Source organism: Adiantum capillus-veneris, chromosome 27 (genome assembly GCF_014529385.1).
Source record: "Adiantum capillus-veneris isolate H3 chromosome 27, ASM1452938v2, whole genome shotgun sequence".
NCBI lineage: Eukaryota > Viridiplantae > Streptophyta > Polypodiopsida > Polypodiales > Pteridaceae > Adiantum > Adiantum capillus-veneris.
The window spans coordinates 94686394-94758482 of NC_140957.1; positions in this window are offsets into that span (position 1 = coordinate 94686394).

A 72089-nucleotide genomic window follows, 5' to 3' on the forward strand; every position below is an offset into this window, starting at 1 on the left:
TCTGGTGATAACTAGAGACTGACAAAATTCATGCATGAATTTGTTGTTTAGAGGTTCCAACTTAAGCTTTTCAAGTGTCTGTGCGTCATTGTGCGTATTTAGAACTTGTAGTGCATTTATAGGTGTTTCTAGCAGTAATGCAAGATCATTTGAATGTATAAAAAATGGCGAGCTAGATGCAATTACATCACAATTTCCTTTTCTAGTTTGCTTTGTGTTTTGCTATGCCCCTATTGATCACGTTTGTTGGACAATCCTCTGGAAATTGTCCACATTTTCTTCCACAATCTGAGTAGTACACCATTATGGGTGGTACTTCAATCAATTTTTCCATTTCAATCTCTTGTCGAGAAGTTTTTACGTTTGTGTTGGCAAAGTTGTCAAAATTCTCTTTCAAAGAAATTATCATTAGGATGTAGATTGCTTCATCTTGAACTTATAATGTCTTTGGCTTGGTTCTTCGAGAAGACTTGCTTCTATCGACTAATCTATTGGATTTTCCATTTTTGTCTCTCAACCATTGTAGTCCATGTAAAAAAATTTTGATTGCATATGCACCAATTGTATGGTTTGATGGCTTGTGCAGATATCTGGATAACCACTTGGGTCTATTTTCTAGATTTCTATCTACAACTCATCTTTGAGCTTGTAATACCTAGCTCCATTGAAATCTATGAACATATGGGATTTTTCTAGGTATAATTTCACTCTGATCAGTAGGATCTTGGCTCTTGTGCTCCTTTTAATGCTTGAAAGATACCTATGACTTTCTAAATCAGCATACAAAACTTTGTCTTCAATGTAGCCATATAGCTGTAAGATCTTCTTTACTGAACTTGTGCTTGTGATGTTGCTATTAATTGGCTTTAGTGTACTTGAATTCTCAAATCGACTCGAGTCCACCGAAATCGCTCTTTGAAATTATTTTCTAGCAGATTCTAATGTTGCACATTTGAATTCCTACTGCTTGGTTGACAAAACTGCTTGTGCCAGGCCAATTTAGGCAATTAATTGCTCTTCAGACTTACAAGAGTTGGGAAACTCTAGCTTGAATGCGTCAAATTTGAGTGCAATCCTTTGAAACAATGATATTAAGAGATCTAAATAGCTTAATCTACAATCAAATGTAAATTGCTCCCCTCGTCATTCAATCCTAGGCCCAATTTTCAATGTACTGGCTTGCACTTGCTGATTTGTGGTCGACACGATCACTTCTAGCTATTCTGTATGCTTCGACTAAACTACGGGATCACTGTTCAAAAATGGCTAGAACAATGATGTTCTCAACCAAAAAGTTCAGACTCAGTTGGAAGATTCTCCCAATTTTTTGATCAAAATCTAGGCTTTAGCGAGTTTTATGATTTAGATTTTGCGAGTTTGCTCTAAGGCAAGGTCAAACTCTCGACCCCGACTAGCAATTTTGACTCCTGAACACTACTAATGGCTGTATTTACTAAAGTTCAATGATCAATTAGGTTGTCAAGGTTTATTTCCAGCTTGCAGGGTTTCGATAACCGTGGATTTTTTTGCACCTCCTTTTTTATTTTTTATTTTTTTCAATAAATTTTTTATTTTTTGGTGAATTTTATACTTAAGACTTTTTTACTTTTTATAAAAATTTTATTTTTTGAGGTTTTGTGATTTTTTTTGACATTTTTTATTTTTTATGACTTTTTAGGGTCTTTAATAATTTTGTGTTTCAGCCTTAGATCTAGATTTAGAATCCCCTATCCACACCTAGTAGTCGCCCTTGGCTTGGGTTTGTGACCCCCTGGGTTTGCCCTTGGCATTACAAAGAGATGACGAGAAGGTGAAACACGCTTCTTTGTGTTTCATCCAATATCTTGAGAGATGTCCATCGAGGAAGGTCCCATGGAAAGATATAATGGTAATGTTGTTCATTGAAGGTCTTAGAAACAAAACACCTAAAAAGAATTTTCATTTGAAGGGATTTGTGGAGGACTTGTATCTTGTGGAAAACTGCAGATCCTATGGTGAAGTTACAAAGTAAACTTACCATCTTGTCATAGCTCCATCCTGTTGATTTTTATCCCTATGCTCATCAATTACATCTTGTAAATCTGCATCCAAAAATGGCTAATCTAGCACTAGTTTGGTAACCCAATAGGACATAAAAGTCTCCTTTCAAGGTCTTGAGGAACTGATACATGTATAATATGGATATTAGTTAGTATTTTTCTAATGGAATGTAAAGGGCAGAGTGTGAAAGCTTGTTTGCTCATGCACGCATTTTACTACTTTATAAGTGCTTATAAAAGTGTCCTAGTTTGGCATCTTTCAATGCTTTTGAGAGTTTTTATGGCAACATATGCAAGTCAAATAAACTTTTTTATCATGAAAGCATCTTATTAGTGGTAATTATGAGCCTGGGTGTTAGTTTTTTTTAAATGTACTAGAGTAGATCCACTTGGAGGCTTCCCATGGCCAGATGCTAAGGAAATTTACCCATTTTTTATTTTTCTCATGTAGATTTCTCTTTCAGATTCAAGCTCAATTGAACATGAGAATAAATGATATTCCAAGTTCAAGGGTTAGGGAGTCTTTATATAAGCTACGAAATTACTATAGTTTCCCTATCAAATCACTTAAATCTAGGAGAAAACATCCTCCTTTCAAAATGAAAATAATTTTGGTGCAAGCCCAAAAAAAGTGACTTATAGTTTCCCTACAAAATCATTATAGTTTCCCTATCCAATCACTTTTGTCTAGGAGAAAACACCCTTGTTTTAAAATGAATATAATTTTGGTGCAAGCCCAAAAGAAATCCCATTGTTGCATCTTTAGTTGGATGGAGTATTAAGTGCCATAAAACTTAAGGAGAATGGCCATGTGAGATGGAATCCTTGTGAATGATCAAATTTGGAACCAAATCAAATCCAACTTGCCTTAAAAATCCCAAATGTTCAAATTTTGTCAATAAATCAACCCGGTCAAATTCTCGTATATATCACATAACTTGAAATGGGGCTTCTACTATTCCTTTTCAACATTCATGCATGTTGAAAATGACATTAGCTAACTACTCAACACTTCAAACCTCACTAAGATGAATTTAAAGGTACTCATATTGGAAAATTATTAGAAAGAAATCCAAAAACAACACACATATTTTTTTCGCATAGTCTAGGCTCAAAGATCGTTTTCAAGTACAGGGTTGATGGCAAACTCCATATGCCCAAAAAATGCCAATTTTTTTAAGATTATACCACAAATTTGAGGATATACAACACTTCAAAAATAAATCTAGAAATTTGCTTGGTCAACAGGACAGAACAGTGCCTTAGGACATAAAAGTGTCTTGTTACCAATCTAGTAGTAGAACGTCATCTGAAACCTATGTAGGTTGTGTGAGTGCCTCGTTAGGATTTACATGTGTACTCCCATCATTGAATAGAGACAATAACATCTCATATACATTTTGTGAGCTCGTACCTACCCCTTGACCTGCATCTTCCACAAATAATAGTATATTGACCTATCAAGATATTCTCTATTTGCCATTTGATACAATTTGAAACCTTTCTTTTCTAGATTATAATCGGTAAAAATACATTTTGTAGCCTCATAATCCTATTTATTTTATTGTTTCTCAAGAATTCAATAAACTATGTGACCAAACACATGCGACCAATGGATGGATGCTTGCCATGCCAAGCCTTAAAAGGAGTGATAGACACCAATGATTTAGTGGGACACATGTTTAATATATATGAAGCACCACATGACAACCTCAAGCCAAAACACGTGTGGAAAAGATTGGATTTTGACCATACCTCGTGCCATCTCCATACTAACCTATTTTTCCTCTCTACAACACCTATTTTTCCTCTCTACAACACCATTTTTTCAAAGAATAACGAAATTATGTAGTGTTGTTCTATCCCATGACTAGCCAAAAATGCACTAAACTCATTAGACATATACTAGTAGCTTAGCCAACCTAGTAATTCAAAAGCTTGGAGATGCACAATGGACAACTATGCATGTCAGATTGTCTATTCAAAGCTTTGAAATCCATTTTTCTCTTCATTTGTTTAAACATCAATAGACTAGTAGGATTTAAGAAAGATGGACAAGCAAAATTCATACAAGTTATAAGATAGGGGGATCCATGAGACAAAAGGTCCCTGCGACTATTTCCCTCAATTTTGAGTTTGTGTTTTCTAATAAAAGAAGCATGAGTTGTGGTAATAGTCAACTTGTAAATTGGCTAATATTGGGAATCCAAATAAATGTGCAAATGATATTTGAAATTTTTGGTGGTGTTTTCTTGCACTATGGAAGTAGGAGTCATGTGCAAAGAGTGTGGAAAGGAGAACAAGGTGAGTGAAACACCCCTAGTATATTAGGGAAAGTAGCCAAAAGATAGGACTCTCTTTCCAAATTTGAGATTTATTCTCCAATGATCAAGATTCATAATGAGTCCATGGAAGGAATCTACCTCATGTTTGAATTTTTTCACTAATAAACTTTGGAGGCTCCATATTTTGTGAATATTATTTAGAGAGAGAAAGGAAAAAAAAAGGAATTTTCTTAGAAGACCCTCTAAAATGTCCCCAAAACTTACAAACTGCACTTGGTTTAGACACCTTTTGCATCACTTTTATATTGGACAATAGTCCACTACCATGATCTTCACTGATAGCTAGAATGTTTTGATAGTTGCAAGGAACCTAATGCTCCACGCTTGCACAAAGCATGTGGACGTGCAGTATCATTATGTCAAAGAAGGATTATTTTACAACAAGAGAGGCTAGCTTGGCTTATATGCATCTATACACGAGAACCCTACTGATCTTTTCCTAAAGGCTCTATCTCGTGAGAAGTTTGAAGATTTTTACAAAGCTTTACGCTTGCTCCTCTTTGTGGATAGGTCTAGTGATGCATATTTTTCACTCAAATTATATGCACTTCCATCAATCTAGAAAAATCATAATCGTTGTATTGATACTAGGAATTTTTGTTACGTGATGACAAGAATTGTGAACTCTAAACATGTCATGTTTTCTTGGGCATGTTGTTAACAAGATTATTAACAAGACCAACGGAAACTTTCTCTTCAAGTCAAAGCAACAAGCCAAGGGTATACCTTGGTGGGAATTTAAAAATCTTGACAGGCCAAGGGCTTAGCTTGATGGGCTAGAACAAGGTACCAAAAACTCCCCCATTGTGGAGGGGGTATGTAAGAAGTCGCCTCCCACTTTCGTAGGCTTTCATGTTCAAGGCAGCCAAGCCTCCCTCCACACCTATCTTTAGTTTGTGACATACTAGATCCTCCTACTAAAATATATGATTTAAAATATCAATTTTATTTAAGAATCTAATTTAGGTGTTTCTTGTGAACAATAGTTCCCTACTTCTTGGGTGGTCTATCCTAGTGCTATTTGTTATGGGTACTCTTGATTTAGATTCAAAATATAATATATTAAAGTACACACCATAGCATATACTATGTACATGGAGGGCTTTATTTATAACCCTTGGATAGATATCCGACCGGCACTCCTCCTCTACTTGGCTTACACATAGCCATACTAGAATTGGTACAACACATAGGTCAGATACAAACACTTAGCTATACAATTGTAGAGGTGTTTCCCATAGCTATAGAAGGACATGCCTATCCCAACAATCCTCCCCTGAGGCATGGACTATAATTTATCAAGCTAGATCAAGACCTAAGCCCCCATAGGCTAGTAGTCACACAAACTGATTGTAGTCACACATACTAAATGGTCTCAACCAATATGGTGTCACATAGACTAAAGAATCCTCCCAGCCTTAAACAAAGAATGTGGAAGACCATCAATATCTACATTACATCAGCATACTCGTAAGAGTAGTTGGGGGTAGTACACACATGGAGACAATTCTCTTTCTCTTGACTTGTATCTCCGTCTTCTTCCTCTGTAAGATTGAATCTACCTTTGTCTTTCTTTTTGTTGCTTCCTTGGAATTTTGATGGTGGACGACCTTTGATGCTGCAATTGCTATAATACTTGTTCTTGTAGTAGTCCTTGGAAAAGTGTCCAGGCTTGCCACACTCATAACACTTCTTGTTATTTAATCTAGGTGATGATGATGCCCTAGAAGATGATGATGCAAGATATGCTCCTCCATTTGATGCAGTCTTTTTAGTTTGCTTCTTTTCTTCTTCATGAATTGCATTTACAACTTATTGGAGTGTAGGTGAGGGGTCCTTTTGCTCTAAAATAGTGACTATGTTGTCAATGTTGTCGGATAGAGCACTCAAACGCACAACTACTTTTGTTCATTTGGGATTTGGCACTCAATGTAAGTGAGTTGCGTGATGATACTCATGACCTATTTACTAGGCTAGAGATGTCCGCCCCTTGAAGCATAGACAGTTTGTACAAATGTTTCTTTACGCTTATTTTTCTTTGCTTTTGTTTAGCACCAAAATTTTCTTCTAGTATTTCCCATGCTTGAATGGCAGTGGTGCAATTATCTGTGAAGTGCACATAATTATCATGTATAGACATGATAATTATCCCTAGAGCTTGTTGGGGATTTTATATATGCGAACTTCTGTTTTCAAGATTTTGCATTTGAAACATTATTTTTTAGCCATTTAACACTCATATTAGACCAACGGTATCGTAAAATATTAGTGTGGCACGAGAAAAGTTTACATTGGATTGTACATTCCTTCAATCACCAAACAATCAAATGTAACATGCATGCAGGTCTTTGCTTGTGGGAATGTATGCTCATGCACATCTCTTATTAGCTTGAAATGGAACTTCAAAAAAAAGCACCATTTTTTATTAATTTTGATTGAATATTATAATGTAAAGAATACCAAACAACACACATAGTCTCAAATTAGTAACCTATCAAATCAACTCAAGAAACCTCAAAACCAAACTAGATTCCAAGTAGCAATATGACATGCATATCATACCACATAGCAAACCTCCATTCACATAATCAAGTCACACGACGACCAAAATGCCATGTCCACCAAAATGTCATGCTACCACCATGTACATAAAACACACAAATCAAAACATCAAATTGAATTCTCTCAAGAGAGTTTGCTAAAGCAAGTAGGCTTCCCTACATCAACATGTCACTAGTCCACACGCCCTGGTGAATAGACATCCTTTGTGCATAACAACATCATACCACATAAAAAACCTCCAATCACATGATCAAGTTACACGACCACGAAAATTCCATGTCCAAGTCATGTGGCCACCATGTCCATAAAACATGCAATTAAAAAATAAAAGAGAAATCACTAGGGAGAGTTTCTTAAAGCAAGTATGTAACATTTAATGGTTTAAAAAACTTATGTGTAGCGGATATTAGCATGAACATAGTGGGAATTTCATTAGAATAGATTCCTAATGAGAATTACAAGAGTGCTTGGGTGGAGAGAGCAACAAAAAGCATAACACCTAGTTAGAGAGCATCATCAATACTTTCAAAAGAGAGAGAAATTAAGCTATTGACAACAGTTGAGGACCGGATTTTCATGGAGCCGGTCCCCCCCTCCAAAAGGCTTTGTATTATGGTTTCTCCCATCAAGAGAGACATTGTACAATACAATTCTTTGTGTTCCTTCAAGACTAGCTAGTGCAATGAAGATGAAAGCTTCATGTACGAAGCAAAACACTTAGTAAACACAACTTTAATTATCCCCGTTCTCAGACCCAAGACCTCACACACCTTCGAAGATGGTGAGAGCTAGCAGGGTATGAGAGTAGATTGAGAGGAAGAAGGAGTATCTCACGAGAAAGATGTACATCTCCTCACATAATCACTCATATTATCATAGCTTTAGCTTAGTAATTAGCTTGGTAGAGGAGATGAGCATGCATTGAATCTTGGCTCTTGTGTGGATTTGCATCCACAAGCCAAGAGTGTGTCGATGTAGGCTTCTATCTCACAAGCTTGGAGTAGGTGATGAGCTCTCCATTAAAGCTTGGGAAGATATAGTCTTCTCTTTCTTCACACATGAGATTGTGTGAGTGTGTGTGTGATAATGCCTTGCAAAAATCAGCCCCCTCTCTCTCTTGGGCGAGCCCTCTTGCTATTTGCTCTTGCTCCAGCCTTATTGGCCCTCCCCAAGTCAAGCCAATGACCATTAAGCAGCATAAGTGATAGCCTTCTGACATGTGTCCCCCTTTCCCCTTTTGTCAGAGCTTTAGGTAATTTAATAATTAAACTAAACTCTCATTGGACCCCTTTGCCTCCTGGCCAATAGGAATCAGGCAAGCCATTGGGCTCCTGAATGCTCATTGGACCCCTTGGGAGACTATCCAATAGTCTTCTAGGAGACTTATTTCTCATTGGTTCTTTTATTAAGTGTTTTTAAATTAATTAAACTAGATTTACTCTAGCCTAATTCTCATTGGTCCACCTCCAAGGCCATCCAATAGGAATTGGGCACACCTTGTGGGCATCTAGGCTAGGGAGCTAACATGTGTCCCTAATTCCCTTTGTGTAAAGGGAGCCTGTGTGTGTGTGTGTGTGACTTTCTCTCTCATCCCCTAGAAGAAGGGCTCTCCCCCTCCCATGTAGGGATATGCAAAGACTTTTTAGTCACACACAAAGCATCCAATTTCCCCTAGGGTTGACCTTTGGACACAACCTTTGAATTTTGGAACCTTGGATTTTGGAAGTCTTAATGGGCTGAACTCTTAGGGTCTTTTTAGCACATTTTTGCACATGGCTCTTTTGCAGATGGCCCCCCCTTTGGATCCCTATTTTCCCTCCTTTGGATCCCTACTGTGGCCGGTCTGCTAGCTTAACCAATATTCTAGCTTTTTCTCCCCTGGCACTTTCCCACATTAAATGATCAGTTTAATATGAGAAAATCATTTAGGAGAATTAGATATTGATTATTATGACAAGTAAGCTCCCGTGCATCAACATGTTAGTTGGTCCACATGCCATTCTGGATATACATTTTTCATAGAGCATGTCATCTAGTTCTAGACACATGCAATGCCTCATATTCTCTATATCAGCTCATCCTAGATCACGACACCGTCAGAACACATCCAAAACATTATCGTAACGGTAACATCGAGTAAATGTAGCTAGAAGCCACCTAATCATGTTAAAGGTCAATTAAGAATGTAATGAAAACACACATTTACTCAAACATTGATGATAGACATTCATCTAATTAGTCTTGCAAATAAAACAAATAAGACCTCTCTTCCTTTTCTCTAACAATAAAACTATCAATCTCTATGGGGGAGACAAAATCATATCATGTACCTACAATCCTACTCAGCTCCAATAAGAGCGTATACCAAAAGCACTTTCTTCCCACAGGGTTTTTTTCCTTTGGTCATCCAGGTTTTAAGACCCTAATATAGAAACCCTCATCATCAACTTCTTCTATATATTCATTCTACATCAACAATAAGGAAATGGCTACCCAAATCAATCGACAACGACCTAGAGAAAACACTACAGGTATCCATCTGCTTATCAAGAGAATATTTTATCTCCAAGGTCGACAATAAAGCTCCATCAAACAATGGCAAGTCAAAGAATAGACAACAATGACAAGCAATGACAAATTCCACAAGAGATTCATCAACAACAATCAAAAGTAGCTTACATGGTGCTTCAACATTGGTGACCTATTGCAGACAACTCAACTTGCAGTGGACATGAAAAGAAAACCCAACATAAAGTCCATGCCACAAAGAGGATCGGTTCTACAAACTCAAAAACATGAAAATCCCTCTTCACGGCAGCCAAGACTGGCAACAAAGAGGAGAATGCGCAACAAGAAGAAAAGTTGCCTCAACAATCAAGCTCAAATCACGTATCAACAACACGAAATCTATGAATCACTCTAGGAAGGGGGAGCGTCATCAATGACAAAGCACTTCCCAAGGTGAAGACCAACCTTGAAGACAAAGCTGAAGACAACTCTATGACAAGACTGCACAAGATCGTGTCAAGGGACGACATGATTTAGGAAGGGGGCAATGTTTGAGGACAGATCAAACGGCACCCAACTGGTCAGACATGTAGCCGGACACCACATTTGTAGTCTATTATTTTGCCAAGCTAGTGTATTAATACTCGGTGTAAATCCTGATTCCATAGTAGTGAATGAATTCCCTGAGTTGTAATGATATTTGTAAAGATCTATGTGAGTGGCTTGGCCACTGGCCATTTAGAATACCTTAGGTATAAAGTCAATAACCTTAATGTGAAAGGAGGCTTGTCTTTAAAAGAAGAAGGGAGCTCTAAAAACGTACGCTCAAGCTACGAGCCGCTCCAACTTGTAATCATCGAAGTTAATGAATGGGTAATCAGTTTTCAATTCCAAAACTTGCATTGTGTTCCTCTTTCTTTTCTCTTTCATTCTAGTGTAAGCATTGTTAGGTTTTTTGTGGCTTGCAACTACGTGTTAGTGAGCCTTAATTGCAGATTTGAGTGCTTAAATCACTATTTTTAATCGTTTTGACCATAGGAGAGTGTTCTTAGACCATAGAACGACATTTATGGCTTGTTCTCCTACAATTTTCAGACTTTTTTCATGATGGATTGTGATTTTGATACCTTGTCAGATTGTGACTAGACATGGTAGGATAGTGCCCCTAGGTGTCCTAGACCTAAAGTTTCGTTGCATTTCGAGTCCGTTCGAGTTTCGAAATGGCGTGATGACCTAGAGCTGTGAGAAAGGACATAGGCAGATTTCCCTGATCATTGAGTGTTGGTTTTCTTGTTGATCTAGTGTGTTTGCTTGTTAAGGTTCACTTCGTGAGATTGACGATCTCATAGAGTCTCCGTGCCCCATCCGAGTCACTTTCCCTGAGTATTGACATTATGTTAGTGCCAGATCGCTATGCTACAGATGTCCATCACGGCAACCCGCTAACATTAAGTCCTTGACTTTTTATCTTCTCGTATCAATAAACAACCCCACCATAACTAGTGTTCAAGGTTGAGAACCTGAATTATACATGAAGCTCCAACTAGATCAATAATGCTTACTAATTGGATTGCTTGGTGCCAACGTACATACTTCGCATATCCTTTAGCACAAGATGCACTTTACAATTTATCTAATCTGCCTATCCCCTTGGATACTGAAATTATTGAGGTGTGCTTCCCCACGGTTTACAAACAGTCTTCCAAAATGTATGGTAAATAGGGACCACCGTTCCTTACCACATTGCTGAGAAATCAACAATGTTACGAATAATTATCTTGGTTAACTTGAAAGATCCACAAGCATATAAACTGAGCCATGACCTCTATTGGTGATTGGTAGATCCAAAAGTAATAGAGTTACTGCACATAAACTGAAAAATGCTTCATAAGAAATTATGTGATGAATATGCATGCCAGTCCAAATCATCCTTTGCTAAACACTAGTGCCCATAACACCTAGTGTACATGCATTTAGCAAAACCAAATCCAAACCTGCATATCGATGATCATACTTGCCAATACTTATGGCGAATGTGATGCTCCTAAAACACATTAAAGAGGAGTGTAAATAGTTCTAAAAAGAAACTAAATAATTTCTAATAAATTCTTTCCAAGCCTTGCTGCTATAACATTGGAACCATAATAGAAGGTGAAACATTAATCACTTCTAGGTATAAACAATGAAACTTTCTCATTAACAACACATAACCTTTCTATAAGCATAAACAACCATCCGTTAGAGTTGTCTAACAACACTTGTAACTTAACAAGTGCTTCTAAGTATCCGACAATTTTTTGCCACTGAAATTGTTCCATATACGTTGTGCTAAAAATGTTCTAGATAATGAATTTGACCAGCACCTAGGGACTTTGTCGCGACACATAATTGAAATAATGGGCACCAATATCAGTCCCAGATACTCATACTCTCCACATGTGGAATATGTCTCATGTAAGGATATCTGAAAAACGAACGTCCTTCAAGTACAAGACATACTTGTGTGTGTAGGTAATTGCAAACACTTCGCGGCATGAGTGACAGGGACCCTCATTATCCTTACTCCACACTGGCTAAACTGGACTCCTTCAGTTCCTAGACCATGTTGTATCCCATGTGACAACATGTGCCAAATAAAACCCTACAAGCGGGTTCATCACTGCGTAATGCAAAAAATTATTTTGGACACTACAACCCAGATTTATTGGCTCTTACATGACCTTGCCATCTCTCTTAAGAGAAAAACTGGATGAAAACATAAAATTTGATACATCTTACTTGGAATATTAAAAACATATTAAAAAAAGAAACAAAACCAAATCAGATGTGTATCTGGAGGTTGAACATAATGTTCACTTACCTAAAGGCAAATACACCTGCCCAAATTTCCCGCCTGCAAAGGCCTAGGAACACTAATTGAAAATCAGTGAAAGTTACGGAGTATGGCATACGTAACCCTGGGTGTTGCCTTTGCAATCCAAACCCCTTGGTTAAAATGGACATTGTCAAACCCCTTGTTAAACTTTGTCGATAAAACTGCTCAACTAACGGCCCTTAGCTTGTGTCCGTGACCCCCTTTGAGTTTTCCATTGTTACTTCCGAAGCTTGAAATTGTCCACTATCCCTTGGAAGTTTGTGGAATTCTTTCCTTGAAAGTGCAAGTGTGAAGGCTCCAAGAATTGACCATCAAAACTTAATAAGTGATTTAGTAGTCACGAGTTGGGTCTTTCCCTAAAATTGTACTCATATAGACACTCTTAGTGCTCTAGATGAAATAGGATATCCACTAAAGTCCAAAATGTATTCACAACTAGATCTTTTTTAGACGCAAAAATCCATAATCTTGGGTTTTTGTGAGCAGTCGTGCTGTCTGAAATGATGGCTTCATCTATACACCTTGGTAAAGATAAGCCCTTACGAGTTTAAGAAGTTCAAAAACTTGACTTGATCTTCACACTTAAAGTGTGTAGTGCTAAAATAATGCCCAAAAAATCGCTAATGGCAAGACTCTTTCTTGTCCATTATAATCGATGTGTACTTAACTGAATAGGATTGGTCACTCTTGAAAGAAATCACTAATGAATTACAAACAGATGGCTCTTAGCCGTTCCAAAATAGGTGGCAATAGATGGCTGTTAGCCCTTCCTATTGTCTCTTAGCCCTTCCTGTTAGCGTATTGACATAGAAAGATTTCAATAATCGTGCTTAGTTTCACCTTTCCCGCATAGAAATTGGAAAGAGAGAAAGAGAGAGAGAATATTGGGCTGAGGAAAATCCCTTATTCTTATGTGTTGTATGCCCCTTGCATATGCTTTAGTGCAGACCATGTCTGCACCATATCTTATCCTATAAGAGTACAACAGTGTGCTTGTACAACTCTCTTGTAGAGAGAGGTAACATAAGTCCTTTCTTGACCCACCTACCTTGGATGTGGTCATGATTGTAGTACCAGGGTGACTTAAGTATGGCACTTTTCCTAGTGAATTATGTATGGCACTTTGCCTGTAAATAAACATAAATAAAAAAATATTTTAAGACATCAGTCACTTACCTTGTCCTTGACAGAGTGGTTATTATTATAGTGGAAGCGTAAATAGTGAGATGGAATTATGTCAATCTTATTGGCATACCATGCACGTAGAGGTGTAATCCCTTGGCGACATTGACGACCCTACAGATTGAGACGATACTTGAAGTGTCATGCACAATCGGGCATGGATACATCACAATTTGCTGTTGTCATACTTAAATTGTGAGCTTATATCCTCACATTGCCAAATTCCCAGAACTGTGTGCCAATGTCGTTGATTTGAAGTTAATGATAGGATCTTGGCACGGGTTAGAAGCCTTGCTTCTCATAAATGCTGTCAAAGCACTTTGCTTTGTACAATAGACAATCTTTGCCAACTTAAAAGTTAAAATGTAGAAAAACAAGAAAACTTGAAATTTTCTAACTTGGTTGCCCTACTGTGGCTAGTTGCCTTGAGTTTTTGAAATAAAAACTCGCTTAAATCTGGCTCATAGACATATTTGCTGCTTGAGTGAGTTAGAGTATGTATCACATACGCCCTTGTGTGATTTAAAAAAAGACAGACATCTTGGTAAGTTTCCCCAAGTTCGTATGCTAATAGCATATTTCAAACTTTGGAAACTGCTATGCAGTATGTCTTAAAGTGAAGCCTTACTTCCTAGAAGTCCATCAAAAATATAAGACATAACTGATCTTCAGTGCTCATAGCAAACAGATAAAGTGAAGCCTTGCTTCCTAGAAGTCCATCAAAAATATAAGACATAACTGTTCTAGAGTGTTCATAGCAGACAGATAATTTGGTTGACATATAAATGTCAAACAAAAGAGAGTCTCCCTTGTCGCGCTGACATAGAAAAACGGCCTTGCTAAAATACATCATATCGAGGATCCTTAGATTCCCCAATATTGCAAGAGACAGCATCTACACTTAGCTAACAATTGTCATCTATTACCCAACGTGAGTTCTGTAACCACTGCCTTTGGCATTAGAAGTCATAACATCCTGTAGAAATACAACATTTGTCTACACAAGCCTTGCTCATGGGGTAGCCTCATAGGGAGTCGTACTCCATAGGCAAAACATGATCCATGTATCTTGGTCGTACGGAGCCATGCTCCCAACTTATGACCTATCATTGTTGATACACCCATATGGTACCTTTCGTTCAAACTCAAAGTCGAGACAAAGTTTAAACAAAAATTGTGCTTGCCACTCCCCGACCATGTCGAGTAGAATGCCACAATGGAAGCATAGAATTGCTACAAGCAGCAACTAGCTTAAGAACAATCATACATGTAATCATTGTCAAATACTCTTGGAAACGCAGTGTGTTGATATTGGTTTGAACGAAAACAACTAGCCGGCCATGCCGAGCATCTTGAATGTACATGCCGCAGGCCTTCCCTATACCTGCATGCCATAATGCTAAACAATTTAGCCTATCTTGGTGACGGGCCGGATGTACCAATACCTTGTATGGAGAGGAAACTAACTTCCAAAAAACAATAAAAAAGAATAAATGTAAGGATCATCACCCTTTTGAGAGTCGCACCCATGGAATTTGAGTTCAAGGGATCTCAGTCACAACCCTTGCTGGTAGAATGAAAGGCCTATCCTTTTCAATTTCAGCCTTGTCTTTGCTGACGTCAACTTTGAGTCCCTGCTGCCTACAAATTTGAAGGTGCTACCCTACTACCCACATGCCTTGCATGGGAGTGCATGGGGTTGTGCTTGAATCGTTACATGTTTAAAGTTTTCCTGGCTACTGTGCACCGTGGGCCAAAGCCCTTAGTTGGGTAGGGGAATTTAAAAATATACATATATATATATATAAACAAATTTTTTGTTACAGTCGCCATGGCCGGGTGCACCGGTGACAAAGGAGAGCAACCGACTGTTGTGATGGCCCTCTGTAGGCGGCGGTCAAGTGACGGAAAAAGACCCTCTCTACAACGCGAACCTCCAAGACCGAGCTTGTTTGTTTTGATGCAGGTCCGCCATGAGGCATCTTTGATGCAAGGGGCTACTCCCGCAGCCTCCCCCATCCTATGCCCACTATCGGTCCTGCGAGGGAAGTTGCACATGACCTTCGTCTTCAACCAGAGAGAGAGAGAGAGAGAGAGAGAGAGAGAGAGAGAGAGAGAGAGAGAGAGAGAGAGAGAGAGAGAGAGAGAGAGAGAGAGAGAGAGAGAGAGAGAGAGAGAGAGAGAGAGAGAGAGAGAGAGAGAGAGAGACAGAGAGAGAGAGAGAGAGAGAGGCCATGCAAGTCATGCCATGCATCCTTTTTCATTCCCCTCTCCTCCATGGTTTCCCCTTTGCCGGTCTCCTATGTGCTCTGATACCAATATAAGACCTAGGAGACTGAGATGTCGGATCCACCACCCTATATATAGGTTGGCTCCTGTCCCTAGCCATAATTCGGATCCCTAGTTCACACTGGTCCAGTCCAAGCCCCCGGCTTAGGTCTCTGACCCCCTTGGGGGGTTCACCATTTAGTATCCCCCTATATAATGTGCGTTCGCACGGTATTAAAAAAATCCCTCTTTTAACATGTTTAAATGAATAAAACGACCCCTAATTTTTGGTTTTTTTTTCCAAAATTGAATATACAAACCCCTTATTCTAATGTATCGTCGTTAAATTGCCTAAAATGTTGCATTTCAAAAACCCCGCCTATCGAACTCACGTTATACATTAACATGATTACATAGTGCACCCCCCAAGGTGATCCCCTGGGTCAAGCCTTGCTCCTTAGGATCCTTGTTCTGACATCCACAGACATAGAACTTTGAATTTCTGTGGGAATCCTCTAAACATAGAGTGAGTTAACAACTGAAAAAGTCTAAGACTCTGCTTGAGGAGGAACATGGATCATGACTCATATACCTTGGCAAACTAAACTAACTGAATTACATATAATTCCATTAGTGTCTATGCACAGACTCGTGCACAGAGGGCAGGTACCTGGCAAAAAAATTAACCCAAAAGCTTGCAAAAAATGGATCACAATCCAATAATTGTTTCAAACAAACATAGGGTTGATACCACAAGTAGGCCTATTCTTAATAGGGTTTTGTAGCTTAGAAGTGACAAATTGCGAATGTGAGAAAAAAAATTATGAGATACTTAAGAAGACTTGAGTGTTGGTTACAAGGATTTGGAAAGAATTATATTCTCAAGAAGGAGGCAATCAGATTCTCAATATCCACGTAACAAGTTGGGATTTTGCTTTGAATTTTTGCTACAAAATTTTCATTATTCTAAGGTTAGGAAGGTTTTATCAGTTTAGAAGGCCGATTCCAGTAGATAGGGTTAGCAAAACAATGTTGCAATTGCATGAGTTTTATCTTTGATTTTGCACTAGAGGCTCCAATGACCTTGTCTACACTCTTAAAGCTCACATTGGATGATCTCTTTGACATGAGATCTACAAGGATCCGATGGAGCATGTGAGTTCAGGGACTTAGCCCATGTGGACTAAAAAAAAGATAAATATTTTGATGATAATGGAATGGAATGGAAGGTTTTCTTTGATCCCTACATTTTTTATAAGTGGGACATGAAAGAAACCAAGGCAAATATAGACAACCAACCAAAGAAAAAACCTCCTCCAATCCACAAGCTGAATTCCAAATTTATAAAGACTAAGAAGGTAGTGAGAGTTCAGATCGACTATTTTTATATGGGCCTTTATAGATTCATAAATGGGGATCAAAATAATTTCTACAAGTGTTTAGAGCCAATCCTTGGAAATTGTCAGCCCATAAGAACCTATACGCATTTACATATTCAGACATCCAAGGAATACATATCCTATTAGCAATCAATCATGGGAGGGCATACAAAATGGTAAACCAAAGAGAGCTAGAAAAATACATAGATATGAATGCTCCAGTCTCTTCCTATTACATTCCTTCAACCATGAACCCATTCACTGTGGATAGATTCGATCTTAATCCACAAGGTCTAGAGGGCCAACTATGAGGAGAACTGAGTTCAATGATCCAAGGGAGCATACACATGTTTCCGAGGCTCAACCCACAGGATCAATGGGATCAAATATTATAGACCATTTTCAGCACATCGTATCAAGAACAATTTCAGTGGGTTGGCTTAAATTTTTTGGATACTCAGAACGACTTGTTAAGGTTACAAGTGCTCTTAAACAACATTAACAGATGGTTGTTTATGCATATAGCAAGGCTATGTGTTGTTAACGAAAAAGTTTCATTTTTTGTACCTAGAAGAAACTTATGTTTCACATTCTATTATGGTTCAAACGTTTCAACAAGGCTTGCAGATTTCTCTCATACATTCTTCGAGAGAAATTTGTACTATTGAAAGTCTTCTAGGACATTTTGTAAGGAACCTAGGAATATTGAGCTCACACAAAAAGCAAACTACAACTGACACTTGATCCATAAACAATTAGTGCTAGTTTCACTCAAGGATTGCATGGATACAAGATTAGACTATGACATTCAAAAAATTGGGCAATGCCAATCACCGCTCTCCTACCTTCTTTGCTTCATTTGTTGCCTTTGAAATGAAATCAGAAGGCAACAAATTAAGGTAATGTTTGTGGAGAGAACAAGTAGAGAATAATGTATTTTAAGGAGGTAATGTTTGTGGTCTTCATGATCCCATCTTGGCAACAAATTGACCTTGGACATAGAGTCTTCTATCTGTATGATGTTTGAAACCTTTGAAATTTGACAGAAGGAGGTAGCAGGCTCTGTAGAAAATATTCACTAGGAAGGAGCTCTCCATTTCTTAATGAAACACTATGCTACATGGGAGCACCATTAATCATCCACAAAAGCATGGCACAACTTGTCGAGAACTTGTCAAGTTTGTAGCAGAGATGGAGAAGAGAAGGAGGAAAGGAGTTTAGATCAGAGACTGAAGCAATGAGAGGAAGGTGTAAGGGTAGCAGGGAGTACAGTTAAGACACATACACACCCACACACACACACACACACACACACACACACACACACACACACACACACACACACACACACATACACACCCACACACACACACATGAAGAGAATATAGCTAAGTTGGAGAGAGTATAGAATTGAGTGTGTAGTTGAGAGTTAGTGTTCTCACAAAAAGCCATACTAAATGGATATTGAATAGCCATCCCTCAATATAAGTGCAATCTCAATCAAATAAAATCCACCCAAATATTCTTATTACAACTTGTCTCCCTCACAATACTCAAAGTACATGAATTTGAACAAAAAAAATTTAAAATTGAAATTATTATTATTCCATAAATATCAAAAAATAAAACATGAATATAATTTTATTTAAATTAAAAAGATGGTATATTATATTGTCCTATATAGTAAGTCACATACGAGATATCGTGCTCCCGTTATTTATAGTTCATATATATATATATATTATAGTCACAACAAAAGACTTTGTAATTAGATCACACATTCTTTGTATTCTTCTAAATGATTGCACATGTACATCATCTTACCATGTGTCTTTGGTATCATGTTGGGCATCCCATGCCACGCTATGGTAGAGAGAATTGTTGAGAGATTGTTTTGTTTTAATCCTAGCTTCAAAGAGGATCTCATCCATTTCTTTGTACTGTGGCCCCAGACCTAGTTTAGCCGTAATATCCTTTTTAGGGATCTTGGAGGACTTGACAGTAAGTTGAAGTAGCTGATTTGTGATCTTAGTGAGACCTCTGAGCTAGATCTTCCATTGTCCCATAAGTAGCTTGACCCTCTACATTTCTCCTTGAAGTTCCAAAACATCATTTAGTTGGAGAGCATCATTGATTAGTGTTTGCCAAGTTTTCCATTCTACAGTGGCTCGCTCATACCAATCCTGAAGATCATCAGTGATGTTAAAGTATGTGAGCCTATCCACTGGTTCTGGATGCTAAGGATACATAGTTGGGAAAAATCTAGGCAGTTCAATTTCCTTAGCAAGAAATGCATACAGGAGAACTGGTGAATCAGACACAAATTCCAAGAAATTAAATACAGCCTAATTCTCCTGCTGCATCATCGTCCGAGTTACACGGACTAACTAAAAAAGTTTCTAGAGAGTAGGTGCTAGTTTCACTACTGACATTAGAGTCCGCGGTCCTTTACTGCTGGAAGTTGTAGGAGTTGAGTGGCTTTTGGTGGCAATTTGTATCAAACATCTCTTTAGAGCAGAGAGATGTCCCTTTGAAGAAGTGTATGGCCAAGTTAAAGTTTCGTGTGAGGAGATGAAGGGAGTGATCTTTATGTGCTCTTGGAGAGGATGCCCATAATCAAGGAGGAGCTTTTTAAGGATAGAGGGGGGGCCATCCAAAACTCCAAAATAGTCATCTATGAACCTTTTAAAGTAAAGGAGAGAAGGGGAACAGACAAGGTTCCCTCCTTCCTCCAAGAAAGACAGAAAAAGACAGGCATACACCACCGCAAAATTCGACCCATAGCAGTGCCTTTCACCTGATGCCAAAACATACCTTGGAAAGAGATGTAGTGGTGGTTGAGAATGAGAGAGTCAAGGGAGAGGATGAACTTGACTTTAGGGAAGGGAAAGAGATCTTGGATAGAGTTTTTAAGAGTGCAGAGTCCTTCACGGATAGAAATGCTAGGGTAGAGTGACTCAACGTCAAAGGTAAAGAGAGTAACATGGGAGGAGAAGGTGATGGAGGCTGAGTCCAAGATAAGAAAATGTGCGTCTTTGAGGTGTTTTTTTTTGGTTAGGAGTATTTGGAAGAGTTGAACATGCAGCCATTTCGAGGCATTCTCCAAGATATACCCCTTGTACGAACAAATGGGGCGGCCTACAAGGGTAGGTTTGTGGATTTTAAGGTAAAAGGAAGAAGGGACAAGGTTTGGGAAAAGATTGAGAGGAGGAGAGGATGAAAGATCTTTCTTTGGAAGGGAGGAGATGAAAGTGCGTAACAATAGAAAGTAGAGTGGATTGGACAAACGGCAAAGGTGGTGATGAGATAGGAGAGTAGGTGAGAGGGTCCAAGAGGTGGCGTAGAGCTTCCTTATTGTACCATGATTGGGAGGGGATGACGGGGACAAGATTTTTGTTGGCCAGTTTGTTTATAATCTTATGATCATTTTTGAGAGAGGAAATGGCATATAACAAGAAAGGTTTAGCTAAAAACAGTGGAGAAGAATTAAGGAGGGGTTTTAGGCGCACGGGAGAAAGTGTCATCAAAGGTAAGCCTAATCGTGGTGGAGTGAGAAGGAGGGTTCCAAGAGGGATTAGGGATAGAAAAGGAACTAGGGATAGAAAAGGAAGGAGAGAGAGGGGGTGAGTTTTTATTAAAAAATATTTTGAGTTGTAGGCTCCTCTCCAGATTGGAATATGCATCGAGGATAGAAGAGGAGGGTGGAGGAGAGGAGGGGGGAATGTAGTTGAGTCCAAGGCCTAAAATTTTATGCTCCGCGGAGGAGAGAGAGTGCTTAGCAAAGTTGTGAAAGGAGAGGTTGGTTATTTTATGCTCAAGAGTGAAAATTGTTTGCATACCCAAGGCTAAGATTTTGTAGAGATGTGGGTTGGTGAGGGGACGCCAATATTTAGACCTTTTTCTATAGTTGTGGTAAGAGAGAGGAAGAAAAGAGGAGTTACATGGAGGAGGGGTCCAAAGGTTAGGAAAGAGAGGGGTATGGGAGAACAACAAGTGGACCCAAGAGGAAGGGTGCTCAAAACCTATTTCCTCCTCCATTGCAAGTTTTTTTATGCTCTATGATTTTTGGGGAGGCTATGCTTAGGATGGGGATGTTGAGGGTGAGGGAAAGGGGTGGAAGAAGTACAAGGGCTTAAAGTGTAGTTAGGTGTCTTTTAAAGTGGAGGAACGAAGGTGAGGTTGGGAGAGGGAAGAAGAAGGAGGGGGTTCTTATGGGAGGAAGTATGGGGAGGTTTACAAGGGGTGGAGGAGGAAGATAGGAACCCTGGGGGAGAGGATTTGGGCTTCTTGAAGGGTTGATGCAAGACCTCCTCATGTGAGGTTTTTGCCAAAGGGAGGGGTTTTTTATTGTGGATCACCCGATGGGATGCTTTTTGGTATGGCAGCCTCTTTGGGGGAGGTTAGAGAAGGTTCTTCATTTGAGCTGTGACCTCATGATGAACCAATTCACCCACCATCTCATCTTTGGGTAGAGACTCCGCTTCTTCGAAAATGGTAGCTTGTGCTCTCTTTCTAGCATTATGTGCTGCCGAGTTCAAGGATGAGGCCAAATGGGTTTAGAGGATAGCATTTTGAAGTAGAGCATCAAATTCATGAACCTAGGAAAGCTTCCAAGAGAGGAGTTGATTGGCCCAAGTTGAAGGTTGGACTCTTGGAAATGAGACGGTAGCAAGCTTCTTAGTGAGTTCTAAGAGCCTTTCTTCTACAAGGTCGCGGTACAAATCAAAGCTTTTTTGAAGGTTGTGGATAAGAACACTTTTGGGCATGGATGTAGGCTTTAGTGCAATCCAATTGAAATTGGATATTAAGGGATTATAAATTGGCACTCAAGAGGCCTTGTGCTTCAGAGTCCTCTAAGCAGAGGCGGGGAGGCTTCATGCAAAGACTAAGTGGAGCCTTTTGATTGGCGCGAAGGTTTTGCAAATGAGTGAGAAGGTTTTGCAAATGAGTGAGATGTGAAGTAGCTTTGTGTAGCTTATGGTTGAGGGTTTTAAACTCTACTAATGAGAGTGATACAATTTTGTCAAATTCCAAAGGTTTGTTTATGGCGGGAAGAATGAGTATAGTTTTCAAAAGTGGATTAGTGGCAAGAGGTGGGGTAAAGGCCAAGGAAGAGGGGCTAGCGGAGAAAAAGCCAAAATTGGTCGACAAAGTGAGGGGGGGGCTCGAGAGGATGCCGCCTTGGTTTGACTTGGGAAAATCACCCTTACGCAATACAAATGCCGCACTTGCGGTGCCAAAGGATTGGAAAGAGGGGAGGGAGAGTTGCTCAAGATCTTCAACGGGTAAGTTGGCCGTGAGACCCCGTATTTTTTTCGGGCCAAAAAGAGTCTTCTTCGAAGAGGTTAGGAAGGCGGAGGTGGGTAGTCCCGGGGTGTGTAGCATCCCCGAGGGCGGGTGGAGGAGGGCCGCCGCCGAGGTGAAATGGGGGAGAGAGAGAGGGTAGGGTTGAGAGGGAAAATGGAAGTCCTGGAGCTTGCAGATGTAAGGGATGCCGAAGGGGTAGTTGCATTTGTTGCTAGAAGGAAGAGGGGGTTACAAAGGCTGCCGGTGGAGGAAGGGCCCATGGAGGGGGTTATTGAAGCGGAGATGCTCATGGTCATCGGCTCGGATGGGCTATCATGGGAGCCCGCGGTTCCCTCCACTTCCATGGCGGTTCCGGTAAAGTGGCTGGTCCCTGGCGAGGATGGGAGAAGGGTAGCCATGCAGCAGCAGCGTCACACGGCAGCGAAAGGCAAAAATAAATCAAGGTACAGTCACTCATAGAGAATACCTTGAGATAAAGCAGGGTCGAGGAGCTTGATGCCTCCTGTTAGGAGGTCAGTTGCTACAGTGCCATCGCCACCACCGTTGGAGAGGAACGTAGTTGCCAAAGCCGTGTCGTCGATGTCTCTAATGCAACCGCACTGCTGCTGGAAGCGGGATGTCGTTGTACTGTTGTGTCTTGCTGACCTTTACTTGGAGGGGGACGACTTCTCGGCCTTCATAGAATAGCAGCCTATTGCAGCCACCATAGAATACCAGCCCCGTGCAGCCACCTATGCGTTGCTGCCTCGTTGTCGGGCGTCGAGGACTCGGGTGAGGAGGTTCCACTTGCTAATGACTCGCTGTCGCGCACTGAGGATTCAGGCAAGGAGGTTCCGACTGGCAACTGTCTCCCTGTCGCGCACTGAGGCCCTCAGCAAGGAAGCTTTCAAGAGAGTGGTGGGTAGCAGAGTTACGAGCATCCACCCGGATGAACTGCAGGGAGTAGAGGGCTAGGGGGTGATTGGTGCCGCAGACTCTCATGTTGTAACTGAAATCACAAGTAGCAGAAGCGTGCTAGCTGGGCACCAGGAGTACGTTAAACCGCCCAATCTCAGAGGAGTATTAGGTTAGGCGGTTGTGTTTTTGAGATGAAGCATTAAAAGAGCGGAAACTCCAGCAGAGTAGGCGGAAGTGTGCAGAGGAGCAGGTGCTAGTGGGCATAGAATGTAACGAGTTGCAACTCGCGTGTAATGGCAGGTGGCGGGAGGGAAAGGAAAGAGAGGAAGGTTGTCTGCAAAATAACAACCGAAGGCCTGCATCCGCTTGAGGTAGTAGCGTACACAGAGTGCATGAAGGTGATAATTGCGAGGCTTGGAGATGAAAGTTGCGAGGCAGAGTGCAAGGAAAAATGATTCAAAAGTGCCACGAGGTGAGAGTGAGGTGGGGATTGCAGGTACAGGGAAGTCAATACCCTGCCACCTTATAAGCTGGACAAAGCAATAGTAATGTTCAAAAATTGAAGGTACACAAGGTTCACACACAAGAGCGGCTTAGTGAGGCGGGCCGAGCAAAAGGATGAGCATCGAAAGGAAGTTAGGGACAAAAGAAAAAAGCTACGCTGTAAATCATAGAGTGTGAGATACTCATGAATAAATTTTAAATAAGAAAGCCTAAGTGGCTATCCACAAACTTAGCCAACGAAAAAAAGAGGGGGGAGGGGGTAACTTTTTGCCAAAAAGGAAGAGGTAAGAGGTGAGATAGAGGGGGAGCGCCAAAAACTGGAAGGAGGGAAGGGGGGGGGGGGGGGGGAGAAAAACTTTGCACATTTAACACCAAACGCGTTTTGCAATTAGCTCTTCAGTGGTGAAACCCATACAAGTGGTGTAGGAGGGTTTAAATAGGTATCCAACAAAGGGTGGAGGGGTTTCCAAGGAGGAAAGTATAAAGTTTAAAGAGGAGGAGGCCTCTTCAATAGGGAATAATTATCCCTTTAATGGGGTAGGAAAAGGAGGAAAAAGGAGAGGTTTAAAGAGGAAAAAAGAGGGAGGTTTAAAGGATGCAGTTTACAAGGGTGTACCAAGAGGTGGAGACTTTGACCAAAAATAAATGGAGGAAAGGGAGAGGGGGGGTGGGAAAGAGGAAGAGGGAATTTATATGGTTGTACCCCTAGATTAGGGGTAACGGACCAAAGCTAAGATAGGGGAGAAGAAGGAAGGGGAAAGGGAGAAGGGGGAGAAGGGCTTTTACTTGAGAGAAGCTTGCCAAGGTTGGGTGCATTAAGCCAACAAATGATAGGTTTGGCAAAAGAGGGGAGCTCAGAGTTACTTTCTAAAAGCTTAGAGACAGGTTTGTTGATGGAACTGGTTAGATTGAGTTGGCGGGTCAAGGGTGAAAAGGGGATCTTGACAATGGAGGCCGGGGCACTCTTGTGGCTACCCTTTACAAGGAGAGAGGGCTTGGAAGCATAGGTTAGATAGAGAAAACATGCACTATAGAATGGTGAAGGGTAGCCTTTAGCCCTAAGCCTGGAGAAGAAGAGGTTGCGAATGGAGATAAAACCCTCAAGCGAGTTTTCCCTGATGATATACCTCTTGAGTTCTGATAAGATAAAGGAGATTTTCTTGTGGGTAGGGTGCTAGGATTTCCACGGGATGTAGTTGTAGGAGTTGAGTGGCTTTTGGTGGCAATGTGTGTCAAAAATCCCTTTAGAGCGGAAAGACGGCCCTTTGAAGAAGTGTATGTCCAAGATAAAAGCTTTGTGTGAGGAGATGAAGGGAGTGATCTTTATGTGCTCTTGGAGAGGATGCCCATAATCAAGGAGGAGCTTTTTAAGGCTAGAGGGGGGGCCATCCCAAACTCCAAAAGCGTCATCTATGAACCTTTCAAAGTAAAGGAGAGAAGGGGAAGAGACAAGGTTCCCTCCTTCCTCCAAGGAACACAGAAAAAGACAAGCATACACCACTGCAAAATTCGATCCCATAGTGGTGCCTTTCACCTGATGCCAAAACTTACCTTGGAAAGAGATGTAGTGGTGGTTGAGAATGAGAGAGGCAAGGGAGAGAATGAACGAGGGATGAACTTGACTTTAGGGAAGGGAAAGAGATCTTGGATAGAGTTTTTAAGAGCGCACAGTCCTTCACGGATAGGAATGCTAGGGTAGAGTGACTCAATGTCAAAGGTAAAGAGAGTAACATGGGGGGAGAAGGTGATGGAGGCTAAGCCCAAGATAAGAGAATGAGAGTCTTTGAGGTGTTTTTTTTTGGCTAGGAGTATGGGGAAGAGCTGAACATCCAGCCATTTTGAGGCATTCTCCAAGATATACCCCTTGTACGAACAAATGGGGCAGCCTACAAGGGTAGGCTTGTGAATTTTAGGTAAAAGGAAGAAGGGACAAGGTTTGGGAAAAGATTGAGAGGGGAAAGAGGATGAAAGATCTTTCTTTGGAAGGGAGGAGATGAAAGTGCATAACCATGGAAAGCAGACTGGATTGGACAAACGGCAAAGGTGGTGAAGAGATAGGAGAATAGGTGAGAGGGTTCAAGAGGTGGCGTAGAGCTTCCTTATTGTACCATGATTGGGAGAGGATGACGGGGCCAAGATTTTTGTTGGCCAGTTTGATTATAATCTTATGATCATTTTTGAGAGAGGAAATAGCATCTAACAAGAAAGGTTTAGCTAAAAACAGTGGAGAAGGATTAAGGAGGGGTTTTAGGCGGGGCAAAGTGTCATGAAAGGTAAGCCTAAGGGTGGTAAAGTTAGAAGGAGGGTTCCAAGAGGGATTAGGGATAGAAAATAAACTAGCGATAGAAAAGGAAGGAGAGAGAGGGGGTGAGTTTTTATTAAAAAAGATTTTGAGTTGTAGGCTCCTCTCGAGATTGGAATATGCCTGGAGGATAGAAGAGGAAGGTGGAGGAGGGGAGGGGGGAATGTAGTTGAGTCCAAGGCCTAAAATTTTACACTCTGCGGAGGAGAGAGAGCACTAAGCAAAGTTGTGAAATGAGAGGTTGGTTATTTTATGCTTAAGAGTGAAAATTGTTTACTTACTCAAGGCTAAGATTTTGTAGAGATGTGAATTGGTGAGGGGAAGCCAATATTTAGACCTTTTTCTATAGTTGTGGTAAGAGAGAGGAAGAAAAGAGGAGTTACATGGAGGAGACGTCTAAAGGTTAGGAAAGATAGGGGTATGGGAGAAGAGCAAGTGGACGCAAGAGGAAGGGTGCTCAAAACCTATTTCTTCCTTCTCCATTGCAAGTTTTTTGATACTCTATGATTTTTGGGGAGGCTATGCTTGGGATGGCAAGGGGTGGAAGAAGTACAAGGGCTTAAAGGGTAGCTAGGTGTTTTTAAAAGGGGAAGAACAAAGGTGAGGTTGGGAGAGGGAAGAAGAAGGAGGGGGTTCTTGGGGGAGGAAGTATGGGGAGGTTTACAAGGGGTGGAGGAGGAAAATAGGAACCCCGGGGGAGAGGATTTTGGCTTCTTGAAGGGTTGATGCAAGACCTCCTCATGTGAGGTTTTTGCCAAAGGGAGGGTTTTCTTATTGTGGATCACATGATGGAGTGCTTTTTGGTACGACGGCCTCTTTGGGGGAGGTGAGAGAAGGTTCTTTATTTGAGCCATGACCTCATGATGTACCAATTCACCCACCGTCTCCTCTTTGGGTAGAGACTCTGCTTCTTCCAAAATGGTATCTTGTGCTCTCTTTCTAGCATTATGTGCCGCCGAGTTCAAGGATGAAGCCAAATGGGTTGGGAGGATAGCATTTTGAAGTAGAGCATCAAATTCATGAGCCGAGGAAAGCTTCCAAGAGAGGAGTTGATTGGCCCAAGTTGAAGGTTGGACTCTTGGAAATGAGACGGTAGCAAGCTTCTTAGTGAGTTCTAAGAGCCTTTCTTCTACAAGGTCGCGGTACAAATCAAAGCTTTTTTGAAGGTTGTGGATAAGAACACTTTTGGGCATGGATGTAGGCTTTAGTGCAATCCAATTGAAATTGGATATTAAGGGATTATAAATTGGCACTCAAGAGGCCTTGTGCTTCAGAGTCCTCTAAGCAGAGGCGGGGAGGCTTCATGCAAAGACTAAGTGGAGCCTTTTGATTGGCGCGAAGGTTTTGCAAATGAGTGAGATGAGAAGTAGCTTTGTGTAGCTTATGGTTGAGGGTTTTAAACTCTACTAACGAGAGTGATACAATTTTGTCAAATTCCAAAGGTTTGTTAATGGCGGGAAGAATAGGTATAGTTTCCAAAAGTGGATTAGTGGCAAGAGGTGGGGTAAAGGCCAAGAAAGATGAGCTAGCAAAGAGAGAGCCAAAATTGGTCGAGAAAGTGAGGGGGGGCTCGAGAGGATGCCGCCTTGGTTTGACTTGGGAAAAGCTTATGCGATACAAATGCCGCACTTGCGGTGCCAAAGGCTTGGAAAGAGGGAAGGGAGAGTTGCTCAAGATCTTCAAGGGGTAAGTTGGCCGTGAGACCCCATATTTTTTTCAGGCCCAAAAGAGTCTTCTTTGAAGAGGTTAGGAAGGCGGAGGTGGGTAGTCCGGGGGTGTGTAGCATCCCCGAGGGCTGGTTGAGGAGGGCCGCTACCGAGGTGAAACCGGGGAGAGAGAGGGTAGGGTTGGGAGGGCAAATGGAAGTGCAGGAGCTTGCGAATGTAAGGGTTTTCGAAGGGGTAGTTGCGTTTGTTGCTACAAGGTAGAGGGGGTTACAAAGGCTACCAGTGGATGAAGGGCCCATGAAGGGGGTAATCCAAGCGGAGATGCTCATGGGCATTGGCTCGGATAGGCTGTCGTGGGAGCCCGCGGTTCCCTCCACTTCCATGGCGGTTCCGATAAAGTGGTTGGTTGCCAGCGAGGATGGGGGAAGGGTAGCCATGCCGCAGCAGCGTCACACGGTAGGGAAAGGAAAAAATAAATTAGGGTAGAGTGACTCAAAGAGAATACCCTGAGATAAAGCAGGGTCGAGGAGCTTCGTGCCGCCCGTTAGGAGGTCAGTTGCTATAGTGCCATCACCACTTCCATTGGAGAGAAACGTAGTTTTCGAAGCCGCACCGTGCAGTCTTTGATGCAGCCACACTACTGTTGGAAGCTGGATGTCGTTGTATTGTTGTGTCGTGATGACCTTTACGTGGAGGGGGACGACGTCTAGGCCTTCATAGAATAGCAACACAATGCAATCACCATAGAATAGCAGCCCCGTGTAGCCACCTACGTGTTGATGTCTCGTTGTTGAGCGTCGAGGACTCGGGTGACGAGGTTCCACTTGCTAATGACTCGCTGTCACACGCTGAGGATTCGGGCAAGGAGGTTCCGACTGGCAACTGTCTCCCTGTCATGCACTGAGACCCTCAGCAAGGAAGCTTTCAAGAGAGTGGAGGGTAGGAGACTTACAAGCATCCACCCGGATGAACTTCAGGGAGTAGAGGGCTAGGGGGTGATCGGCACCGCAGACTCTCGTGCTGTAACTGAAACCGCAAGCAGCACAAGTGCGCTAGTTGGGCACCAAGAGTACGTTAGGAAAATCCCCAAGCTCAGAAGAGTATTAGGTTAGGCGGCTGTGCTGTTGAGATGAAGTGCTAAGAGAGCGAAAACTCCAGCAGAGCAGGCGGCATTGTGCAGAGGAGCAGGTGATAGTGGCTGCAGAATGTAACGAGCTGCAGCTCGCGTGTAATGGCAGGTGGCGAGAGGGCAAGGAAAGCGAGGAAGGTTGTCCCCTTTTCACCCTTTACCCGCCAACTCAATCTAACCCGTTCCATCAACAAACCTCTCTCTAAGCTTTTAGAAAGTAACTCCGAGCTCCCCTCTTTTGCCAAACCTATCATTTGTTGGCTTAATGCACCCAACCTTGGCAAGCTTCTCTCAAGTAAAAGTCCTTCTCCCCCTTCTCCCTTTCCCATTCCTTCTTCTCCCCTATCTTAGCTTTGGTCCCTTACCCCAATTCTAGGGGTACAACCATATGAATTCCCTCTTCCTCTTTCCCACCCCCCCTCTCCCTTTCCTCAATTTATTTTTGGTCAAAGTCTCCACCTCTTGGTACACGCTTGTAAACTGCACCCTATAAACCTCCCCCAGTTTTCCTCTTTAAACCTCTCCTTTTCCCTCCTTTTCCTACCCCATTAAAGGGATAATTCTTCCCTATTGAAGAGGCCTCCTCCTCTTTAAATTTTGTACTTGCCTCCTTGGAAACCCCTCCACCCTTTGTTGGATACCTATTTAAACCCTCCTACACCACCTGTATGGGTTACACCACTGAAGAGCTAATTGCGAAACGTGTTTGGTGTTAACCCCATGTGCAAAGTTTTTCTTCCCCCCCCCCCCCCCCCCTTTTTTTTCACTCGCTAAGTTTGTGGATAGCCACTTAGGCTTTCTTATTTAAAATCCTATTGTTGTCGGTGTTGCAGCGTTTTTCATGTCTCTGAGTGTAACAGAGAACCCTAGTGGTGGATGATTTGTCATGAATAAGGCTCACTCAAGATTCTCATGATAGTCTCTTACAAGCCCACTTTGTCTTAGTGCAACTTAAACCTTTTTGCCCCTGGTAAGGTCTCTCAAAATTCAGGTCTTTGTCGCTTTTTGGTCTTTGGAAACTGGTCTTGGGGTATCCTAAAAGTTTGGATTTAGGAAACCTATAAAAACTCAGCTCTAAAAGTTTGGAATTAGCAAACATAGAAAAATTTAGGTCTAGGTGTGTGCTATTGCCCACGTTCTATCTTCCTAGCTATAGCTGCTCAATTGGGAGTTGTCTATCAAAAGTTAGAGCACTTTTAGTGAACTGCACTTGAAATAGCATGCAAAATAGTTTCAGGACCAGAACACAAGAACTTTGGCTTGTATCTTGGCCTCACGAAGGTATTTTTAGCTCAAACTTGAGATTTGGGATGTACTAAAGTATATCTGCAAGATCACCAAGTCATATACCCCCACTAGACTGAGGTACATGGATCGGGATCCATGTTCCTCTGTCAAAATTTTTTCTCCAAATTTTGACACTGTGTAGACAAGGTCATATGCAGGCTCTGCTCCAATTTTCATCAAATTTTGAGATTGAGGTACATGGATCGCGATCCACGTTCAACCACATCTGGACTTGATCTCTTGGCAGCTTGTTGCACTCTATGTCCACAAGCTAAATCTCAAATCTTTTTGGATTTGGATTTGGTTGGATAGGTCAAATTGCCAACACTAGGTCTGCATTGTGGTTTTCATTCTGTCACCTATTTTTCTCTCTTTTGACCCAAATTTGCTCAATTTTTTCCAAAATTGGTCTTGGGGATATGTTTCTTTATGTATGCACTACTGATATGGAAAGTTTTAAGTCAATTTTTCACTATGGATACATGGATTGCGATCCATATTTGGAGCCCAAATTGACTTCTCTTGGTACCATCAGAATCAGCAGAATAAGGGGATCCTATGGTATCAATTTTTCTGAAAACGGACCTCTAGATAGGAATTAGGTCAGTTCTGTCACTTTGTCAGAGTACTTGGGAGTTATGGGCTTTTGGTTTGGTTTTTGGTATCCAAATTCAGTTTTGAAAAAACCAGTAGACTCCCTATGATGTGCTCTAGCTATAGTGCAAGTTTGGTATCAGTCTGTTACAAAGAAACATGGATCGCGATCCATGTACCTATGTGTCAGATAGTAATGAGACTTGGCACACATCTTTCCCTTGGTCTCCTGATCCCTGTTATATGGTCTTTGTGTCATTTGGACCACTTTAGGTCAAGCAAAAGTCAATTCATAGATCTGTTTTAGGGTGTTCACCTTGAACTGTTTTTGGCACTTTTCACCCACTTTTTGAACTTTTTTGACAAAACTTCTTTGGAGACTTGAAAGGCCGCAGGGAGACTGAACCCTAGATCCTCCTCCCAGCCAACCTATTATAGGAGATCCCATAGCCCTTTGCCCTAAATAGATCCCTTGTCCACACCTTTAGTCCGGCCCTTGGCCTAAGTTTTTGACTCCCCTAGGTCGGTGGCCGTGCCCTATAGCCCTTGGCTTGCCATTACTCCCCCCTTGGAGAAGAATTTTTTCCTTTGAAAACACAAGTGGTAGTATCTTCATAAGAACACTGATGTTTTCCTTGTTGGCATCCCATACGCGGGCCAATTGTCCATATGACGGATACTTGGTGCGGTGAGGAGGTTCAATGAAACCAAGAGCAACATCTTGATTTCCAACATTGTTGTCCTTTTTCAACCACTTGTATCTAAATGGGAACTCAATTTATAACTCACTTGAGTACTTTAAAGGAGTAACCACAACTAAGAGGTGTCTAAAGACATAACCAGTTTTTAGACTTTCTTAAGGTACTATAAATATGCAAGGAAATCTTGGCACAACTTTTCATGAAATTGTGAGCCAGACTTCCAACTCACATGAGTTTCTTGAAAATATCATAGCTACTAAGGGATAGAATAGGGAGTTTCCTCATGTCAGACTTCTAGACATTATGGAACACATAGAACTATATGTTCACCCCTAATGTAGGTTACATGCCAATATACTTTGTCAGCACACCTAGTAAGTCCGTGACTTATGAAACTATTGAAACGGTATCCAACCCCACCACAATAGGTGTTCAAAGTTGAAAACCTAACCTAAGAAAGTTCTAGAATAGGGAGTGAATCACCCATTCAGAATGCGTTGTGCTAATGTATGCGCTTAGCAGATCCTTTAGCAAAGAACATGTGTAAGTTGCCCATCCAACGCGGGATGAATAGCAGTAGTAAGAGTGAGGTACGAGTGAGGTACGTTGCCCCAACCAGACATACAGTCTTCCCAAATGACTGGAAAACGGGGTTCACCATATCGTACAACATTATGGAGGAATCAACAATCTTTGGATAACCATCTTGGTTATCTTGGAAGATCCACAAGCACCCAAACCGAGCCATGACCTCTATTGGTGATTGGTAGACCCAATAGTAATCTCATAGAGATACTGCACATAGAGTGCACAATGCTTCATAAGATGCATGCCGCTCCAAATCAGCCTTTGCTAAACACTAGGGCCCATAACACCTAGTGTGCATGCATTTAGCAATAAACAGATGCGAACCTGTATATTCATACTCGTCTTGGCCATACTTGTGGAGAATGTGATGCTCCTAGCATACATTGAAGAGGAGTGTAAAGAGTTACAAAAAGAAACTAAAGACTTTCTATTGCAATCATTTGTGAGCATTGCTGAAACGTTTGAACCATAATAGAAGGTGAAACAGAAGTCACTCCTAGGTACAAACAATGAAACTTGTTCATTAATAACTCATAGCCTTGCTATATGTAAAAACAACCATCTGTAATGTTGTTTAGCAATACTTGTACCTTAACAAATTATTCTAAGTATCCAACAATTTCTGGCTATTGAAATTGCTCCTAATACGTCGTGCTAAAAATGGTCTAGAAGACAAATTTGACCAGCACCTAGGGACTTTGTCGTGAAACATACTTGAAATAGGGGACGCCAGTGCCAATTTCAGAGACTCATATTCTCCACATGTGGAATATGTCTCATGTAAGAATGTCTTAAAAAAGAACATTCTTCAAGTACAAGATGTACTTGTGCGTGGAGGTAATTGCAAACACTCTACGACGGGAGTGAGAGGTACCCTTATTAGTCTTGCTCCACACTGGCTAAATCGAACTCCTTGAGTTCCTAGACCATGTTGCATCTCATGTGACAACATGTGCCAAATAGCTCTACAATGGGTCTATAACTGCATAATGCAAAAACTTAGTTTGGACGCTACGGTCCCAAAGTCTTGGCTCTTACATGACCTTGTCATCTCTCTGAAGAGCAAAAATAGAGGACAACATAGTTTATGCATCCTACGTAAAAAAAGCAAACCAAAAAACATAAAACCAAATCAAATGCGTACCTGGAGAGTGAATATAGTGTTCACTTATTTGTAGGTATCTGTCCAAATTTTCCACATGCAAAGGCCTAGGAACACTAATGGAAAATTAGGAAAATGCAAGTAGTATTGCACATGATTGCACATGTAACCTTGGGTGTTGCCTTTGCAATTCAGACCCCTTGATTAAAGCAACATTGTCAAACCCCGTGGTTAAATGTTGCATGAAAACTGCTCAACGAGCAGTAGGCCCTTGTCCATGACCCCCGTTGGGTTTTCCTCTGGTATTTTATCACCTTTGAAGTTGAAAGATTTCCACTACCCTGTGGCAGTTTGTGGGCTTCTTTCCTTGAAACTGCAACTGTGAAGGTTCCAAGAATGGACCATCAACCCTTACTAAATGATTTAGTAATCACTTGTTGGGTCTTACCCCAAATTGTACTCATATAAGCACTCATAGTGCTAATAGAAGATTGAAATTGGAGTCGTATGCACAACTAGATCTTTGTCACACCTAAAAATCCATAATGTGGGGGTTTTGTGAGCAGTCGTACGGTCTAAAATGCTAGCTTCATCCTTACACCTTTGTAGAGATAAGCCCGGACGAGTTTAAGACGTTCAAAAACTCAACTTGACTTGCACACTTAAAGTGTGGAGTGCGAAAATAATGTCCAAAAAATCACTGATGGCAAGACTCTTGCTTGTCCATTTACAAACAGATGGCTCATAGCCATGCCCAAAGAGGTGGTAAGTGATGGATCTTAGCCCTTCCTGTTGGCTCATATCCCTTCCTATTATCATATTATCATACAAAGAGCTTAATAAAATCGTGTCTAGTTTCACCTTTCCCGCATAGAAGTTGGAAAGAGAGAGAGAGAGAGAGAGAGAGAGAGAGAGAGAGAGAGAGAGAGAGAGAGGATGTTGGGCTAAGGAAATCCCCTGATTCCAATGTGTTGGCGTACTTAACAGAGTAGCTAGTGCTATGGCGAAAGCGTATACAATGATGGGTGGTGTATGTCCAACACTAGTATGCCATACATACATATCAAAAAATGGAATGATAAGCCCTTGGCTTCAATGACAGTCTCAACCATGTGAGTCGCTGGTATACATGCCGTGTACGAATACACTAGCATGGATACATCACAGTGCGCCGTTGCAAAAACTATGAGCGTATATCTAGACAATGCCAAAGATGTGTGCCATTATCATTGATTTCAAGTCAATCGATAATACCTTGGCACATAAGAGAAGCCGTGCTTTCATTTTCTTTGTAGACGGCACAAGCGCTTTGCTTTGCACATCAGAGAGATGTGTTCCAAAATGAAAACATAGACAAGAACAATCATAACTTGAAAATTGATTAACCTTCTAGTAGTTTTCTTGAATCCAGCATATAGCCATATGTACTCCGTGAGTTAGAAAGCGTATGTAGCATATACATCCTTGTGGGATGTAAAAACCTGCAAAACGCTTGGCAAGGTTTCCTATTTTTGGATGCTAAACATAGTCAAAACGTTGGAAGTGATCATGTGATATGTTCTGCAGTGAAGCCTTGCTTCACATTCTCATTGAAAGGTGAGATATAGCATAAATTTAATGCTCATAGATAGCAAGTGCTTTGGTTGACACAAAAATGTCAAAGCAAAAGAGAAGCGACCTTGTCGAACTAACACAGAGAATCAGCCTTGCCGAACCATGTAACTTATGTATCTCAAACGTCAAACCTTACCCAACCCAAGAAATGTTTGCTTGGCAAGCTAGCATTGTAGAGAATCCTATTTACCGGCACATTGACAAGTGATAATAGCTTTGAAGTGTATATGCATCCAATGCAGACACCAATATGGAGTCGTGCTTGCCCCTGCATAAGGAGTCGTACTCTCGAATCAAAGCTTGATCAATATACCGGGTCAAATGGAGTTGTATGTCCAACTCATGCCCCGTGCATTGTCAAGATACCCATATTGTACCGTGTGTCTATTAACCCTCACGGCACACGGACACCCTATGATCTATAAACGTTGTATTATTTAAATTCAGGTACCGGGCTTGTCGGACCAATAGGGAAAGGTAGAGTGATCGCCGATGAGAGGCGCACTTTAACTTGGACATTCAAGGGATTAGTTGGCTAAGCATGGGCGCCCAAGTGTGAATGGGGTGAGCTCCTATAAAAGCCAACTAAACCTAATTTTTACTCATTCTCTCATTTGTGCAATTGAAGAGTGCTCTTGCTCCATCTCCATCTCCATCTCCATCTCCATCTTCTTCTTCTTCACCTCCTTGTGTGTGTGTGTGAGAGAGAGAGAGAGAGAGGGAGAGTGTGTGTGCGATCGAGCATTACGAAGGCACGACGGAGGCGAAGCGGTTGAGCACGGCACGACTGTAGCTTCTTCTTCATCGCGGCGAGGAATCCACCACGAAGGCGAGCGTAGAGCGGTGAGTGACACACCCTTTGTTTTCTTGAGCTTGCTAGTTTAGGCTTGTTGTGTGTTTGGAGCCGTTTGTGGCTCGCACACGGTGTATTGGCAAGTCCCTTGCTTCGACGGTGCGGCAAGGAGCGCACATTTTTGGCGCCGTTGCCGGGGATATGCCGTACACTAAGCTCGAGTAGCACTTTACGCTTCCTTGTGGTGCAATTTCTATCATAGGAAAGGCAGGGAAGGAGTGTGTGGAGATTTCTCTTTTTTGCGTTTTCTGCATTCGGTGTCAAGTTTCAATTTCTGCTATTGTCTGCGTTTTTTCAATTTCTGCAATTTCTGCATTTTCAAGTTCGGCGTTTTCAATTTCTGCAATTTTCTGCATTTCTGCGTTTTCAATTTCTGCAATTTTCTGCATTTCTGCGTTTTCAATTTCGGCGTTTTCAATTTCTGCAATTTTCTGCATTTCTGCGTTTTTTCAATTTCTGTATTTTCTGCATTATAAAAGAAAAAAAAAATTTGAAAAAAAAAATTTGAAAAAAAAAACGTTCTGAAAAAAAAAAAATCGGAAATTAAAAACGCGAGTGAGCGGGCGGCGGAATTTTTCGAAAATAAAAAACGTGACTCTTAAAACGGACGGGTTGGTTTGTATAAAAGATAGATCGGGATCGGGATCATTTTCCCAAGCCCAAGCCCAAGCCCAGGCCCAGGCCTCAGTCCTATGATATATACTAAACTCACTCTTATATATATACCCTACCCCCTCAAGAGAGAATGAGAGCATGTGGGACAAGTCCTCCACTCTCTTCCTTTCTCTTCCCACTTGCACCCTTAGACTTTCTAGTTTGAGCCTAGTTCCCTACTGGAAATTGACAGTTCTAGGGATTCCGAGGGCATAGAGTGACCAAACGGAGGGCTGTAAAGCACGGCACGACCCTCTGACCGATACGCTCGTTTCGAGCTATCACACGGCCCATTCCACGACACGATCTAAAAAATCTAGCAAAAAAACAAACAAAAAACACGCTAAAAACTAGTCACAAGGCCTCCTAGAGCAGCTTTTTGACACCTTAGGGTATCAAAAGCACATGCACTTACGCTCTGGATGAGTGCACTTAAACTCTCGCTGCCCTGTAAATGAGCGCTTCAACAATAACCAACTGCTTGATCGATTCATTCGAGGGTTGAGGAATGAAGGAATCTATAATGGACTAGTGATTAGAGGTATCACAACCTGGGAAGATGTCATTGCCAATGCAATCCAATTAGAGGACAACTTGATGATAGCAGGCATGAGGGTGTCTACTGACACGAGATCCACTAGCTCACAAGCCATTGAGTATGAACCCATGACTGCAAAGCCCATTGCCAATGAGCCAAAGGTATTTGAGACATTCTTGACAGACCTCACCAAGGCAATCCAAGAGTCTCTTAAGGATAACCGACCCCCTCAAAATAGTCACATGTATCCAAGAAGGGAGCAACAATGGTGTTCCATTTGCTTAGGTCCACATAGCACTAGTGAGTGCCCTACGTTTAGAGTAAAATTTAATGGAACTTGCAACGCATGTGGTAGGTATGGTCACCAAGCTAAGGATTGTTTAATGATCAAACGTATGATGGCAAATAGACCACCTGTAGCCTGGACGGATGCACCTCGAGCTCCTGTATTGATGCCTACTCCACCTGTTGAGCAACTACCGCAACACATGGTCCCTAGACCTCAAAATGTTGTACAAGCTACACCGCTACCACCTCCTGTGCTAGGACCGCAGCCCCCGCATCCAAGAGTCACCCCTATGAACCAAGTGGGTTGCGAGCCATCTAATGCTTATGCAGATGGCTGTGAGGAGGAAATAGACACTAGTATTGCCTACGGACTTGATACATTGGAAGAATGTCCTATATACTACATGGAAGATTGTTGGGGACAAGTCAAGCCGGTTTATCAAGCTGCTGCTCTCGCATCCAGAGGTCAAAATATCAACACCCAGGCTAGGAGGCCACCTCTTCAATGCTACGAGTGTGGTGGACCACATCGAGCAGCGGAGTGCCCTATTAGGCTGCAAAAGAATGCTGCACAGATGCAAATAAATCAAGGGAGCACGTCTGCAATGCCAATACTCACATGTAATCGTTGTGGCATAGATCACTTGATTGCCCAATGCCCCTATAACCCAAATGCGCCTAAAATCACACCCCTAAATTTGGTTGAAATTGCTAGTGTGACATCGCCAATACCACCCGTTGCACCCGCTTATGCGATTACACGGTCCATGCTTCAAGGGCCAGGCCATATCCTCGAAGAGAGAGATACCGCGTCAGTTATCCAAGCAAAGAAAAAGAAGACACGAAGGAAGAAGTCGCAGAATACAGAAAATTCAAAGCCAAGTTCCAAAACAAACATAGGAACAGGAGATGACCCCGTGTATATGAATGACCTCGAGGATGATTCAGATTCAGTCGAGACAATGGAGACTAGAACCAATACCACAAAGGGAAAGACCGACAAAGAAAACCGTAACATGGAACCAAATGAAAACCGAATAAGAGAAAATCATAAAGAGCCTCTGAAAACACCACAAGTGTTTCCAAATCCAATCCAAGACCCCCAAGATAAACCGCAGGGGCAAAAAGGGAAAAATCGTAAAAAGAAGATTGGAACGTACCCAAACCCAGTAGACGAGATTGAGCAGGTGAAACATCTAAGAGGTTTAGTGGAGGAGACTCAAAGGAAACTAGAACCAGAACCCATGCAGGTCAAAATTCATGACACAGTGTTTCCCACGCAAGTTCATCCACCCCACATGAACCATAGACCGTTAGCCATATCTAGTATCATCCAAGAAGGGAGTGAGGACGGGACATCAGAAAGTGAGCATACACCCTTCTTGTTGGAAAGGATGTTTAACGAAGGTATACCTGATCCCATTGAGGAATATGAGATTCCATCCTCACCAGTTCTTAGTGAAGGACCTACACCTTGCAAAACGCCAATGAATGTTGCCAAACTAGTGGACTTCATGTCTTCTGAGGTCCGAACCACGATCATAGCAAAGCTGTATGGAGATCCTGAGTTATTCCTTGCACTTCGAGCATTCCTTAACGGAGAGCTACGAACGGGATTACCGCAGTTTGCGCAACCAAATAGGCCTGACTCGATTATGATTGATGAGGAAAATCATGTGCAATCACTTGACTTAGATGGACACGAGTCTGTGATTGAGGTACCCATTAACGAATTAGGGCAGTATTTTGAAGGCGACGAGTCTAATGCGACCCTACCCATCACTACCAAGGGATTAACTATAAAGGGAATTCTTGATGGTGGTGCGGGAGTTAGCATCGTTACAAAATATTGTTGGGAATCCATGGGAAAACCCCGCCTCAGTGTTACTAACATTGTGGTAAAGATGGCAAATGGTACCATAGCCAAACCTATGGGGATGCTCAAGGATCTTAAGATCAAAGTTCTAGGACACAAGGTATGACATACGTTCATTGTAATGGATTTCTCTAAACACCTTATGTCATATGAAATGATTTTAGGACGACCATTCATGAGGGAAGCACAAATGGTTCACGATTGGTCTAAAAATCATGTCTATTTGCAATTCCAAGACTCTGTCCTTAGAGTGGATTTGGTGACTGGTAAGGTACACCCCTTAGGGAGTAAAACCATTATTGATCATCGCTCTGACACCACAGTTCACTCGGCCCCACTACAATATTGTTACACTTGTAAGAAGGATACAGACATTGGCCAAGATTCTCCTTACATGGATGTGTTACCGGGTATGACGGAATCAGACAACGTAGACTGGGTACACCTAGCATCAACCATAGACACTTGGGGAAATAGAGGGACGACCTGGGTAACACCTGAGGGGGATGAAATTCCTATACCCTTAAATATGCTACAAGCAATGCATATCGCTTCCGACAAGACTCATCGTAATGTAACGAAGAAAACATACAAGTGGGTCCCTAAAGCTTCTTTAGTGACCATAGCTAGTGCTAAAAAACAGAAGCCTTGTAAGAAACGTACCACTCGCTCCAAGAAAAGTAAGAAAATGTTGCGTTGGATCCCTAAACGACTATTGGAAGCCCAAGGCTACTATCAAGGAAATGATCAAATCTGGGTACCAAAACGTAGATTGTGCTCTTACCTATCACCTGACCCAAGTGAGCCCAATCCCGTAGCTCCAAAACGAATCAATGATCGTGGAAAGAAAAAAATCACAGAATGCTATACACCCGCTCCCGAGCTAGTTTGGGTACCAAAGAAAGAACGATTTGTTCCACCTAGCTCAGGAAGGGGGGAGTCCCATGAAGATTCTAGCTCATCATGTAATACATCCATAGAGGTAAAAGCTTCTACACCGCCTCCATCTATAGTAGTGGACCTCCATGAAGCTACAAAAGAATCCACACCTCCCAGTGTTCAAGAATCACCTAATGAACCACTTCAAGTTCGATCCTGGGAGAGTACCTTACCACCCTTGCAGCTTGACAAGGCACCTAGGGTAATAGAAAACTACTGGCAAAAATCCTCACCTATTACCAACTGGAATAATTGGTTTCAAAGGGTGACAAGCTCATTTCAAACGGTATGATCTACCCAAGGAAGGGGGGAGTGTTTGCTGACAGTCATCATTCATTTGTTTCCCTCTCAACCTTTTTCCCTGACCTCTCAATTCTAATCTTAGGGAATGTACATATAAAGCTTTATACTCACAAAAAAAAAAAAAAAGAGCAAGAGCAATTAGCAAACGAGTATGCACATTAAAGTCAAAACATTGACTCAGACCTACACATGTCACATCTGGTACAGTGAAACAGAAACCTATGCCATGAAACACCTTTGATCCTCATCACTTGAGTGATGGAGGGTAGGTAAGATTAGTACGATAGGAGTGTTTCTGTTTTAGAGTTGAGTGATTAGCAAAGTTCTCTTTTCCCACTAATGTGCCTCCTGGAGGTATTCCTTTTGTTTCCTAGTGTGTATAGGAGCGTGTTGCTATTGATAGGATTTGGACCTTCATGGAACCTTCAAATCAAGCACGACCATCAACACAAACATGTGTTTCTTGTCCATTAGCATTGCCCTTATCTTTTTGCATCCATGTTTGTCTGCCTTGATTGTGATTGGTAGCATAATATTCAGCGCATTTGCTTAGTATCAAACATTTAATTCAATGTAATGTTTTGTCATAATCACTTGTCTAGGTTTAAAAATCAAGCAGTCCGACTAAGCTAGTTTGACCAAGCTAGGTATTAGAAATCTTCTCTTAATACCATGGGGAATGCCTTCCTAATAAGCAATGGTTACTTAGGTTCTTAATCCGATTTAGGCAGCATTGTGTGAAATGTACTAGGGCTTTCTAGTGGGCTTGACCCTATTGACCTTTAGCTTAAGTATTATAAAGGGAGTTTACTAGTGTGATGAGCCTGGGGAGGGTAACAGTGTTATGTGACCCCCCAAAGTTACAAAATTTAAATGCTGAAAATGAACAAGCAAAAATCAAAGTGCCACAATGTAAAATTTTAAGCTGGAAGAGAAATCCTGGCTTGAATTGGTACTTCACTCACATGTATTGCCTATGGTACTAGAGCCCTAGAGGTTCCCAGTGTGGGCGCTTTTCCTTGAAAAGCAAAAAACCCAAGGCATACAAAATAAGCACACACATCATAATTGAATCAATGTGAAAAGACTTTGAGGGGTCAAAGAAAAAGTAATCAGTCAGGCGATGATTTCATGAGAAATTCCTTTTATGGTAGCTTAACTACAAAGTCTTCTGGATATAGCCTCTAGTCAGCCCTCGAACATGAATACTTGGCTCTCGCGATTAAACAACTTAATTGACCACTGAAAATTAAGAAGCTTACCCATGGTATTAATATTCGATCTCTAGTGCCTTTCGACCGTCAAATTAGCGACCCCAGACTTGTTTAATTTTCTACCTTTACATCTGTTTATGCATTTGATTACATTGCAATTTAATGTTCATTGCTACCAAATTGTTTGAAATTCTTTTACCAATCAATTTTTCTACCTAAAACTGCATATGCTTTTTAAGAGAATGCAATTACTGTGCCAATGTTGTTTGATTTTGCAGTGACTAAAGAAGGCTAAGGACATTCATCTCAAATGCTCTTCCACCTCGACGAACCACCTTCAACTCAATAGCTTCCGAGGACGGAATCTACATCAGGAAGGGGGGCATGTTAACCCTCACGGCACACGGACACCCTATGATCTATAAACGTTGTATTATTTAAAGTCAGGTACCGGGCTTGTCGGACCAATAGGGAAAGGTAGAGTGATCGCCGATGAGAGGCGCACTTTAACTTGGACATTCAAGGGATTAGTTGGCTAAGCATGGGCGCCCAAGTGTGAATGGGGTGAGCTCCTATAAAAGCCAACTAAACCTAATTTTTACTCATTCTCTCATTTGTGCAATTGAAGAGTGCTCTTGCTCCATCTCCATCTCCATCTCCATCTCCATCTTCTTCTTCTTCACCTCCTTGTGTGTGTGTGTGTGTGAGAGAGAGAGAGAGGGAGAGTGTGTGTGCGATCGAGCATTACGAAGGCACGACGGCGGCGAAGCGGTTGAGCACGGCACGACTGTAGCTTCTTCTTCATCGCGGCGAGGAATCCACCACGAAGGCGAGCGTAGAGCGGTGAGTGACACACCCTTTGTTTTCTTGAGCTTGCTAGTTTAGGCTTGTTGTGTGTTTGGAGCCGTTTGTGGCTCGCACACGGTGTATTGGCAAGTCCCTTGCTTCGACAGTGCGGCAAGGAGCGCACAGTGTCGAAACTCAAAGTCGAGACAAAGTTACCCCGTCTATGTGCGACCGTGTCGGGTAGGGTATCATATTCAAAGCATAAAAAGAGTGGCAATGATTTCACAAACAAGCCATACCTGTGTTGGCCCATATCCATTGCCTTTGGTCATCGAATAACGTTGAATCGCCCCTTTGCATGCCAAATTTGCCAAGGTTTGGCAACTATTTTTGTTGTCGAGCGAATCACATTAGCAGATAAATCAAACCATTTTTGAACCTTGATTATGCGGATTTGTACGTTGAGCGAATGACTTGTTTAATGTCAATACATCCATATAGTGTGGCTTTGCCCTTGGCAAACCATGTGTGCATGTTGAACAAGACCGGAGTCGACGAACCATGTGGAGATCGATTATGTCTCTCTCCCGGACCTAGAGATCTTTGCCCGCGCGGTGACTTCATCTGCACGTCCTCGGCTGCCAAGGGCTCCTGCCCACGCCATGATGGCTTTGCATGCTTCCACAGCTGGGTTGCTTTCTTCATCTCGTTGGCTGCAGAAGTCCGTGGGCACTCGCCCCTACTAGAAAAAAATAAATCCTTTGCCCTAAGGCCAAAGGCCTGTGGGCGCTTATGTGTGAAAAAAAACATCAACGCAGGGCATGGCGATGGTACAACAACGTGCCATGAGAGAGAGAGAGAGAGAGAGAGAGAGAGAGAGAGAGAGAGAGAGAGAGAGAGAGAGAGAGAGAGAGAGAGAGAGAGAGAGAGAGAGAGAGAGCATGCTTGTTGCGGTGCGGCTAGGCTCCCGCCCTTGTGACGGAAAGTCCTCCCCACAGCCTTGCGCTCACATCGAGTTCCTCAACTTGCAATTCGGTTTGGGTGCACCAGTGCCTCCTCCCCTCGTTAGGGACTGTGCCCACGGCCCTTTAGTAGTTTGTCGTCTACGTGTGCTAAGCGGCTGTTACCATATACATGTGGTAGTGATATGTGAACACACTAGGACCATCGGGGCATTTTTTCCCACTTTAGGAGGTTTTTCCCCCGTGCATTGTATATACACCCATCACTCTAGGGATATCTATCTTTCCATTTCACACTAAGTAACACACTCTCTATTGTGTGCCTTGAGCTTCCTTCATCTTCTCCAAGCTGTGTGCGTTTCTGTGGAACCCTAATTCCAACAACTGGTGTCAGAGCAGGTTGTGTCCTCCTTGGCTTAGTCACCAGCTTCTCCAGCACGGCCTGCTCACTTTATCCGATTTTAGAGAGCTTTGGCAAGCGTTCGCGTTCGCTCAGATTTTTGATTTGGGCTCATTTCGGCCTCCGTTTCCACTATAGGCAGTACTACACAGGCTATTTTTTCATTTTGTGCAGAATTTCTATCAGTGCCTTTTTCTGCATTACAGGTGCCTTACAGTCTTCTACGATTTATGCTATATAGCACGTGTTGTTCCTGCTCCGTTTCTCCTATTTTCGGGTAGTTTTCACATCAGTTTGCAGCATTTACCATGGCTGACAACAACACAGATGTGTTCAAGATGTTTGCTGTTGTGCTCAAGATAGGCTGGATGGGGAAAATTATCCTATGTGGGCTTACATGACGCAACATGTTCTTGTGTTAAAGGACGTCTGGAATATTATGGAGGGCATTGATGTAAGTCCTGGTTCTGAGGATGCATGCGATGTTGAGGATGTTGCAGGTCTTGCTACTATTAGAGTTGTTTTGCCTACGGCAGAACAAGCTCGTTGGGATGTTAAGGATGCGGAGGCTCATGCATTGATTGCGTTTTATGTGAAGCACACCATTGTTCCTCACATCTGTTCAGCAAAATCTGCAAACAGGCTTGGGATATTTTGGCTAGTCTTTATGCAAGTCGCAATGAGGCTAAAATTGCTTTGTTGCATAAAGAGCTGGAGTCAAAGATTATGCATGAGGAAGATGATATGAACACTTTTCTTGCTAGTGTCAAGGATATCAATGAGCAACTTATTTTTGCAGGTGAAGTCATTTCAGACAGTTCCCTTGTGCAGACTGTTCTTGATGCCTTACTAGATTCTTACCAGACTTTTGCTAGTACTTGGAGACTTATGACCCAAGGAAATCAGGAAGTTGTCAAGTTTGATGCATTATGCACATTGCTATTGCAAGAGTCACTTTCCAAAAAAAACAGGACTAGATAGCGTGCAGTTGAACAGGCTTTTATTGCTTCTCAAAGAAAGGCTAGTAACAGCAATGCAACCACTTCCTATGGTTCTGCTGCGAGTGGCAAAACTCCTGTTCCCAATGCTTCTCCTGGTAGAACTTTGTCTGGCAATTCTGGTGATAAGGGCAAAAAGAAGATGCATTTCCATTATTGTAAAGCTAATGATCACTTGATCAAGCAGTGTCCTAAGTTGAAGGCAAAAGAGGCTAAGAAGAAAGAGGGTGGATCCACTGCAAATGATGGTTCCACTACAAATGCAGTAATGCTAATGTTGATGTAGAACGGGCTTTTAGCGCAGAGTGCACTTACAATCCTGCTGCCCATGATGCATGATTGTCAGTTGTTGCAGATTCACATGTGTGGTATTTTGACAATGGTGCTACAAAGCACATTGTTAACCGACAAGTCAGACACTGAGTCAACACTAGGCGAATAGGAGTCTTGGGGACTACCCAACACCACCTATCGCTAGGTGTTGATCTTGGTGTAACAGACGATGGAGACCCTTTCGGTGAGGTAATTACAATTCATGCAGAGGAATAGTGAGTCAATACTGGGTGAATAGGAGGCTCGGGGACTGCCCAACGCCACCTATCGCTTGGTGTTGACCCCGGGGCAATCACTTATCAAAAGATCCCTATATCACGTGCGTTCAAGAGGTAATTAATAATACCCCAATATACATACTATACTTACACTGTGAGCCTATTTAAAAAAACCCCACTCCCCTCTGTATGTATACATTTTTATACATTTTGGTCTTTTAATAATCCTCTCCGGTTAACTCACGTGATATCATACACATTCTAAAAAGTGACCGCACCGGGGTGTTGACCTTGGGGATTAAAGACATTACAAGAGACAATAGAGTCAATACTAGGCAAATAGGAGGCTTGGGGAGTGCCCAATGCCACCTATCGCTTGGTGTTGACCTTGGTGACGAAGACATGACAGGCGGCAGTGAAGTCACCACTAGGAGAATATGAGGCTTGGGGAGTTTCCAATGCCACTTATCGCTTGGTGCTGACCTTGGCAAATAGGCGTCGGCACGTCCACGGACATTACATTGTTTGAGTCATGGGCCGGGCTTGTCTGTCCAATGGGAAAAGGGTAAGAGTGATCGCCGATGAGAGGCGCACTCTAACAAGAACAATCAAGGGTTAGTTGGTTAAGCATGGATGCCCAAGTGTGAATGGGGCGAGCTCATATAAAAGTCACCTAAACCTAAAAAACAAGTATTCTCTCATTTGTGCAATTGAAGAGTGCTCTTGCTCCATCTCCATCTTCTTCTTCTTCTCCTCCTTGTGTGTGTGTGTGACAGAGAGAGAGAGAGTGCTCTTGCTCCATCTCCATCTTCTTCTTCTTCTTCTTCTCCTTGTGTGTGTGTGTGTGTGTGTGTGTGTGTGTGTGTGTGTGTGTGTGTGTGACAGAGAGAGAGAGAGAGAGTGCGATCGAGCATTGTGACGACAACAAGACAGCGGCGAAGCTGCGGCTCCTTCTTTTTCACGGTGAGGAATCCTCCACGACAACAAGCATAGAGCGGTGAGTGACACACCATCGTCATCTTTGAGCTTACTAGTTTAGGTTAGTTGCGTGCTTGGAGCCATGTGTGGCTCGCACATAGTGTATCGGCAAGTTCCTTGCATTGACACGTGCGACAAACACGCACATTTTTGGCGCCGTTGCCGGGGAAGTGCCATACACTAAGCTTGAATGGCACTCTGTGCTTCTTTGTGGTGTAATTTCAATTGTAGGAAAGGTAGAGAAGGAAGGTGTGTATGTTGAGAAGAAAGAGTTTGTTTTGTTGTTGTGTATTTCTTTGTTAATAAGGTTTTGAAAGGTACTACGTTTTCTCGGTGATAAGGTGTTAGTATTAAGGTTGTAGATCCATAATGTTAGTTCTTTGTTTAGTGCATTAAGTAGGAAGTAGATCTATTAGAGCTAATGAAGTGTGTTAGTGTGTAACAGTAGGTGTATTAGTTGTAAGGAGGTAGGTAGAGTGTGTGTGTGCTCGCGCGCACAGCGTGACCGTGGTGACCTTATCCCAAAAAAAAAATTAAAAATTAAAATTTTAAAGGTAGGATCGGGATCACGAATATCCCCCAGACCCTAGCCCAAACCCAAGCCCAAGCTCACGCTCTAGCTTAGGCCTCAGTCGCCCTTTAAAATTACGTATTTTAGCTTCACCGTAGCTAAAAATCGACTTTTTTGAGGACCAACGGAGCTTCAAGTGACCGAACGTTGCGCTGTAAAGCACACTGCAACCCTCTGAGTGATACGCTTGTTTTGAGCTATCACACACTTTACTCAAAAAACCGATCATTAAAAAACATTAGAAAACATAAAAAACGAGTGAAAACGGACGCCTAAAAAAGTAAGCGGTTAACCTTCGAGGTTATTCGCCGACGCTTGTAGGGTGCCAAAGGCACATGCATCTGTGCTCTGGTCGTGTGCTAGAGACGGAGCAACTAGAGAGCATTTTGACTTACACGAGTTCTCAATATCCACCTACCTTAAGTTTCGGGCCCTCGGCAGGGACCCAAGGTAGTACAAACCAAGACCCAAACATAACGTTTAGTGACTCTTTCTATGACTACGACATCATGGAGGATTTCCCAATACCTAATCCCGATAGCTCAAGCCAAGACATGCCTGCCATGGGCCCGCAGTCCGGGCCGAGCGTGCTTAGCCGCTTGAAGGAAACCTTTAGTAGAGCCCCTCGCTCCGAACATGGAGCTAATGATGTAAATGAAGGGGGTGGGGAAGTAAATTCGCCATTCATGACCAACGTAGACCCTATGCTCTTAGAGAGTGTGCACGTGAATACTCCATTCACCGCACCCCCTGACTCTTTAGAGCTATTCTCCTCTAAAGTCATATTACATGATGGTAGAATCCTTGTCGAAGTGCAAGAGGTTGAGCGATATATCATTGCAGCTAGGGAAAAGGAAATCGAGAGCTTACGCAAGGCGGAACAACGAAGAGAGTTAAAAGCGAAAGCCCCTATGTCAATATCCTGACTTAGCAGCCACTAAGGGCCAACCCCTAGAAAGCAACATTGCGTCTAGCTCAAAGGACACCCCTAGCACCTCAATCCTAGATGAAGTGTTCTTAAATGAGAAGTGGGAGTATGAACTACAAAAGGAGACTCTAACCGACCTATACACACGTCACACCTATCATGTGGGTTGGTTAGATATCCTACAATCCACAACGGGTGCTACTAGTGTGGAGGATCAACAACAAAGAGTTTGTGAGGTCATCCATAGAGTCATTGAGCTAGAGAGATAGAATAAGGGGATCCACATGCCTTCAACGGGTCTCATGAGATTCTTGGATACAGGGAAGGCTAAACAACCAACCTTATCACAAATGGAGATTCCCTCGATAAGTGTGATGGATCCTCCATATGTTGTTTCGCCAGGGGTCTCGGTGCAATCTGAGCCCACAAGTGATAGCTTTACCTTTCCAAGTCTAGCTCATCTTTCCCTTGATGACACCATGGCTACCATGACTACACCAATGATGGGCATGCCAAGAAACACGCCATGCACCTCATTTGTTAGTAAAGCACCACTACATGGTAGCTCAATGCTTGCAATAGTACCTACAAGTGTGTACCAATCGTATACACCCATGGGTCCTCGTACTCATGTATCCCCTACCCCTCCCATTGTTTCAACAACCTATGCTCCACAACCACAACACCAAAGTTCTTCTTTCCATGAGACCTTACCGGCTAGCATTAGCATGTCATATCCGACGTCTGCTATGCCTAGGGCCACACATATGAACTTTGGGCCACCACATGGCACAACACCGTACCAAACGTGGAACCCAAGGGCTTCCTATGGGCCAAGCCTAATGCTAATACCTACTCCACATGTAGTCCCTGGAGCGCCTTCACCCACGGTGCATGCTCACTTAGGTGACTTGGCAACATTTTCTCAATCTATTAGTCGATCTATTGCTGAGAATATGCGTAACACGCCTGATAGAGAACCTAGAAGTAAAGCAGTACAAATATCCAAGCTCACACAAAAATTTAGTGGAGACACGGTTGTGAGAAATCATATCGAAGTGTTTGAACAAATATACGATTCTCTAAGAGAACACAATGACCTCCATAAGAGTAATGCTTTAAGTCTAACCTTAAGTGGGAAGGCTAGGGATTGGTATAGAACCCTAAGGGTGGAAGAAAAAACGATTTACTCTACTCCCCGGGGCATTCACTTATCAAAAGACCCCTATATCACGTGCGTTCAAGAGGTAATTAATAATACCCCAATATACATACTATAATTACACTATGAGCCTATTTAAAAAACCCCCACCCCCCTCTGTATGTATACATTTTTATACATTTTGGTATTTTAATAATCCTCTCCAGTTAACTCACGTGATATCATACACATTCTAAAAAGTGACCGCCCCGGGCTCTACTCTTAGGAGATTGTTCTTGAAAGAATTCATACAGAGGGAGTACTTTGGGGTGTAGCCTCTCAGCTCCAGAAAGCCCAACGAGAGGAAGGAGAGTCGTTGAGAGACTTTATTAGTTGCTTGAAGCATTTGAATTCTCGTTGTAATCCAAATGAGCGCTTCAATAATAATCAATTTCTTGATAGATTCATTAGGGGATTACGACATGAGGATATCTACAATGGCCTAGTCATTAGAGGTATCACCAATTGGGAAGCAGTCACCACCAATGCGATCCAATTGGAGGATAATTTAATGATTCAAGGAGAAAGAGTGCCTATTGAGCCTAAATCTATTAGATCGCAAGCATCGGGGCATCAACCAATGACCCTAAAGCCTATTGCTAAGGAGCCAAAGACATCTGAGATGACTTTAGCAAATCTCACCAAGGCTATTCAAGAGAGTCTTAGAGACAATTGTGCTCCGCAAAACAATCATATGTATCCAAGAAGGGAGCAACAATGGTGCTCAGTATGCTATGGACCGCATAGTACCAGTGAATGCCCTACTTTTAGAGTAAAATTCAATGGGAACTGCAATGCCTGTAGGAGGTATGGTCATCAAGCTAAGGATTGCATAGTATTTAAGTGCATGGTGGTGAATAGACCAACCTTAGCGTAGACAAACACACCTCGAGTGCCTGCGTTGATGTCGGCCCCACCTCTTGAACAAACAGCACAACACATGGTCCCTAGGGCCCAAAATGTTGTTCAAACAACACCCTCCAGTGCTAGGACCGCAACCACCACATCCGAGAATCACTTCTATGAATCAAGTGGATTGTGAGTCATCTATTGCTTGTTTGGAAGGCTTTGAGGAAGATATAGACCCTAATATTTCCCTTGGGATGGATGTGCTTGAAGAAAGTCCACAATACTACATGGAGGACTATTGGGGACAAGTCAAACCTATCTATCAAGTAGCTGCTCTTGCGGCAAGAGGCCAAAATATCAATTACACTGCTAAGAGACCACCTCTTCAATGCTATGAGTGTGGAGGTCCACATCGTGTAGCCGAGTGTCCTATTAGGCTACAAAAGAACGCCACACTAACGCAAACCAATCAAGCGAGCACGTCTACAATTCCGATACTCATGTGTAATCGATGTGGCATAGATCATTTGATTGCCCAATGTCAAAATAATCCAAATGCACCGAAGATCACGCCATTAAACTTGATTGAGGTTATCGAGGAGCTATCACAAAGTAAGCCTGTGGTACCACTAAACGTACTCACACGATCGATGCTCCAAAAAACAAAATTATTCTTGAGGAAAGAGACACGGCATCAATTGCCCAATCTCAGAAAAGGAAGAAAACACGAAGCAAGAGATTGCAAAATGCAGCGAAGTCAGACCCCAGTTCAAAGACCAACATAGAAACTGGTGACGACCCCGTATATATGAACGACGTTGAAGAGGATTCTGATTTAGGAGAAACCATGGAGACCAAAACGACCACTAAGATAGAAACCAACAAGGAAGATCTTCATGAGCCACAATGGCAAGGATCCAAAGAGAAGATAGGAACTTATCCAAACCCTACAGAGGAGATCGAGCGAGTCAAGCAATTAAGGAGTTTGGTAGAAGATACCCAAAGGGATCTAGAACCAACACCTAGGCAGATCCAGATTACAGACACAATGTTCCCTACGCAACAACAAGCTCACCAAGTCCATAGACCCTTAGCCATACCTAGTGTCATCCAAGAAGAAAGTGACTTAAAGTCATGGGAAAGTGGGCGTACTCATTTCTTGATGGAAAGAATGTTTACAAAGGGACTACCTGATCCTATTGAAGAAATGGAGATCCCATCTTCCCCACGTCAAGGGTATGAAGCCCGAAAGGTGCCGTTAAACATTGCCAAATTGATGGATTTCATGTCTTCAGAAGTTAGAACCACCATCATGTCCAAACTATATAAAGACCCTAAGCTAGTCTCAGCTCTTCGAGCCTTCCTCAATGGAGAACTGAAGTTTGTTGGGCTACCACAATTTGCACATCTGGATGGAGCTAGGGAGATGCCAATAGAGGAGGAACACTTAGATCCACAACCCAACCTAGATGAGAACCTTGTTATAGAAATACCTATTAACAAGTTGGGACAATACTTTGAGGGTGATGAATCCAATGCGACCATATCAATCACTACCAAGGGATTAATTGTGAAGGGAATCCTTGATGGTGGCGCTGGGGTTAGCATTGTGACTAAAAATTGCTGGGAAACTATGGGAAGACCTCACCTTGCGACCACAACCATAGTAGTGAAGATGGCCAATGGGTCTATTGTTAAACCTATTGTAATGCTAGAAGGTCTCAAGATCAAGGTCTTTGGACATAAAATAAGGATTACCTTCATTGTTATGGATTTCTCCAAACACACTATGGCATCGGAGATGATCTTAGGACGTCCTTTCATGAGGGAAGAAAAAATGGTGCATGATTGGTCCAAAAACCATGTCTACCTGCAGTTCCAATATTTTGTCATTCGAGTGGATCTTGTAACTGGTTGACCACATCCTCTAGGAAACAGGTTTATAATTGATCATAGATCTGACACCACAATTCACTCGGCCCCATTGCAGTATTGTTACACGTGTAAAGCGGACACTTATGTTGGGGAAGATTCACCTTATATGGATGTACTACCTGGGATGACTGAGTCAGACAATGTGGATTGGGTCCACCTAGTAGAAACTATAGATAATTGGGGAAATAGGGGGATGACCTGGGTAACACCAAAGGGGGATGAAATGCCCGTACCCTTAAATATGCTAGAAGCAATGCATATAGCTTCTGACAAGACTCATCCTAATATAACGAAGAAAACATACAAGTGGGTCCAGAAAGCTTCTTTAGCGACCATAGATAGTGCTTAAAAATAGAATCCTTGTAAGAAACATCCCACTTGCTCCAAAAAATGTAAGGAAACATGGCGTTGGATTCCTAAACGACTATTGGAAGCCCAAGGCTACTATGAAGGAAATGATCAAATCTGGGTGCCAAAACATAGATTGTATTCTCACCTGTCACCTAACCCATGTGCACCCAATCCTGTAGCCCCAAAATGAATTGACGATCACGGAAAGAAAAAAATCACAGAATGCTACAGACCTACTCTAGAGCTAGTTTAGGTACCGAAGAAAGAACAATTTGTTCCACCTAGCTCAGGAAGGGGGGAGTCCCATGAAGCTTCTAGCTCCTCATGTAATGCATCCATAGAGGTAAAAGCTTCTCCAAAGCCTCCACCTACAATAGTAGACCTCCATAAAGCTACAAAGGAATCCACACCTCCCAATGTTCAAGAATCACCCGATGAACCACTTCACGTTCGATCCTAGGAGAGTACCTTACCACCCTTGCAACTCGATGAGGCACCTAAGGTAATAGAAAACTACTGGAAAAAATCCTCACCTATTACCAACTGGAACAATTGGTTTCAAAGGGTGACGATCATATTTCAAACGGTATGATCTACCCAAGGAAGGGGGGAGTGTTTGCTGACAGTCATCATTCACTCACTCCCCTCTCAACCTTCCTCTTACCTCTCAATCTTCCAATATTAGGGAATGTATATATAAAGCCTTATGCTCACAAAAAAAAATAAAAATAAAGAGCAAGAGCAATTAGCAAACGAGTATGCACAATAAAAGTCAAAACATTGACCCAAACCTACACATTCACATCCGGTACACTGAAACACAAACCTATGTCATAAAACACCTTTGATCCTCATCGCTCGAGTGATGGAGGGTAGGTAGGATTAGTACGATAGGAGTGTTTCTATTTTAGAGTTTAGTGATTAGCAAAGTTCTTTCTTCCCACTGATGTGCCTCCTAGAGGTATCCTTTGTGTTCCCTCGTGTGTACAGGAACGTGTTGCTATGGTTAGGATTTGGACCATTTCTCTCATCCACTTTTCAAATCAAGCGCGATCATCAACACAAACAGGTGTTTCTTGTCTATTAGCATGGCCCCTTATCTTTTTTGCATCTATGTTTGTCTGCTTTAATTGTAATGGGTAGCATAATATTCAGCGCATTTGCTTAGTATCAAACATTAAATTCAATGTAATTTTTTGTCATAATCACTTGTCTAGGTTTAAAAATCAAGCAGTCCGACTAAGCTAGTTTGACCAAGCTAGGTGTTAGAGATCTTCTCTTAATACCATGGGGAATGCCTTCCTAATAATCAATGGTTACTTAGGTTCTTAATCCGATTTAGGCAACATTGTGTGAAATGTACTAGGGCTTTCTAGTGGGCTTAGTCCTTATTGACCTTAAGCTTAAGTATTATAAAGGGAGTTTAATAATGTGATGAGCCTGGGAAGGGCAACAATGTTATATGGCCCCCCAAAGTTACAAAATTCAAATACTGAAAACGTAGAAACAAAAAGAAAAATCAAAGTGCCACAATGTAAAATCTTAAGTTGGAAGAGAAATCTCAGGTTGATTTGGTACTTGTCATGGATGCCTGAGAGTCAGTCGCTGCCTACATCATCGCCTATGTCATCGCCTACATCATCGCTAGAAGGCTCTAGAAGAATCTAGAAGGATCTAGAAGATTCTAGAAGTTCTAAAAGTATCAAGAAGATTCTAGAAGCATGGAGAAGATTCTAGAAGAATCTAGAAGTTTCTGGAAAGCTCTAAAAAGTTGAAGAAGGATCTAGAAGGTTCTAGAAGAACTAGAAGGATCAAGAAGTTTCTAGAAACTTGGAGAAGATTTTGGAAGAATCTAGAAGTTTCTGGAAAGCTCTAGAAAGTTGAAGAAGGATCTAGAAGGTTCTAGAAGAACTAAAAGGATCAAGAAGGTTCTAGAAGATTCTAACCTCCTTAAGAAGAACCTAGAAATTCCTAACCTCCTCAAGTAACCTCCTCAAGTACTAGTATAAATAGGGGTCTTGGGCCACAAGTCCCTTAGTCTTGCCAACACCAGTTGTGAGCCTCCTATGAGGAAATTCCTCTTCTAGTTCTTATGTTCAAGTCTTGTCCTTGCAATCAAGCCTTGTCTTGTACTCAAGTCATGTAATCCAAATCTTGTATCTAGCTCTCTTAATAAAGTATTAAGTCTTGTAATCAATATTAAGCTTATCATCAAATCCAAGTTCTTGTACATTGTGAGCACCTCCTCTTGCTCTCTTCTAGCTCTATACGCGCTCATAACACGTTGGCAAGACTACCATCTCTTAATCTTCTCAAGCCATCATGGAGCCGACGATGGAAGGTGTCATCAACGCATTGCAAAGCATCCAAGCTTAGTTACAAGAAATTCGCAAGAGTAACGCTCAACTTCAAGTAGGGAAACCCCTAATCTTGGGACCGGCGTTGCAAAATCTTCAACGTCAAATTCAAGAGCTTCAAGAAACAAGCACACATCAATCACAAGCTGCAAGATCTAGCTATTCTCAACAACATAAGAAGGAGCCGAAGGTCAACATGCCTGAAAAATTTGATGGGGCTAGATCAAAGTTTAGAGGTTTTCTCCAACAAGTGCGTCTCTTCATTTGAATGCAATGAGAGCGTTATCCAGATGATGCCTCTCAAGTAGGCCTTATTGGGACCCTCCTCTCGGGTACGGCTCTCTCTTTTGCTCCCTTACTTGAAAAAGAATCTCCTCTTCTTCATGACTTTGAAGCCTTTGTGCGGGAGTTCTCTGCAACCTTTGGGGATACTGATAGAGCAAGGGTTGTTGAAACCAAACTTAGAAATTTCCGCCAAGGATCAAGACCTGCATCCATCTATGCATCTGAATATCAATAGCTCACTTGTGATCTGACTTGGCATGAGGAATATTTCATTAGCCAATTTCAGTGGGGATTAAAGGATGACGTAAAAGATCTTTTATTGAATATGCGAAAGGTTCACACACTAAGCGAGTTCATCTCTCAAGCAATAGAATGTGATAATCGACTATTTGAGAGGAGACAAGAGAGGCGTCTTGGGGCACCATTGCGACCCCAAACAGAAGTGACACATAATGGCTACACACCTCAACAGGGACATGAATAAGCATTGAGCCCATGCAAATTCATTCAGCACGGTTTCAACCTCTCTCAGCCTAGGAGAAGCAAAGGCGACGCATTAATGGCTTATGTATGTACTGTGGAGAGCATGGGCACATAGTTCAACAGTGTCCAAGGAAGAGAAGGATGAAGGTTCATGGTGCAATGGCCTCAACGTGTTCGGAAAACGTGGACGTCCAACCCCAATAGAGAGCGACGATTGGACAAAAGACAAGCAAAAAAAGGTCTCTTTCTTCCCGCTGATTCCACTTCAATTTTTATGCTACCACTCAAGATCCATATGCCGGGTAGGCACATGGATTGTGAAGCATTACTAGATTCAGGCGCAATGGCGTGCTTCATGGACAAAGAATTTGAAAAAGAACAAGGCATACCACTTGTGGAGAAGTCTAAACCAGCAACTGTAGAAGTCATTGATGGTCGTCCCCTCGCTTCAGGGGATGTCAGGTATGAGACTTGCCCCATATAAGTAACATTGCAGGAGCATGTTTCAAGAATAGCGTTCAATATTATACAAATCCCAAGTAGTCCAATTGTTATTGGGCTACCGTGGCTTGAATTACATAATCCTGACATCGATTGGAGGGCTCGAAGAACTGAAGCACGAAATATCCAAAAGAAGAAGGGAAGGCATAATAGGCCTATATATCTTGGAGCCAAGGTCTTCATGCGTGCAGCCAAAAAGTATCCAACTTTCCTGATATTTGCAACACCAACCGACACGTCAACAACAAAAATCATGGATGCATTGCCACGTCAATATCAAGATTACAATGATGTTTTTGAGAAGAAAAATGCAGACCTTACCGGAGCATCGACCCTATGATTGTGCTATAGAGCTTCAAGAGGGGACCCAACCCCTTTTGCCCCAATATACAAGCTATCTCAAGATGAATTGGTAGAATTATGGAAAAATATTGATGAGAATCTTGCTAAGGGGTTCATACGGCATTCAAAGTCCCCAGCAGGAGCTCCAATACTCTTTGTAAAAAAGAAGGACGGAACTCTCCGGATGTGCGTGGATTATAGGGGCCTAAACAAGATCACAATCAAAAATCGCTATCCCCTTCCCTTGATCCAGAGCTTCTTGAGTGCCTTGGCAAGGCAAGAATATTTACAAAAAATAGATCTTCGTGATGCTTACAACCTAGTTAGAATCAAAGAAGGTGATGAATGGAAGACAGCCTTTCAGACAAGGTATGGCCACTTTGAATATACCGTCATGCCATTTGGTCTCACAAATGCCCCAGCTATTTTTCAACATTTAATGAACGATATCTTTTGGGAGTATTTGGATTATTTTGTGGTAATATATTTGGATGATATCCTGATATTTTCCAAGGATCAAGAAGAGCATGAGCACCATGTACAATTAGTGCTTGAAAAGCTTCCTGCAAAGTTGGAGAAGTGCTCTTTTCATCAATCTAGGTTGAATTTCTTGGTTATGTAATTTTTGAAAAGGGAATCTCCATGGATCCAAAGAAAGTTCAAGCCATCCTTGATTGGGAGACACCCACCTCGGTAAGAGATGTTCAATGTTTCCTCGGATTTGCAAATTTTTATCGTATCTTTATACAGGGATACTCCAAGGTGGTTACAACACTCACAAGGTTGGCAGGCCATAATAAGTTTGTCTGGGACTCAGAGGCCGCGAAAGCATTTTAGACTCTCAAAGCTTTCATGACCGCACCCATTCTAATTCATGCAGATCCTACAAAGCCTTTCATCCTAGAAACAGACGCTTCAGATTTTGCCCTTGGAGCTATTCTATCCCAAGTAGGAGAGGATGGTCGAGTACATCCAGTGGATTTTAATTCCCGCAAGTTCTCAGCTGCAGAAATAAGTTATGAAATCCATGACAAAGAGCTCTTAGCAATCATCGACTCCTTCGACACTTGGCATCACCTACTTGAAGGAGCTCCTCATAAGATCACTGTCTATACAAATCACAAGAATTTGGAATACTTCATGACATCCCGCGTCTTGAATCGTTGCCAAGCAAAGTGGAGTGGTATCATATCAAAATTTGATTTTCATATCTCTTATAGACCTGGCCGTCAACAAGCTAAGCCAGATGCCTTATCAAGAAGATCCTACCTTGCACCTAGAGAAGGCAACATGGCATTTGATCAACAAGAGTCAGTGATTTTGAAACCTGAGCAGCTTAAGCTAAACGCCACCATGAGCCAAGCTCCTGAAGATTCTACTTTTTTTCTAAGGTGAAGACGCAAATTTCCAAAGACCCACTTGCTCAGAATATTAGACAACAACTACAAGGACAAGAGGTTAATGAGGACTTTCAAGAAATTGATGGACTATTTACTATAAGGGTCTTATCTATATTCCGCCAGGACCAACACGCTTGGAGGTACTTCAGCAATGGCATGATCTTCCATCAGGCAGGGCATTTTGGGGTTAATAAGACAATTGAGCTTCTCTCCCGTGACTTTTGGTGGCCTCAAATGTAAAAGCTTGTCAAGGAGTATGTAAGCACTTGTGAAACTTGCAATAGATCAAAGGCCCCTCGTCATCATCCTCATGGGTTACTCCATCCCTTGCCCATTCCAACCAAACCATGGTCATCCATCTCCATGGATTTCATTGTAGAGCTACCCTTGTCACAAGGATTTGACTCCATTTTAGTAGTCGTGGATCGGTTTACAAAAATGGCACACTTCATTCCAACCACTAAAACCATCACCAGCGAAGGTACGGCCAAACTCTTTCTACAGCATATCTATCGCTATCACGCATTACCGGATGACATAGTTTCTGATCGAGGCCCACAATTCATCTCTAGCTTTTGGAAATGCTTATTCAAGCTACTCGGAGTACAAATCAACCTCTCCTCAGCCAATCACCCACAAAGTGATGGAAAAATAGAGAGAGTAAATCAAGTTTTGGAACAGTATCTCCATTTTACTATCAATTATCACCAAGATAATTGGGTCGAGCTCCTATCGCGAGCTCCTACCGCTATTAGCAGATTTGTCCTATAATAACAGTTTTCATGCCTCCACCCTTCACACTCCATTCTTTGCTAATTATGGTCAACATCCCAAACAGGATATCCACAGACACTATCAAGTCAAGAATCCAGTTGCTGCTATTCATCTTACACAACAATTATCTGCAATTCACAAAGAACTTACAATTCATATCAAAAGCTCAATCCAAGTATAAGGAAAGTGCAGATCTCCATCGCATGCAACATCCAAAATAAAAAGAAGGGGTTAAAGTGTGGCTCCTTCGACGTGATCTGCGTTCATCTTGTCCCTGTCGAAAGCTTGATTATCGAAGGCTTGGCCCGTTTAAAATTATCCGTCAAGTCAATCCAGTCACCTATCGACTCCAGTTGCCCTCATCCATGAAAATCCATCCAGTCTTTCATGTCCTCAGTCCTAGAACCTTGTCACACATCTAAGATCCCAGGAAGAGCCCTACAACCACCTCCTCCGGTAGGACATAATGAATATGAGGTCGAGAAAGTCCTAGATTCTTGAGTTTCGCGTGGCAGGTTACAGTACTTGGTGCATTGGAAAGACTATGATGTTAGTGAATGAAACTGGGAACCAACACACAATCCACAGCATGCATCTCTCAAAGTCCAAGAGTTCCATCAACAACATCCATGGAAGCCCAACTCAAGGAACACCTCTGCTCCTCGTGGAACTTGTCGCTAGAGGAGGGGGTAATGTCATGGATGCCTGAGAGTCGGTCGTCGTTGCCTGCATCATCGCCTATGTCATCGCCTACATTATCTCTAGAAGGCTCTAGAAGAATCTAGAAGGATCTAGAAGATTCTAGAAGTTCTAAAAGTATCAAGGAGATTCTAGAAGTTTCTAGAAGCATAGAGAAGATTCCGGAAGAATCTAGAAGTTTTTGGAAAGCTCTAGAAAGTTGAAGAAGGATCGAGAAGGTTCTAGAAGAACTAGAAGGATCAAGAAGTTTCTAGAAGCTTGGAGAAGATTTTGGAAGAATCTAGAAGTTTCTGGAAAGCTCTAGAAAGTTGAAGAAGGATCCATAAGGTTCTAGAAGAACTAAAAGGATCAAGAAGGTTCTAGAAGATTCTAACCTCCTCAAGAAGAACCTAGAAAGTCCTAACCTCCTCAAGCACTAGTATAAATAGGGGTCTTGGGCCACAAGCCCCTCAGTCTTGCCAACACCAGTTGTGAGTCTATTATGAGGAAATTCCTCTTCTAGTTCTTATGTTCAAGTCTTGTCGTTGCAATCAAGCCTTGTCTTGTACTCAAGTCATGTAATCCAAGTCTTGTATCTAGATCTCTTAATAAAGTATTAAGTCTTGTAATTAATATTAAGCTTATCATCAAATCCAAGTTCTTGTACATTGTGAGCCCCTCCTCTTGCTCTCTTCTAGCTCTATATGCACTCATAACAGTACTTCACTCACATGTATCACCTATGGTACTAGAGCCCTAGAGGTTCCCAGTGTGGGCGCTTTTCCTTGAAAAGCAAAAAACCCAAGGCATACAAAATAAGCACACACATCAAAATTGAAACAAGGTGAAAAGACTTTGGGGGGTCAAAGAAAAGGAAATAAGTCAAGCGATGATTTCATGAGCAATTCCTTTTATCGTAGCTTAACTACAAGGTCTTCTCGGTATAACCTCTAATCAGCCCTTGGACATGAAACACTTGGCTCTCGCGATTAAACAACTTAATTGACCAGAGAAAATTGAGAAGCTTGCCCATGGTATTAATAGTCGATCTTTAGTGCCTTTTGACCGTTAAATTAGCGACCCCAAACTTGTTTAATTTTTTACCTTTACAATTGTTTGTGCGTTTCATTATATTACAACTTAATGTTTATTGCTGACAAATGGTTTAAATTTTTGTTACCAATCAATTTGTCTGCATCAAGTGCATATGCTTTTTAATTGATTATAAAGATACACTTATTGCCACTTTTGTTGATTTTGCAGTGAGACTGAAGAAAACTAAGGACATTATCTCCAATGCTCTTCCACCTTGACAACAAGATTCAACTCAATAGATTCCGAATATGGAATCTACATCAGAAAGGGGGGCAATGTTAACCGACAAGTCAGACAGTGAGTCAACACTAGGTGAATAGGAGGCTTGGGGACTTCCCAACACCACCTATCGCTTGGTGTTGACCTTGGTGTAACAGACAATGGAGACCCTTTCAATGAGGTAATTACAATTCATGATGAGGAACAGTGAGTCAATGCTGGGCAAATAGGAGGCTTGGGGACTGCCCAACGCCACTTATTTCTTGGTGTTGACCTTGGGGATTAAAGACATTACAAGAGGCAGTAGAGTCAATACTAGGCGAATAGGAGGCTTGGGGAGTGCCCAATGCCACCTATCGCTTGGTGTTGACCTTGGTGACGAAGACATGACAGGCGGAAATGAAGCCACCATCAAGAGAATATGAGGCTTGGGGAGTGCCCAACACCACCTATCGCTTGGTGCTGACCTTAGCAAATAGGTGTCGGCACATCCACGGACATTACATTGTTTGAGTCATGGGCCGGGCTTGTCGATCCAATGGGAAAAGGGTAAGAGTGATCGCCGATGAGAGGTGCACTCTAACAGGAACAATCAAGGGTTAGTTGGCTAAGCGAGGGCACCCAAGTGTGAATGGGCCGAGCTCATATAAAAGTCACCTAAACCTAAAAAACAAGTATTCTCTCATTTGTGCAATTGAAGAGTGCTCTTGCTCCATCTCCATCTTCTTCTTCTTCTTCTCCTTGAGTGTGTGTGTATGCGTAAGAGAGAGAGAGAGAGAGTGTGCGATCGAGCATTGTGACAACGGCACGGCGGCGGCGAAGCGGTTGAGCGCGGTGCAGCAGCGGCTCCTTCTTCTTTGCGGCGAGGAATCCTCCACGACAGCAAGCGTAGAGCACTGAATGACACACCATCGTCATCTTTGAGCTACTAGTTTAGGCTAGTTGCATGCTTGGAGCCATTTGTGGCTCGCACACAGTGTATCGGCAAGTTCCTTACATTGACACGTGCGACAGACGCGCACACACATTACCTCACATTGTGAATTGTTCACCTCTCTCGAGTCTGTCCCTCATGGGAATTCAGTCACTTGTGCCAACAATGCCTCTTATCCAGTTCAGGGAGTTAGAAAGATTGTGCTTACTGCTCCAAATGGCAGTTCCTTCACACTTGTTGATGCACTTTATGTACCTGGGATCAAGAAGAATATTTTGTCTGTATCTGCACTTGCTAGACTTGGACTTGTAGTCAAATTTGTGGATGACATATGTACAGTTCATGATCTCAGTTTTGGTGATGAAATCATTGCATCTAGGCTTTTGTGCTGTGAGCTGTATAAGCTCACTTTTTATGACAAGTGTGGACAAAATTTTGCAAATGCAGTTGCAGATTCAAGGGCTATTTCAGATGCAAAACTTTGGCATGCACGTTTTGGTCATCTGAATTTTGCCAGTTTGCTGCGTTTGAAGAAATTTGATATGGTTGCTTCTTTGCCGCCTTTTGAAGCAACTGTCAAACATGTTTGTGAAGACTGTATTTTGGGTAAGATGCAGTGTTCTAAGTTTCCAAAGGATGGTTCAGTTCGGGCCACATGCAGGTTGCAGTTTGTGCATAGTGATGTTTGTGGGCCATGCAAACTCCGTCCTTGGGCAATTAACTTTACTTTGTGACTTTCATTTATGATTACTCCAAGCATGCATGGGTATTTTCACTTAAACCGAAGTCCGAATTTTTTATGTGCTTCAAACAATTTCTGGCTATGGCTGAAAATGTATCAAAAGGTACTATGGGCACCCTCCGTTCCGATCAAGGGGGGGAGTATATGTCTCATGAATTGAATGCATTTCTGGCTAGTCATGGGATAAAACACCAATGTATAGTGCCTTATACAACTCAACAAAATGGTGTTGCTGAGAGGAAAAATAGGTCACTTACGAAAATGGCACGATGTATGGTCAAAAGTCAAGCTTTGCCGCATTCTTTTTGGCTTGAGGCCATCATGTGTGCCACTTATGTACTAAACAGGTGTCATACAAAAGCTTTGCAGACTATTACTCCATATGAAGCATGGCATGATAGAAAGCCTTCTATTGAGCACACGCGTGTTTTTGGCTGTTTGGCATATGCTTTGGTGTCACAAACACAACGTAAAAAATTGGACGATAAGACTGCCAAATGTATTTTTGTTGGTTATAATGCTGAAAGCAAAGGTTACAGGTTGTATCATCCGCAAACAAAGCGTATTCTGGTTTCACGGGATGTAGTGTTTGTGGAAGATTCTGTTCAGCCCTTGTTGTCATGTACTAGAGACAGTAATGTAAGATCACAGGACATTTATGACACTTTGTTGCCTCTTTTCAGTGGTGGAAATATGAATGTAAATTCCAATGAGGCAAATGTAGAGCCTATGGGGGTTTCCGAAAATGTTACAATCAGCCTATTACTGATGCAGATGTGCATGATGTACTTGATGAGGAAAGGGATGAAAATGAGCAGGCTAGAGGTATGCCAAAATGGCTGGTCCACACTTTGCATGACAGTAAATTGGATGCACCTTTGTCTAGTCGTAATCGTTCAACAGGCTCTCGCCATGCATCTTATGCATCAGATTGTTATGCTTTGGCTGTGTCTAGCTTACATGATGTTGAGGAGCCTATGTCTTTTGATGAAGCACAGAATTCAGAAAATTGGATGGCTGCCATGCAATCAGAATATGATGCACTTATAGAAAATGACACATGGACTTTATGTGATTTGCCTCCTGGCAAAAAGGCCATTGGTACGAAGTGGGTTTACAAATTGAAACGCAAGCCGGATGGTGAGATCAATCCCCATAAGGCTCGACTTGTTGCAAAGGGTTATGCACAACAAAAAGGCATAGATTATGAAGAGACTTTTGCTCCCATTTGTCGTATGACTACGGTGCGTTTTCTATGTGCATTGGCAGCTCATTTTGGTTGGGGTGTACATCAATCAGACATTGTTACTGCTTTCTTGAATGGTGACATATTTGAGGAAGTTTATGTAACGCAGCCTCGCGGTTTTGTCAAGAAAGGACAAGAGGACGAAGTGTGGAAATGTAACAAGGCTTTGTATGGGTTGAAAAAATCTCCTCGTGCTTGGTATGAGAAAGTTGACACTCATTTCATCAAACAAGGCTTTCGTAACAGTCCAACAAAAAGCACATTGTATGTAAATCATGAGGGTGATGTACTTCTCATTGTGGTTCTTTATGTAGATGATTTGCTGATCACTGGACCAAATGAGAGACATATTGCTAAATTCAAGGCTGATTTGAATGCTACTTTCAAGATGAAAGATTTGGGGTTGTTGCATCATTATTTGGGCATACAGTTTAAGCAATGTGATGGTGGTATTGCCTTGTGTCAGAAAAGTTACATAGAGACATTGCTATGTAAGTTTGGACTTGAGGATTGCAAACCTATTGCCACTCCCATGGCAACATGTTTGAAGTTGAGTCCAAATGATGCTGGTGATCCTGCTGATGTCACTCTTTACCACACTATTGTTGGCTGCCTCATTTTGTGTATGCAACACGAGGCCGGATATTCAGTTTGTAGTCTCACAGGTCAGCAGATGTATGCATAGCCCAGGGTCTAAGCATTGGCAGGCTATCAAGAGGATTTTCCGCTACCTTAGCACTTTATATCTTGGCTTGTTTTATCCCAAGGGGGGATCATTGCCGCCAAACTTACATGCTTTTTCGGACTCAGATTGGGCTGGTTGTTTTGACACAAGAGTGTCCACAAGTGGTTTTTGTTTCATGCTTGGCAGTTCATGTATATCATGGTTGAGGAAGAAGCAATCTACTGAGGCCACTTCGATTTGTGAGGCTGAGTACATGGAAATCTTCACAGCTACGGTTGAGTGTGTATGGCTCAGACGCCTTATGGCTGATTTGGGTGTTGGACAGGATATTGCCAACACTATCTACACTGACAGTCAGAGCGCATTGGCAGTTGCGAGGAACTTAGTTTTTCATGCTTGCACAAAGCACATTGAGGTGCATTACCACTATGTCAGGGAGAGGCTCTTAGCAGCAAGATCAGCTTGGCTTATGTGCCAACACAGAACAACCTTGCAAATCTTTTCACAAAGGCATTGTCTCCTGAGAAGCTTGAAGCTTTCGGCAAAGCTTTGGGCTTGCTCCCCTTTGTGGACTGATCATGTCCTCAGGAAATGGCACTTCCCTATACTCTATGTGCCAGCTCTTGTTCACCACATCGCTCCCAGGGGGGGTTTGTTACCATATTCATGTGGTAGTGAAGTGTGTGAACACACTTAGGACCGCCGGGGTATTTTTTTGCCTTGCTAAGAGGTTTCTCCCCCCGTGCATTGTATATACGTTCATCACTCTAGGGCTATCTATCTTTCCATTGCACATTAAGTAACACGCTCTCTATTGTGTGCCTTGAGCTTCCTTCGTCTTCTCCAAGCTGTGTGTGTTTCTCTGCAACCCTAATTCCAATAGCGTCCATGCTCGCACAGCCAAGCCTTGACTTCGTCTTCTCCACCATGCAACATGCAAAACCCCTCCCCCAATCTTGAGGTCCACTCCCTTCATGGCACGCGAGAGAGAGAGAGAGAGAGAGAGAGAGAGAGAGAGAGAGAGAGAGAGAGAGAGAGAGAGAGAGAGAGAGAGAGAGAGATTCACTCCACCATGCAAGACCATCTTCCCCCTTCCTCCATAGCTCTCCCTTCCCTGAGCTCTGATACCAGTGAATGGCCCCGCAGGAGACTGAACTCTGGATCCTCCTCCCAGCCAACCTATTATATGTCCACACTTTTAGTCCGGCCCTTGGCGTAAGTCCTTGACTCCCCTAGGTCAAGCCCTGCCCTATAGCCCTTGGCCTGACAAGACTTTTGTTCACAATGGTCTCTGCCTACAGGCTTAAAAAGTTTCTATCTAAAAATTTCTTAGGGGTACATGGATTGCGATCCATGTGCCACCACCTTTAGACTTGAATTTTTGGTGTGATGATAGCTTATGATGTTTGTAGCCTGCTCCACAAATCGTTTTTAATTTGGATCAGTTTTGCCCTACCAAAACTGACTTCTACAGTCTGTTGTGACAATTTTGACAATGTTTTGTTTTTGGCTCTTTTGACCACTTTTTACAACTTTTTTGCATTTGGTTCTTTTGAAAAAAGTGATTTTCTATGTCTTAGCTACCTACTGCTCAAATCTCAGCCAAAAAATTTTCAAATTTTTTTCATGAGGTACATGGATCGCTTGACCTCATTTTGACATGAAACTTGGTCATCTTATAGTCATGTTATAGTGATACTCTTACCCAATTTTTTTTGAATTTGGATAACCTTTTCCTTGTCAAAAGTGAGTTTTTATGTCTGCTCTGCGATTTCTGACTAATTTTTGTATTTGGCTATTTTGACCAACTTTTTTCCATTTTTTGACATGGTCCCTTTTGGCAAAGTTGTTCCACTAGTTATCAAGGATGTACTTGTCAAATATCAGGCCCAAAAGTCAAAAAGATACATGGATCGCGATCCATGTTTGACATCATTTTTTCATGAATTTTGTTGTGTATGTTCTCTATGCCCTGTAGAAGCCAAATCTCACCCCTTTTTGAATTTGGATCCCAAAATCTCAAGATTTGCCCAATTTTGTGTCTGAGAGCCTGGTTTTGCTGGTTTTGTCCTAACAACCAATTCTGATGTGATTTTTGAGTTTTTCTTTCAAGAAAACTTGATTAGAGCAATATTCCACTAATGCTCAATGTCACTGATCACTTTTCACCAAAAATGGTCTTTGGGGTACATGGATCGCGATCCATGTTCCTCAACAAATTCTGGCCAAACTTTCCAGATTACTTCTAGAGAGTATGTTGATGCCTTTTTTCCACAAATTTTTGAATTTGGATCACTTTTGAGCTCTCTACCATCAAGTTTTCAGAATTTCAGAGTTATGGTCATTTTCACCAAATTATAGTTTTCACCCTTTTTTTCTTCAATTTTTTAGCCTAAATTTGACGGTGGTAGTTTCTACTTACCCTAGTCCTAAAAACTGAAATGAAACATGAAACAAAAACAAACAGGATGGTACAAAATAAAGTCAAAACGGAAAATGGAACAGCACTCTGGAAGCATAGAGAAAATTGGAGAATGAAATGCTTTTGGCTATCTCACTCACAACCCTCTTTACTTTTCAAGAATAGATCTAGCAAGTCCTCGACTTCTAGACTCTACCAAGCACTAAACCCCATGTCTAGCTGCTTCGTTGCTAAGGTGTAAATGGAAAGGAAGACAAATTTTCAAAAAGAACGCTCTAAATACGCACTAGGTCATTCACCATCTAAGGATCATATCCTTGGCATCGGTGCCAATGTTAGTGGGTCGCCGCAATGGACGTCGGTAGCATAACGATCTTGCACTAACATAATGTGAATACTCAGGGAAAGTGACTCGAATGGGGCATGGAGACTCTATGAGATCATCAATCTCACGAAGCGAACCTTAACAAGCAAACACACTAGCGCAATAAGAAAACCAACACTCATTGATCAAGAAAATATGCCTATGTCCTTTCTCACATCTCTAGGTCATCACGCCATTTCGACACTCGAACGGACTCGAAATGCAACGAAACTTTAGGAGGAGGTCTAGGACACCTAGGGGCACTATCCTACCAAGGTCGCAATCCGACAAGGTACCAAGATCACGATCCATCATGAAAAAGGTCCTAAAAATTGCAACAGAACATGCCATAAATGTTGTCCTATAGTCTAAGAACACTCTCCTATGGTCAAAACGAATAAAAATAGTGATTTAAGCACTCAAATCTGTAATTAAGGCTCACTAACACGTAGTCACGAACCACATCAAAATTGACAATGCTTACACTAGAATGAAAGAGTAAAGAAAGAGGAACACAATGCAAGTTTCAGAATTGAAAACTGATTACCCATTCATTAACTGCGATGATTACAAGTTGGAGTAGCTTGTAACTTGAGCGTACGTTTTCAGAGCTCCCTTGTTCTTCTAAAGATAAGCCTCCTTTCACATTAAGGTTATTGACCTTTATACCTAGGGTATTCTAAATGGCCAGTGGCCGAGATACTCACATGGATCTTTACAAATATCATTACAACATTACAACTCAGGGAATTGATCCACTACTCTGGAATCAAGATCTACACCGAGTATTACTACACTAGCTCGGCAAAATAATAGACTACAAATGTGGTGTTCGGCTACGTGTTCGGCCAATTGGGCGCCCGTTCCATCTGTCCTCAAACACTTGAACTTGACTAATGAGTTACGTCAACAAATTACTTTCTTGGAAAGTGAAAAGAGGTACTCTTTTGGATACATCTTAGTTGTGATAACTTGTTTAGCATACTCAAGTGAGTTCTAAATGGAGTCTATACGCTATGTTGTATATGAGCCTGTTACACCAAGACGGTTGCAAAGAGACAAAAATGTGAAAAATCAAGATGTTATTCATGATTTCACGAACCTCCCACTGAACCATGTTCTAGTAAAATGAACACTTGGATCCATGAAGGATGCCACTATGGAACACATTAGTGTATCACCACTCTTGTTTTCAAGGACGAAAACGCTTCTTCGGAAGGGGGGAGGGGGGGGGGGGGGGTAATGTCAGGACAAGGATTTTAAGGAGAAAGGCTTAACCTAGGGGGTCAGGGACGTGACCAAGGGGCTCGGACTGGACCAGTGTGGACTAGGGATCCGAATTATGGCCCTAGGGCTAGGAGCCGGCCTATATATAGGGTGGTAGGGTGGTGGATCCGACATCTCAGTCTCCTAGGTCTTATAATGAATCTTTGGCTCTTTACATTGGGTTTCTTTGCTGGTCACATATCCTAGTTTTTCTTGATTATGCTGATACTATGCATTGGTTAGCTTCCTTGTTCAAAACCCCAAAAGGATACATGTAACATGAACCATGGTTCAATCCCTACAAGACTTGGACTTCAAATTTTAACAACATCTAGAAGGTGTTATTTGTAGGCTATTCCCCTATTTTGTGCCTAGTTTGGATCCAAAATTCCAATTCCCCTTTAAATTTTGTAATCTTAAGACAATTTTCTCCAATTTTCTTGATTTATGGGCATGTTTTAATTGTTTTGAGCTCAAAGAGCTGGTTTTGGTCTTGCAAACCTCTACGTGACAATATGCATTCGAGTTTTCCACTTTTTGGTTTGAGGTACATCAATCGGAATTCATGTTCCTCATCTATCTGCATTGAGATTTCCCCAAAAAAAAAATTGCAGGGTCTTTGAAAGCTGTAGTATCTTTTAAAATTTTGTCACTATTTGCCCTGTTTACCAGAACTTCTACAAATTTCAAAGAGTTATGGTTTGTTTGGCCCAAATATGGTTTCCCATTATTTTTTCTTGACTTACACAACCCAAACTGATCATTCGCGGCTACTTGACCTACTCTTATGAATTGAAAATGACAATACGCAATAAAATCAACAGAATGTGAAATGCGGCTAATGGGAGTGAGGTGTACAACATCGTGAAAGTACAAGAAGATTGGAAATTAAAATGATTCAAATTCACCCAATCACAACACTCTTTTCTACCAACAACTGGCAACTCCAAACAATCTCTGACCTCTAGACCCTACCAAGTGACAAAACCTCCTTTCGCCACTATGTTGCTAGTGAAAAATGGTGTGGTTTGAAGGTGTCTCTTTTTGCAAAAAGCGAATATGGTCGCAAGGTTACTCCACCATCATATGATCAAATGCCTAATAGTGGCACCAATGCTAGCCAACGTCGAACATCCATATCATAGCTAACTGGCACTAACATACTCTATGTCCATACTTGATGAAGCGAATGGAGACGCATTGAGTTTTTTAGACCCAATAAAGATTTTGAGACTAGAGCTGCACTATACCGAACAATCACCGAGTCAACTCAGATAGTTTATAGCAAATGCACTAATTGGTGATTTTCTTGACCAAATGAGCTCGAAAAGCTACAAAACTCTAAGAGACTTTTAAAAAAACTAATAGAACCTAGTAGGTGCCCAAAACGAGTTTTTCGGGGTCTTATTAATGGGTATCTATTGAGATACTCTGTGAGCTGGGGGGACTTTGAAAAAGGGCTTTATTCGAGGGTGAGGGCACGTGGAGGGGAGACAGAGAAAGAGACAGGAGATTTTATCGCCTTGTGAAAAGGTGGTGGAGATAGAGGAAGAGACATTTTTCGCGTGGCTTCTGCGCTGTGAAGGGAAGCTGTTCAGCGCTGCGAAAGGAAGCAAAACAGGTTGCTATAGATGTGCATGCGCAGGTGTAAGAGCTGGCCATGGCAAGGCAAGAGCCAAATTAATGGTGGGTTTGGAAGAGAGATGAGTAGAGGAATTGGGAGGTCCATCGATGTGGGACTGCGGAGGTATCGCAGAGAGGCGATCGAGTTGTAGTGTATGGCGATACAATAATCAGTGCATGGCACGCGAGGCCAGGTGAGGGTTGCACGACGATGCCAATGCAGCCAGATTGGGGGGGAGGCATTTCAGTGCGCACAGGAACAGCAACGAAAAGACAAAGCTTGACTTTTGCTAAATTGGGAGAACAAATCTGGCTGTCTAATTAATTAATGGATAGTGTAGTCGACCCAGTAGGTCTGGACCTTGGAGAAATATTTTTGAGAGGTACATAAATTGCGATTACTAGATTTGTAGGTTTGAAAAGCACAAATATAAGTAGTCTCCCATAAAAAAATCACCATATACACTTGACTATAGCATCAAACAACAAGTTTACGATCACACAGATGTAATTGAAAATCTAAACCAAACTAACAATCTGTATACTCAATTGAAAGATTAAGAGGAGAGAAACAAGGCACAATATTTGGAACTTGCTTTTAATTACCAAAGAAGGAGATATATCTATTACAAAATTGCACATAGTAGGCCTCTTTCTCATACAATGCTATCTTCTATAAAAAAAACCCTTCTTACTTCTACATATTGGTCTTCATTCCTAGGGTTACTAAAAAATGGCTTTAGGCTTAGTTCCTATGGGTTACAACTTCACAAAACGAGAAGTGGATTAAAAAAATACGAATTAGAAGTCGAACTCGGGAAATTTGATATTACAATGTGGCTTTTTATAAGGGAATCTTTATTGGGAGGGGCATCCGGGACAACATTTGCAAACACTCATCAACAAAGGTTTCATGAATGAAGATCTCTATGTTGATATCCTCTTGTTTACCTATTTTTATTTTGTCGAGAATTTCCTTGCCCTTTGTGCCCTCCATTTTCAGATAGTGCTCAAGTCTTGCTTTACCCCCATGGCCATGAACCCCATGAACCATGGTCTTCCTTAGATGATTGGATAGCCCTCCCCTGGCATTGGCTACTGCCACAAACATGAACACATCCACATCTACTTTTTGTATCAAAGAATTTTACTTTGAACAACTGTTACTACTCGTACCTTTAGATTCTTAGTCATCTTTGCTCGACATAGAGTCGTTTGCTAGCATCCAAGCCTAGGTGATGCATCATTTTCTCTCCGTGCCATAAATTTGTGCTCTTCCATCAATGTAGACACTTGAGACGTTTTCCCTTGATGGTACAAGGTCTTAATGCCCCCAAGCGGTGGGATCTACGGTCCGAACGTGGCGCGCGAATCTCGTAGAAAAGGGAGGGTCCACAAAACGTCAACACATGGATGAGGCCCGATGATTTGACCCCATGACACTTGACCGTTGAGAAGCTAGTGGGCTAACCACGTAGGTGCGTGCGGTTGGTTGAAACCACTTTGCTGCCCTTGTTTACTTTTCAGCAATCTACGTTCGTCCGCCTCTCTGCTTTCACACCCGCAATTTCAAGCCGTAGATCCCACCGCTTGGGGGTCATTAAGACCCCATGTTAGATAGTGCTAAGGCAAACCATCCATTCAGTTATAGCTTGTTTGCCAATGTTGTGGTATTAATTACGAAATGTCCTCAGGGAGGAGGCACATGGTTCATTTAACCTTAGAGTATTTCAACTGATGGGGTCGACCTCTCTAGAGGAAGGTTTTGCAAACATCTTGAAGAGGTTTCAACACATTATTTGTAGGTAGTCTGTGCCAAGGCCAATAGACAGGAGAGGTTTGTGCCAAGGCCGTTAGAGAGGAGAGGTTTCGACACATTATTTGTAGGTATTTTGTGCTAAAGGCAATAGAGAGTAGAGGGATTTACAAAGTAGCCATGGCACCATTTCTTGCAACAACATGTAGACCATTTTATAAATGTCAACCTACATCCCCCGACAATCGGTAGGGATCGTTCGCTTTGTTGTTGCAAGAAAGTAGTGCATTTTGATGTTCTCTCGTCGCAATTGTCGGATTAGCCTTTCATGCATCCCCTATCCCATAGCACTTCTTTTGTAAATCTAGGGCGGCCCAAGATCCACCTGCACCCTGATTTTCACCTCCACCCTTGATTCCATCTGAACATGCGAGACCCTAGTGTACAATAGTGATGTGAGAGCCATGCGTGTGAACCCTGCCTCCAATCTGAAAGCAGATTTGAAAATTTAAATGGGTGGTTAAAACTCAAAGCGAAAGCTTAATGAATGATGCATTGCAGGAAAGCTGAAACTGTACGATGAAGGGATAGGTGGCATTGCCGAAGCAGGAAAATCTTGTCCAATTTCTTTGGATGATGCTTTCACACGCACGCGCGCGCGCACGCTCTCCCGCCGCCCCTCTCTCACACATACGCGTAAATACATACACACGAAGACCCACCTCCACAGAAGCTTCAACCGCACTTTCAAGTTTGAACAGGCGATATGAAGCAGGTAGGTGAAATTCTCCCTCTTTCTCTGTTGGCGTGAGTGTGTGTGTGTATCTTCTAGCTTTTTCCTCACGGTCCCTTTCTGCAATGCTGGACCCAGAATTGATTTTGAGCAGAGAGA